Genomic DNA, 72,089 nt, shown 5'->3' with positions numbered 1-72,089 from the left:
TTTTTTTTAAGATCTCCATCTGAAAATATATTTTAGAAAATACCTGGAAATGTAATTATCTGAATTCTGGCAATTATTACACTAACACTGATACTTCCCTTGCAGTTTAGATAAATATTTGCCACTTCATAATGCTTCTGTCTGAGAATGGTATTGCACTGTAACAATGATGGACGGTAACTATCTCTTTATCTATCCATTGGGAAATATAGACTTACCAAATTGTAGTCCTGGGATAGGGAAAGGAAGAAAAATGAAAACTCAACAACTTTCACAAATATCAAAATCGAAATTACAAATTGTAAAGCCAGGTTTTTTTACAACTCTATATTGGCATGGGACAAATGAAAAATGTATGAACAAACTGAAAACACATATAGTTTAAGAGTATCTGGTTTTGTAATGGATCTGATCAATCTGTCAGTCAAAATTTCCCCTTACAGAAAGCATGCTGAGCACAACAAGCTGTGGGACGTGCCATAGCAGTATGAGAGCTTCATGTTCATAGCATCACTGTAATGATAAAACTTTGAGTACAAAACTGAAACCAAATAAACTTTCCCACAAGCCTTACCCAAAAACTGTTCAAGGCATTACAAGAGATCATCAACACCAGCAAGTACAGGAGGCAAGACAGTGCTGCTGTCATGTGTATTGCTCAGAAGTAGATGAAATGGGAACAAAAAGTTGGAAAAATTCTAAACAGCCTATATGTCACACTGATATGCTGAATTGTTTATATATAATAAAACAAAAGCCTTGGGTACTTTGCATGGCGAGCTGTAGTCCCAAAATTCTTGTATGAGAATTGGAAATGGTTTTAATTAGTACTTTTTTTTTTAATTAAAGTTAACAATTAAGCAAAGTGAGGGGTTTTTAATATTTTCAGTGTAAACTTCTTAATCATGATGTATGATGACTAATAGAAGTTGCAGCAGTACGTATTAGAAAGATGTAGAGAAACATGGAGTTTCAATACAATATGTAATGCCTAGAGTTTTTTCTTTCTCCTAACAGACCTCTATAACTTTGCACTGAGCTTAATTTTTATTGTATAAATTAATAATAGCTGTACAGAAACAAATAAATTTTGCTTCATCTTTGAATCCACAGGTTCTTGGTAAGTATCACTACAAAGGGTACGTGAAGCTTTGGAGTTATGGACCACTCTGACTCAACTGAAAAAAAATATTCTTTTAGTTTCCTCTCCTAAAAGCATCTTTTGGTCTTATACTTGACTGTTCTTTTTCTAATTAATGTCAGGCAATCTCCTTAAGTCCATTGTTTTAATGTGTAAATTATTCTTCAAAGGTTTCTTTTCCACTTATGCAGGGTTTAAACAAAAATTCCTGCTATGCATAATGAACCTTTATAATCTGCTGTCAGCTTAATTGAAAAATGGTCAATTTTAATGTTCAGTGTGCTTTAGGGAAAGTTGTTCTGAAGGATAACTCCTGAGAAGAATATGTTTTAGTCCTCTGTCATCTTCTGATTTATCATGACAATTTAAGTCTTGGATTAATTGTATTGACTTAAAAATAGAAAAAATATTTCCACTATCTACTGGAGTCTGTCTGGAGCTTTAGGGTTACCATTGTAAAAATAGCAGAAAGATTAGTAGGAGGTCTCTATGTACGCAATAAACAGTATTTCATAGAAGTCAAACAATTTTAACTTACCACCATCTGGGTCTAGCTTCCCACTGCTGTTATTGGAAATTCTAGGTTCTGCTCAAAAATTCAGAAGACAAATTTGCTGCTTCTAAAGAGGTGAGCAAGAGGAAGAAACCTAACACTTTTTGCTGAGCTTGAAATCCATGCTCCTAGAAATGCCAACAAAAGCCTTCTTTGAAAGGCAAAGAGCCAAGTAAGGGAAATACATTGCCTATTTTGACTCCTTAGAGTTATGTAGGTGCATGAAGTAGTCAGTGGAGTAAATTGGCAAAAGCAGCTCTTAAATTTGAAGCCTGAACTTGAGCAGTGTGAATGCGACCTCTGTGTTGGACAGGCAACAGACAGTACTATTGAATACTGGGAAGAGCCAGGCATGCATGGCTTAAGGTATATGTGCAAGTCAAGGAGCCACGGCACATCACTATATATACAGGTAGCCCTATGATAACCCAAAACAGAAGGACTTCTGCCACCGAACTGCCACAAAATTGTCCACCTGCAGCCAAGAACAAACAATTTACTAGAGCACTAAATCAAAATGTTACTGTATCACAACTGACAAGTGTCATCTTTAGCAAAGCTATAACAGCTCTCCGAAGTCTTCAGCCATAATACATGACTCCATTTGGAGATGCGCACAGAAACCATTTGGAGAAGTGCACAGAAACCATTTGGAGATGCTCACAGAAACTAAGTCTTGCCTACCTTATTCAGATTCAGCCATCATTTTGAACAGAAAAAACAGTTTATATTTGTATATAACATACATATACTTAAGTTTGGACTTAAAGATTAATTTAACTCCACCATCTAAAACCAGAAAATCTAAATATACTCACCTAGAGACTTAAGAGAGGTGTAAAATAAAGTGAAAGAAAAAGAGAAAGAAACTCCAGGTGTTGATGTAAACATACTAGAAACGTGTTTCTTAACACGTCTATGTATAATCACTTTTCTCAAAGAATTGGTTCAGGATAAAACTATTTTTTACTTTGCGTATAAAAGAAAGCAAGACTAATGGATTTATTCTTTCCCATTACAGCTTTAACTACAACGTCTGTGTGTCTGAATTGCTTTTTTCCTGTTTTTATGTCCCCTTGTACCTGCTTTGATGAATGCATTCGGTACCGTTAAAATCATCGTGAACCTGTTTGCAGACACGTGCTGGCTGGTTATACTAAGTTCTCCCTCTTCAGGTTTTTTACTTTGTAAGCTCTTTAAAGAAGAATGATGAGCTATTGTGAATTGAAACATCCACTCTGAACTGGCTATTAAGTACAAACATGATACAAATAACAACACCATAATATTAATCATGTCATTACCATTAAGAAAGGACCAAACAAAACAATGTGTAATGTTTTTTCTTTGTAGCAAAGTTAGTTTAAAAGGAAGAAGTGATATTTTTCAGGGAAAAAGACCCTACAAAGGGAGATTTTTTTCAGCTGTGCTGAGGATTTTTATGTGAATACATTTGTTTCTGCTGTTAAAACTCAAGTCTGTCTTTAGACAGATTGTGCAAGAGCACCTACAATCATGTTAAAAGGCCAATGATCCAAATACTAGTTAATTTTTCAGTCACATTTTACCTGCACAATATGTAGATAACATAATAACTGTAGTTTCCCCCTAAAGCACCCTAAAACAAAAACCCTATCAAAACCAATCTTTCAAAAACATGTCACAACTTAATCTTTGTACAAAATTTTCTTTGTTTTATCAAAGGATCATTTAAGAGGCATAAACTGATACTGTGAGCCCCAGATCTGAAATTAAGGCTGTTGATAAGACCCCCTGTGAGTATTGTAAATGACTTCCCAATAGCTTTGCATAATAGCTCTGTTACCAGTGGGGTCTCAGGTGCTAGAATAAAACTTACTGTTCCTTTTGCTTTGCTCAGTAATGAAACATGAAATAAATTTTCTTGATACTGTATTCTTTAGTTTTCTAAGGTCACCCACTGGGTTTGCCTAAAGTGTTCATCCCATAGAACTTGTCTCTGTAATGTAGCACTCTTGGCTACTGCAGTAGCTTTAATATCTAAGACAGAAACAAATGAGATGGCAAGAAAATTTCAGAGAAAAGGAAAAAGTGTTTCTCTGGCACATACTGGAGGAAAATAACAGAACATGAGGACAATAGTGGAAAAGAATGTGAGATTATTACTTTTTGATAGGAGATGTACAAATAAATGCTAATCAACAGCTCAAGCCACTAATGCCTGGAATACTGGTGGCTACTTGATGTTGCTTCATTGCTGATAACCTCTCCATAAATTTTTGTGTCCCAGTTTGTTGCCCAGCCTGTACACTGCATGGTCTTACAATAGGTGTTTCACTGAGAAAATTCAAAAGAAATGAAGGAACTGGAGAGAGAGAACTGTTCCTTATGCTGCAAATGAAAACCAAAATCTACTGACCAAAATTTTCATGAACTTATATTAACTTAAATTTCTCTATTTTCCAGTTTACTCTCAAAAAAATGTCTTGAATTAACTTGGTTTAACCTGATGTTAATAGAGAGCACAATGCTATCTGTAATGCTTCCATTATACATATTGTGACTTTTTCCATTATATTGTTTGGAAAATATATTCAAAGGCTGTTTTTTAAAAAAATTATTCCACTGAAATTAAAAAAGAATATTTTTTACCATTCTAGACAAACAATTGTAATTAATAAAAAGCCTATGGTCTTAAAATTGTTTACTTATACACAGAATTTCAAACTGGATTAGTTAAAAATTAATACCCTGACTGATTAAAGGTTTGTTTTTTTTCATTAATGTAACTGAGTAGAAAGAAAAAAACATATCCCAAGTATCACTTGTCCATCCCTGTCAGTTTTCAAGCCCAGGCTGGACAGAGGCTTGGGTGACATGGTTTAGTGTGAGGTGTCCCTGCCCATGGCAGGGGGGTTGGAACTAGATGATCTTAAGGTCCTTTCCAACCCTAACTATTCTATGATTCTACAATGAAAACATTTTTTTTTTTTTTTTCTGGTTTCATAAATACTTGTAACATATACCAAAAAAAAATTTGATTTGTCCTGGAGAGGAAAAGAATGGGATGATTTCACAAAGGTCCATGTAAGCATAGCTAGTTTGATGAAGGAACGTATACCTATTTAAAGCAGAAACAATTCAGAAGTAATTTAAGGTCAAGGTGTTTGTTGTGTTTTTTTTTTCCTTAGGATTTATTTATGTTCCTGAATCTTCTTAAACAGTCTCAACCATAAAATCTCATTAAATATGGTATAACACAAAAGGAATTGTAACAATCTAGGTTTTGTCATGCTTTGGGCATTTTGTCTGGGGTTTGGGATTTTTTGGGGGTATGTTTTTTTTCTTTCCAATTTCTCCTAATTACATTTTCTAGTATATTTCCTCAGTCACCTGTTTAGCTTTTCTGTCCCTCATATATATTCTAGAAGCAAAGAGCCAATTTATTGCTGCTGTGAAGGTAGGAATCAGGTTTATTATGACAGTACCTTCTAGTAGGTTAATGTTAGCAGTACTTTATCAGCACACTTTTCCCATTTCATAAATTCAAAAGAATAATTGTGTCTCCCCATCACATGTTCAAAAAAGTTATAAAGAGAGGAACTTTGAAAGAAACCCACAACAAAGATAAAATTGTAGAAAAAGAAGGAAAAATACCAAAATGGTGAAATGGAGGCATGAATTAGCATAATAAAAGGCTTTCTTATATTTGATATGACATTTGTTGGCTTCCAAGCACTGGGGATATAGTTACTACATTTATCTTCTATCATCCATCTTTATATATTTCTAGTCTGATTTTTGTAAGTAGTCATAATTTTTTTATGTGTCAAGTGTCAGTACATTAGCACATTTTTACACTAGAGATCTAGAAAGAGAAGTGAGGAAGTAATGATAAAAGCAAAACTGCATGACAACTCTTTTTATCTTTGTGGTCCTGTTGATATGTATTACAGAAGAAGTTCTAAGAAACTTGACACTTTTAGGGATGCTGACAGTGGAAACAGGCGTTGATCCTCTCTTGATACCAAATATCTTCACAAAATATAATTAAAATACTAATAAATATCTTGTCCTAGCATTTTCCAGCTTAGATCTCATGTATAATGAAAAGATGAAACATCAAGAGCACGGGTGATATTGAAAATAAATTTGCAGATTACTTCTATTTCGTAATACCGAGAAAATCAGACCACAACAATTTTCAGTAATTTGATAGATATTACAGCAGCTGTATGCATGTTGCTGAAGGCTGGGCTGTGGTGCTGCTTTCATTATAAAGCGCATTTTTCAATCATTTAATAACTCAGACATCATAAAACTTTAAGATGCAGTTTCATGTGTTTTTTTTCACATGATGAGTTCAGAAATACTCAAAGTTAATGAAGCTAGGCAAGTATTTGCTCTTTTGCAACTCAGAAATAGATTTTAAGCTAAATGAATTTTGAAAAAGTGCTTTGTGTTCATTTTTCTTGTTGGCTTTGGTCAAATCTTTCTTCTACCTTCTACCCTACCACACTGGCTAAGGACTTCTGTGATCATTTAAGAATTTAACATAAGAAGTTTTTCATATGAACATAAAGATAGTCTAAGTAGTATTCCAAACTGCAATAAATCAAATCAAAGAGAGAGAATAAAAAAATCTTTATTTAAATCATACAGCAAATGGCCACCCTACATTAATAAAGCAAAGGGTGTTATCAGGTTATCATATTCAGATAACGATTAAAAATACAGATGTGCAATACTCTAAGAAAAAATAATTTATAAGAGGTCTGAAGCACTGCTTGATCTTCATTACTCATATGAAGATCAGCTTGGTTGTGAAATAACTGTTCATTTTCCTAATGACATGAGATGTAAGAGGTTGCAGTTTTGCATGTCTGCAGAAGGAATGGACTCTTTGTTGCACTCTGCATTGAAGCTTTGCTTGCAAGTTGTATCACACCTGTGTGCTAATTTATGCATTACCTTCTTACTAGTTTTGATAATCTGATACTTTAGTTTATTCTTTAATAGATGTACCTGCATTTTCACTTAGCACATTTCTTCATTATGTCTAGTTAGAAATAAGAGAAATGCAGAATTTCTTTCCCCAGCAGCGCTAAGGATTTATGCATAATCCTGCAAAGGGATCTTTGTTTCAGCTCACCCACTTGTGTAGGAAGTATAATAAATATTGCATACAGGCAATTCAGGAGAACTGAAATGAAAAAAAGAAAAAAAAAGTTTTCATTTCCAACTTAAAAAAACATTTTGAATTGTCTATATTCTCTTTTTCTTCTCATGAACTCTCAACTGCTGCTGATTTACTCAAGAGTAACAACCAACATGCACATATATTGCTTCTACGATAATTTCACCTTTTATCTTGATTTGTAAAATTGGCAATTTGACAATCCCACAGACTAGGTAGCTTTTTATCTCCTTCTAGATGATATTTATCTCACATTAGCCAATCAAGATTGCAAACTGGGAATATTGCAATAAAATACAATGCAATTTTCTTATAACATAAAAAATATAAATTTAAGCAGTCTTAATCGCACGTGTGGTAGTAATGACTGCAATTTTATTTTAATGTTCTGTGCAGTAAAAAACGTTTTGTGAAGTACTCAGTGAATTATATATATTATAGAGCATATTCTAGAGTTTTGTGTTTATCTCCAGAAGAGAGAGAAATACAAATGGATAAAATTATTCTGAACAGACAGTAATCTAAAATCATGTCTATCAGTGACAACCACACTGTCTAACCTTGACTAGCAATAAGTAGATATACAGGTGAGCAGACACCTTCTAATTTATGGATTCTTTTGAAATTACCCTTTCAAGGGATGTATTACTAAGACATGTCTAGCACTTTATTTATTTCCTAATATTGGATTAGAAAATATATTCTGTAAAATGTAATGGTATAGAAGCATCCTGAGACTCTTAACTCATAAACAAAGTTCTTTATAAGCAGGTTAGAGGAAACACTCAGCATCCCTGGAGTGAAGGGTGGACTTTGATTGACACAGATGATCTACCATGCACTTCCATTTTAAAAGATTCTGTAGTCTGAAAGAGAGGAGGGAAAACCTCTGGAGAAAGCTCTTCTCCAAATCACATCCAAAACTCAAGGACCTGATAATGACAGTGTACCTTCAGGAGCAGACCCATTTCAAAGCCAGAGGAAAAATTATACATCTAACAGTTCTAAACTCAGAGACATATTTTGGTTTACCATATAGATTAAAAGTGCAATTTATTAGTGTTAGTACATACAAAAGACGAACTGCAAAGGCATTTTGAAGCTGAAAGAAAACAAACTAGAAGGGAAGAAAGATCAGAAGGAGACTGATTGAAAGCCTAGTGGTATTAGCAGAAAATATGTTTCCCTCTTCAGTGTTATGATGGCATAACTGTTTTAACTTGCTTATTCACCATTTGTTAAGTAGTACTGTATATTGCAATGCGGCTATGTGTACATTAGAAAGCAGTGAAAATATGTAAACCAAAGAAATCAACACAGAGGACCCCACACCACACACAGCTGCAGGATCCATGCTGATGGTCCCAGAAGACCAGTGCTGAGAACATATGCAGACCAGTAAGGGCACTCCAAGACACCATTTTGCAGTTCAGCTTCATATGATCTGCAATTGTCACAACTGGCATACCTTGGGTCTGGCAGACACTGGAAGGGATAAAATGTTCTTCCTTAGGAAGCTGTACTGAGCATGTACCCCTGGAGGAACTTTGGGCTGGCAGGAAGACATTTTGGAGCCATCATGCAACTGCTAAAAAACTTTTGGGGAGAACAGGAGACTTTCCTAATTCAAGAAAAATATCTGCAAACAAGCCTGTGCAATTCTACCATATTAAACGGACAGATGCAGGTGCCAAAGAGGGCTTCCCAGGAGGTCTTGGAATGAATGCAAAAGACTGAGATCTATGTATGATCTATTTATATGACTGTGAGATGTTATTGTATGTCTACAAATGGCCTCGGTATGGACTACGAAATCATAAGTATACTTGCTACATGAAGAAGAACAAGTGAAAAAAACTGATGCCATAATACAAAGAGAATAAAACAATTACCTGAATAAATGAATGAAGGGGCAAAGACTACAAGGACACTAATGAATAAGAGGCAACTTTTGCGTAGATTTAAGGCAAGAAAACGATAACCAAAAGGTAAAAACAAGGCAAGCCTGTTTAAACATTCTCTGTTTCCCTGAGAAAATATAAAAAATCCAAATGGAATTTGTTAGAAGAAAAGTTATCCAGATGATTTATAGAGACTGACATAATAGAATTGTGATTACTTATGTAAAAGTGAGCTGCACTACTCAAACAAGACTATATTGTAGTTTCTATAAAACAAATTTACAGTACCATAGGAAAGTAACCCAGACAGACCCTTTTATGTCTCTTCTTTTTTTCTTATGCAGCATCTGAAGCAACAGATAAAAACTTGAACTTTTCTTTGAAGGCTTTTAATTGCAGAATCTGTTGACCATGATTCAAAGAATAGAGTTAGTATCGTAATCCGCCAGGCATAATGGTCATTATGCAATTCCTAATGAATTCTTGTGCTTAGCTTTCTTTATTTTATAAAGTTTCCTTTTCAACAAGGGTCAACTGACATTTAAAAAATAACAGCTTATGTATTAGCTTACTCTTATGATTTGCAGCAAGCTGGAAATGGATTCTTGAAAACGTGTAAAAACCTTGTAATTAATGTGAAGTTTCTCTCAGCACTTTTGTTGTCACTAGATGTAATTATCATAAGGTGAGCTGGTAATGCATCCTTGCACTGATGTATAATTTCTTGGGATATTTCAGTTTGCTTGATTTAATATTTATTAAAGATAGGGAAGTAAAAATATTTTAGTTATAGTTCCTCATTAGCATGATGCATTTATTATGTGTAATTTGTACATTTGTTACATTATCCAGAATATATCCCTATGTTTGTGACATATTAGCTAGTAGATGGAAACAGCAAACACCTTGTTGCTTTGTCACTTTGAACAGGCTATTTGACTTTTTTTTGTATGTGACTTCATCACCAATTCTCTATTTGGCTGTCACAGCTTAAACACAGCTGATAACTAAGTACCACACAGCCACTCAGTCAACCCCACTTCACCCCACCTCAGGAAGGATGGGGAGGAGAATCAAAAGAATGTAAAACCCACAGGTTGAGATAAGAACAATTTAACAACTAAAAGTACAATATAGTGATATCAGAAAGATACCAATTAATAACAGTAAGGATAATAATAGGAAACAAACAAACAAACAAATAAACAAAAACCGTAATTAAAGCCCAGAAATCCCAAGTGCTGCACAATACAATTGTTCACCACTCCCCAGTTTATATACTAGGCATGACGTGCTGTGGTATGGAATACGCCTTTGGCTAGCTTGGGTCAGGTGTCCTGTCTGTGCTTCCTCCCAGCTTCTCATGCCCCTCCTCACCGGCAGAGCATGGGACTGAAAAGTCCTTGATTGGAGTAAGCATTACTTAACAACAACTAAAAACATCAGTGTGTTATCAGCATTGTTCTCAGACTAAAGCTGAAACACAGCACTGCATCAGCTGCTAGGAAGAAAAACAACAATTACAGCTGAAACAAGGATATTCATATGTGTGGATCTTTTTTTTTCAGTTAAAGGCAGAAAACTCCCAAGAACAGACAATTGTACATACTAGCTTATTTAAATAAAACTAGATTATTTTAAAAAATATAAAATCCTGTATTAAAAAAAGACAGAGATTGTCAGCTGTCTTCTTTTTTGGGGGGTAACATGTCTTACTAAAAAGATATTATTTTAAAAATATTATGATAAGGTACATCATAGAGACAGAGTTAATCCAGCCTTGTAACTAATGTGGACAGTTTCTGTGTCTTTCTTTTGGTGTTCCTGTTATCTAAGATTTCAAAGTAATTGTAAAGAGAGGCTGTGAAAATTCTTTCTAGCTATGGCCTCCATCTGCCTGCAGTATCTAGGATGAAACTCCGAAATCAGAATACACTTCTTTTGTAAACTGCCTATGTTTACTTCATGACAGTGCATAAGAGATAGGCTTTAAAGCTTCGTAACTTACACAGTAATTTTAATTAATGTTGCTATCCTGTAGTCAGGATAGTCATACAGCATTAATAATGAGACTATATTTATTATTCCTTTTTTTAAATATCACTGTCATGCTGATAGCATCTATCTTTTACCAAATGCACATGGCAAGAATTTGCACCCTGTCCCAAAAGACAAGTTGTCAGCAGTTGAGTTCCTACCAACGTTACTCAAGTTTAACAGCATATTTACTTATATTTACAGTATTGTCAAAGGATGTCTCATGGCAAGGACGGAGATGATAATGAAAACCCACAGCAGGTGAGGAGCCTGCTTGGCAAATAAAAAATTGAAGATTCATGGATTCATTCTTTTCCTGATATTGTTTTTCCTCTGCTTTGGGAGTGGACAGTTTCCCTCTCACTCAAAACGACCTGTTCTCTGCCCCTTTCCTCTGGTCTTTCTCTAATGCCCACAATTTCCCAACGGCTATGCAAGCAGCCCAGGAGCCACACACAGCATCAGCATTGCCCATTGTCACCTCCACTGGGTGGCAGGAACTGGGAAACAGCAGCCAGTATGGCAGGAAGGGGAGGTCAGCCCCTCAGCCTGGCTGCAGCACCTAAAATTCTCACCAACTAGGGGTTTTGCCCCAGAGCTGATATTCCTCTCAAGAAGTTATCAATAATGAAATCATATGAAGATGACCATCAGCTGACAGCAGTGTGGAGCAGCCTGTGGGACATCCACCCTTGCAATGCTTGGGGATACAGTGGCTTTCTTACCAGCACTTGTATTGTCGGAGTCTGGGGAGAAGCAGGGGTGCATGCCAGGCTGGAGAGAACATGTAATCCTTGAAAGCAGAATAAATGGTGTAACCTGCCCTCCCCAGAGAAGGGATGGGGGCCTGTGACCCATACCTGCCGTGGGGCTGTGTGTGTGTGTGTAGGAAATGCACAACTTTGAGTGTGTCTGTAGGATTAAAGCCTGGGGAGATTCATCTAGAAGAGTACTTAGAAAATTGTGTTTACTAACATTTTGTAAGAGTCCTGTGGTGTGGTTTATCTGTTTCATTGCAGATATTCGTCTTGAAAATATTGTTCACTGATTGCTTGTTAATTATGTGCTATTCATAAATCAAGAAATCAGGTTTTGATGTTAAATGGCTTTAAAGCATGTAAACAGAATATTTTTTTCCTTGAGATTCATGGCATCTTTGTGAATAACTTGTTATTTCTGTGACTCCCTTTTTCTTCACAAAATCTTGATTGCTTTATTGAAGTTGTGCTAAAAGTCTTTTTGGCTTTCTCTCTTTAAAAAATATATGAGTCAAAGGTGCCATCAAAGGTGCCTTTTGTGCAGCTTGCAAATACAAGTCCCTTCTTGAGAAAAGCATACACAGATACACAAGTGGACCTCCATTTCCGTATCTTCTAGAGGCAGCTAAGATATCCTGTCTAGGAATACAGAAGCTGGATGTTCTATCAGACATCCTGTTCCTCCATATGTTGTCTTCCTACTTTCAAATCACAGCCCCTGAGCTGACAGAAAAGAGAGAAACATGGAGAAAGTATATGAGCATAAATTTGGTAATTACTTTTAGCAATTCTTGAGTAGCACACTCTTGCATGACCTGGTCACGCAATCACAGACATATCTTCTTATCAGTGACCTTCTTAAACAGAATTAAAAGAAATTAATTTCTTCTTGTGGATGAGACCAGTACATGGCCACATCAGCAACTTTATATACAATGATAAAAAGTCTGCAGGCAAACTTTGCTATGTAGTCCTGAAAAAAAAAGTATGTTCACACTTGCTCCAAATACACACCTAACATCTAAAAAGAAATTCTCCTTAACTTCAGCCCTGTGAAAATTTCTCTCTAGTCATCTTTCCTGTTGTACTCTTAGGCTAACGTTCCTTCTGTGGCAGTCATTTTCACTTAAAGCACAGTAAAGCACTATTATCATGTGTATGCATAGACCACAGTTCTCAGATTCTCAGACCTTGACAAAAACATTTTCTTACTAAAAGAAGACTCTAGATTATTATTCAGAGAGGTTCACGCCTTTGAAGAATTTCAGCTGCCAGACCATGGCAGTTCTAGGAAATCATGCATAGCTTTAAATATTGAGTTATTTCTTTTATTTATCCATTTTTATTATGAATCATATGTGCTGAAATTCCTGCGGGGAAAAAAATGTAGGAAATTTCAGCCCCATTAACTGTTGTCCTCCACAAGGTTAAAAATATCTGAAGTGGGGTTTTAATGGCAAACTTTGCCAACACTGCTATATCAGTTAAGAAAAACCTGCATAATATACACGCATAGCCCATAATCCTTGTGCTTTTCCTGGGATAATTTCTCTGGATTTCTGGGAACAGTCTACATTAGCAAAAACATAGTTGTGCTAATGGGATCTCCAACATATAATATTACATGACACTTTATCTCCAATGATGTATTAACTGGAGACTGTAACCTGAGCATAATGAACACAAAAGTATAACTCCTCTGCCATGTTGTAATCTATAGAACAGAGTCATTTCTCTGCAAGGGTTGAATAGTTCATGAAATTCATCTCTATGCAGTGGTTAGACATGCATTTCATTTACCTTTCTCTCAAATTTGCCTTTGTTCACTGCTTGTTTGGTTTTTAATACCAAGCACAGTTATTTAATCCACTCAAATATTTCCTTCCTAGTAATACTATGGGCAATTACACCTTCTAGGAAGACCGCAATGTTAGAACAATGTTATCACTAGAACACAAAACAGTCTAAGAGACTCATCAATTGAGATGAGTTCAGAAAGGTTTTACATGCAGTGTAGTTCTTTAATTTTCATGTCAAAGAATTTTGCCAGTGTCTAAGATCTGAGATATTCCAGACACCTCACCATGAGCAAATAATTACCTATGACTAGCAATAGTATAATTCTTGGCATGCAGATGCACTTCTTGAAGGAAAGCGATTCATTACCAAAATACTTTAGTACTTTTTAGCTTCACCCCAAGGGTCTACTCCTGCTTAGGACACCTTAGAAAAAAATGTTTCCTAACAGGGAAATAAGGAATGTCTGATCCTTTCTAGTTTCTAGAGGGTTTAAATGTTAGTTTAGCAGCTTTGAGTATATTGGGCTTCCCTCTTCTCTGTTGCATTTCTCAGGCCATTCTGGCTTGATAGAATAATAGATGATAATAAGATATCATAACAATATCTTTCCTGGGATTTTATGTTTGATTTTTTTTTTTAATGTTGAATTACAGAAACTTCTTATGTTCTTACTTATGAAACTACAGCAGTTACCTTTATACATTATTTTTAAAGTGGAAGCTTTACAATAGAAGGCTGTGCAGGCATATCATAGATTGCAACATAGACAGACTACTGCAAGGTATGCACTACTGTGTGTGTCAAATATATGAGAAAGGAAACAATGGCAATCAGATAGGTTGAAGCATGTCTGGGTGACAGACAATGAAGTTTTGCTCTGGATTTTCCATGATATGTTTTTATTTCTAGAGGCTGTGATCTAGCCTGAAGGATTGACATGTGATTATAATTACAACCCATGAGAAACGGTTTCCAGCTGGCAATCTAGGTTGCTTTGTGTTTGTTATTTTGTATCTTTAATTTTCAGGGGTTGTGTGTTTCCAGTCACTGTTACACTTAGCATAAATTACATAGGTGGAAGAGAGACATGCTGTCAGTGCTCCGTGAAGAGTAATTTGCCTGGTACGGGCTCACAATGTGTTATTTCACAATGATATAATTAATCAAATGCCTTTTGGCAAGTTAGTGTCAGCTGCAGAGCAAAAGACTTCTGTCACATCATGACTTGCTAGTCTTCATTAGCTGTATAGCAACCTTTAAAATTGCAGGGGCAGACTGACATTACTTAAACAACATAGCTTCTACCCCTGTGTGCACCTACTCAGCTGAGAAGACCTACCAATTTTTAGAAAAAAGTAGTTTGCAGTATTAGCAAAAAATTCATAATCTGGTCCAGTAACTCTAAGGCTTTTGTTCTGAAATGTATGGTTGCTCATAAAATGCAAATTTTGATTCTCTTGTTTCAGAATAAATAAGTGCTTCTTAATATAAAGCAGTAAATTCCTGACAGATGTAATTATGAGAAATATACCTTTTATTTACAAGAAAAAATGTTTTCATGCATCACCCACAATTTAAATTACTTCACAGTGTATGATAATATTTACAGAAGTCTTAATTCAGATCAGTACACAACAGATTATATTTGACCTGGTGTACATTCCTCCACAGAAAACCAGTGAGGGGTATTGACAGCAGATACTTAGCTGTTAAAATCACTCAACACCAGATCATTAATTCCCCTGAATTGAAGGCAACAAAATCATAAGTACAAACAGATTCTGTATTTAAGGCAGCCAACACATCTAACAGAGATGAACAGAAGAAAAACATATCAGAAAAATTACTGTCTCTGCATCCTTCTAGTTGGGCAAACAGAAGTGGCAATCAAATGACAGCTCTGAAGGTCACAGTTTAATCTTTGCTCTCTTTGATTTTGGATGCTTTCATTTCCTCATGCACAAATAAAAGCACCTTGAGGGGATCCAATAGCCACATTGAGGGCTTTTTATGAGAAGAAGCGTTCAAGATTCTAAAAGCATGGTACTCTGAGGAATATTATATTTGATCTCAAGAAAAGAGATGCAGGAGATCAGAAGATATTTTAAAAAAAATTTATCAGCAATTTTAACTGATTACCAGATAATCACTATAAGAATGTTTCATTCTTGTTTTCCAATTACATTCTGAAGGACAAAGAAAAAAAAATAAAAAGAGCAGTATACTGTATGAAGAGGACAGTAAGAGAATTAAATCACAGTGAAAAAGTGTGTCTATTATTTCTGTTTTCTAATTCTCCTACATACATCCATGATAGCTCTCATTTTAATGAGCTTCATATTGTCTGTTGGATCATATATGCAAAGTCATCAACCAGATTTTTCTGGTACAGTATAGGGGTCATTTTCTAGAAGTATAAAGAATGGTACACAGCTTACCTGTGGGGTAGGATCAGGGAATGACCAGGACAGAAGGAGGTCTTCAGTACTTTGCTCAAGGAAAGATAGGGTGTAACCTTGAATTCGCTTTTCACACCTACTTCAGTTTCACACTAGTGCTTCCTGGATGAATGTATGTGAGAGTGCCTTAGAACTTTCCTCACTGTCTTTGGGTTTGTGATGTTTCAGCTCAATGAAACCAGGACAACTGTGGAAGCTTTGGCTGCATTGAAGCTGACTGGACATTTTTTAGTAGTATCTTCTCATGAATATTTCAGTAAAACAATTCAACTTGCCAATTCTAACAAGAATAAGAACAGAAAGATTTACACAAATAAGCTGAAGATAATGTAATTCATAAATACTGTACAAAACCATTTTCTGAAGTACCACTTTCTGCAAATAGAAAAATCCCAGGTCTATCCTGAAAATCTAAACACCAGATGGAAACCAAAAGGAACCCAAATGTAATTCCTCTTTTATACACTTTTATGGCAGTTGCCTAGATCACAGTTTTCAATGCCTGCACTCTCAACACCAACAGTTGGTGAAGAAGTAAACGAAGAATTGTGTGAAAGAAAACATGGGGTTGAGAGAAGAAACAACTAGTATTCCTAAAGCATCACAGTCATCCAGCCAACAGACAGCCCTCCAGAGATCATGACCTTGGTATATTTATTTTCTGCAAGTTTCTATGTTGCAAATTGAGCTAGAACAGAATTAAGTACTAGGGCAAGACAGGTTAGCAAAGGGGCATAGGCTGTGACTAACAGACAATATCTAGAACATTTTCAACCACTCTTTCTCTTCCCATTTCCAAGGAGAGAATGTATTTGAATTTCCATGTTCACTTTACAGTCTGGAGATCATATTAGCACACATTAATGGGCACTTTTGTCTCTTCTTGCAATATTTAACACTTCTCTGAGAGTTGTTTTCTTTTGTATCAGACAACAACAATGACGTGTAACTTATACAAAGTGTATGCAGGGGTCTCTGCCCATGGTAAGGAGGTTGGAACTAGATGATCTTAAGGTCCTTTCCAATCCTAACTATTCTATGATTCTATAAAGGAACTGATGCAGACATTTTCATGACATAACTTCTATGCTCTGTTTTACTAACCGTTTGCCTGTTTCTCATATTTGCTTGTTTCTCTTTTGCTCTGTTTCTGAGGGTGTTTTTTGTTTTGTTTTGTTTTGGGTTTTTCTGTTTGGTTTTGTTTTGGGTTTTTTGGTTTGCTTTGCTTTTCATTTTTTTGTAGTTGTGGTTTTGGGTTTGATTTTTTTTTTTTTTTAACTATTTCTGACAACACATAGTGTCTCACTTTTTTTGTGCCTTTTGTTGGATGGCTAAACCCAGAAAAATATGTTATATAATGTCAGTGTAAATTCCGGAATATATTTAGAAAATAGATTGTTCGCTTTTTTTTTTTCATTGAGAAAAAGCTACAGGAATAAAGAGAAGGGAATTCCAAAGCATCAGGTGAGGAACTGTGTTCACATTCAAGTTATGCAGCTAAGTGATTTCATATGCAAGAGTTAAAAAATAGAAAACCCCTTACAAAAAATTAATGAACTAATAGAATGAAGGTGCACCACAACATATAAACAAGCTGATGTCATGTAACTAATGATATAAAATTATTTGTATAGTTGTAAGTTCGGTTGTTTTTTTTTTTCTGTGTATAGAGAGCTTGATCTGTGTGCAAAGCAAATAACAAATGGCTTGTAGTATGTGGTTGCATGCAGTAATTTTCAATTTCTAATGTTAGAACTAAAACCTATGGTAATCAAGGGGATTTTATTCCCAATCCTGTGATTCTGCGATCAGGTCTTTTGAAAGTCTTTATTATCTTGCAAATACCTGTCTAATTTTTCTGATTGTGTGGGGTATAAAATAGAGGTAATGAGTATACGCTGATCTCACAGATGTAGTAGATTAATTGATGTGTAGTCAATTTGGAAAGTCTGATGTACTTAGCATTATGTTCACCTTACAATCTGAGGCTGAGACAATCACATTTTTTCCACATGTATCACAAGAAATGATTGCCCACTTTATGGTACATTAGTACAATGTGACACATTACATCATTGCTACATATAGACTAACTTTGTATTTGATCAGTCATGTCAGAACTCTGCTTTGATAGTGAATATCCAACCTGCCACTGTTGGTCAAGTTTATTGTCCTCACAGATGAGATATATATTCTTAGAAGGAATATTAAAAAAAGTCTGTCTTGATAAAGCAGTACAAATGAAGCAAAAATCCCAACACCTCAAGAAATCAAAATTGAAATACTTTTTCAGAATTGTAAATATTTGATGTTCTAAGCACATATAGGAAAAAGAGGACATCAAGAATGCCACAAAAGGAATAAAATATTCAGTAGGTTAGTGATCTAACTTCAATTTTCATCTGATATAATTTAACCATTCTGTTGCAAAGCTGAGAGCTAAAATAAAGCAAAATAAATTATTATATTTAAATATCCTCTGCTGACATTATCTTCAAATTAATACCTTGACACTGCAAAGTAATGAAAGCCTCAAATTCCTTGGTTCTACCATGACCAGAAATTACCCCTAGTCACATCAGTGGCTGCTGGTTCATCAAATGTTTTCAGACAGAGCTCCTGGACTAGCCAAACCTGAGGCTGAGCTTTGCACCAAGGTGAAATTTTCTCCATTAGAATGCCTAATTATTGCCTACATTCTCAAGACAGATTTTTGTGTTTTCATATAAATTTGATTAAAAAATGCAGCTTTGAAGGGCTATATTAGATTAAAGAAAGGATAACTTTGAGAGCTCCTAATTGTTTTAGTCAGCTCTATAGCATTTATAGACTTGGATGTTCTTGCATCTGAAAGAGTGGCAGTAGATGCAAACCAATATTTTTACTAATTTCTAATCTTGGCTTCCTATGGGGCCTTATGGGATGGAAAGGTCTTAGTTTCAGCACTGAAACTAGGAGTGATATGGTTTTCTTGTAAATGTCATTACAAAGCTAGGAGGATTAATGCAGATATTCAAATGATATTATGAACATCACATAAGCTTTGAGTGTTAATATAGATGGGAAGACAGAGAGTCATGGGTGCAGAACAAGCTCCATCTGGTATATTTCAAAAGGAGATTTTCAGTCATATAAGGAATTGCATCCTAATGGTGAAATGGCAGAAAGATATCTCCTCCAAACAAATTAAGGAGAGTGGATGACATATTGGTTATGAAAAGCAACTCTTATGTAAAGTATAGGATGTCATATGAGTAGTAAAAATTTCCAATCTGATCTTCTGTTGCTTAGACATACTATTAGCGTCATAAAATGTAGTTACACTTAGTGTGGTGGAAATACAGGAAAGTTTAATATCTGCAAGAAGGTTCATGCAAGTTTCTCTAGCAAATTTATATCATGCATAATTTCCTGGAGGAGAATAACTAAAAATGTAATTCTTTTCCAATATTCTACCTTATTTTTTGTTCAGTAAGAACCTTATTCTTTTCAATAAGAGATACCATTTAACAATTAGAAAGAAAAATATTTTTTCAGGTAAACACCAAACAAAATGGTTTTCTTCTGCTAAAATTTAATTGAACTAGCTAGCTTTGGACAGTACCTGGTTTTTTTTTCAGTAGCTGTAAACAGTATGTTTAGTTACCATTTCTTATCTTAAGTACAATACTTCTTCAGTGACTTGTGGGATATCAGCACAATGGCTGTTGCAACACTATGTCATATTGACTACGTTTGAGTGAATAATTTAGAAGGAATACAGTATTCCTCAGTTAGTTTCTTGCAGTACTGCAGCATGTAGTCATGTCTGTCTCTCAGATGTATTTTTCATCTGAATATATTTCAATATATGCATACACAACTGAGCATCCTCACTTTGAATTAGTCACTGAAAGCTGACCTGCAGATATTCCTGATGTCTGTAAGAGACCAGGCTTACAACTGCAGTGTGTTCATTACAGGGTCATGGGAGCATTTACCTGCTAGCTAATCCATACATTTGTCTCTTATTTTTCACTAAACCAACACTATAAAGCATAGGTTTCCAATTAAATGTGGAATAACACTTTCCCACTTAATTCTGTTCTGTTTTTTTATTAAGAATTTGATGTGCCAAGTGTTTGTGAAGCACCTAAATGATCAAACTCAAGGACTTTATTATATTCATAGACCTACCCTACCTTTTCATCAGTCAGTCCAAACCCAACAGGTTTTTGATGTTTGTATATTCCATTAAATATGCCCCCAGATTAAAAATGTATAAATTTAGGCACTGAATCAGAAGAACATCTCTGCTTTTTCTTGTGCTCGAATTGGAGCTAAAACTACGGTCACTCAGAAGCACTTGATTCTTCCATCAAGTCTAATACAGCTCCAGAACTATTTTATGCATTAAACAAGTTAAAATGTTGTGGTAAGCCAGGATGACAACTGGACATTGCTTAATAGCTGGAAACTTGGAAGTGAGTATCACAAAAAGAAAGTGATAGAAATATCGATGTTCAGAGTGATACTAGTTCCCTATTCTCACCACCAATTGTTATTTTTTTTAGTTTAAACCATCCTGGTTAAAGACAGGGCCATTTAATGAAAAAGCATTCTTTGTTTGCATACTGTTTTTTATCTTGAATAAAAACTTCACAATAACATCATGCCAGCATTTACTGTTGGTCCGAAATTATTATTCTCATCTCCCTTTGATATTAAAGCAGAATGGATTTGCAGCCATCTATGAGGAAAAAGAATGCTTTCCATGAAGTTCTTTTAATATATGAGTACTCCATTACAAAGGTGAAGCTACCAGAGTTCAAATAAACACTCTGTGAAGAGCTACTGCTTTTTATTTTCTATAGTATGATTCCATAGTGCTTATCAGAAAATTGTCTTGGCTTATAGTATTTTATTACATCTGTAAGTGCTTCTTCCAAGTAGTAAGACACTACAACCCTATTCTTCACAGATATAAAAATACTTACATTACTCAAATACCGAAAAAAAACCCAAACCCACTCCAGTACTAAACATCCATTTCAATAATATCAGCCTCTGATTCCACTAACCTTCAATTTATATTTCCTTCCTAAGTTTAACTTGGTGTTTTACAAAAGCCACAAGCTGCCTTCAAGTACATACATTTTGAATGAAAGTGTGTGATCTGGACACCCCAAGTCCTTGCTGCACTTCCTTCATGAAGCAACAGGATTTTTTTCTGCTAGGTGATCATCTTCTTGAAGTATGAACAAAATGGACCAATTCCTTAAAGGAAAACATACTGATAGGAAAGAAAATAATTTTAAAGAAATAATTTAGTTACCATCTGTAGACTGACACTTTCTCCAGGCTTGCCTAGATAGGAAGTTAGTCTCAATTAACATGAAAAGGAAAACCACCAGTTATACTTGTTTCTAAAATACTTTCCCTCTCAGTGAGCCCAGAAACAGTGAGTCTCCCTTCCTTACTGAAGCAATTGTCTCAAAGCTCAGGATGGATGGGGCTTTGAGCAACCTGATCTAGTGGAGGGTGTCCATGCCCATGTCAGGGGGATTGCAACTAGATTATTTTTTAAATCCCTTCCAACCCAAACCAGTCTCTAATTCTGTGATTCTGTAAAGGTTTCAGTACTCAGTGCCATCCCTCCACATTTCGATCATTGGAAACTCTAATACCTTTTGACAACACCTTCCAATTGAGCAGTATTTAAATGGGAATGTCCATATTTCAAAGCACAGAAAAACAGCAGATTTCAGGGCAGGCTTTGAGTGCCTCTTCAGCACATCACTTGGTCATCTATTTGTTTGAGTTTAGTGAGATATTTTGGAAAGCATGGAGGAAGACAGATCTGCCATCCAGTCAAAATTCAGTGTAAAACCTATTCCCATTAGTTCTAAGTAGCTATTGTTAACCATAGCCTCCTGTCTCATTTTTTTTTAAAGCCTAGGAAGGGCCTTCAAGCCTTATATTACATTAATCACACTAAACAGATACTACAAATAAAAAAAATCTATAGAAAACTTGCATAAATGGCAACTTTTTGCCCTGCATTACATGTTAACACAGAATGTTTTGTTTTCCAGTTTTACCATTCTGTTTTATTTCACTTACTTTTACATTAACTGACTGATATATCGTCTTATATTTATTCAGTAATACTGAGGACTTTTGTTTTGAACCAGACAATCTTTTTTACTTTCACTGAAAATGCTAACGCTTATAATATGCTTTTATGTATAAAATTTCATTTCAATTGCACCACTCTTAGATGTGAAAAGAATTGTGGGATTTGGTGCATACAGGTTCACTAAAAACAAAAATGTTTTCTGTTACCTTCTGTCTCAAATACAAGATGCAAAAAGAACTGGGTGCCTATCTGAAGAAGCAAAATGTGCAGTATAATCAGTGCAACTCCTTCACTATAATTAAATGTTATATTTTCACAATCCTTTCAGTTCTAATAAATATTTGCAGCTTTTCTGTTTATTTATACTTACAAATCTAAGTATATACTGGAGAAGTGGACATAATCACTGAAAATATAATTATTAAAAACTAGCATACACTGGATATGGTTTAGGACACTGATATTTATGAAGTCACAAGTTTTTATTAACATAGAAATTCAGTAATTATTAGTGTCACTATTTGCTATTTCTATGTAATTCAATTTAACTTATGGGAATATGAGGGTTTTGATTGCAATTACAAGTGAGAGAGGCTTACTAGCTATTTCTCTGGGTTTACGCTATTGTACGTTTTATTAAAAATCAGTGAGAAGAAATTGCTTTTCTTATATTTCAAATATTTTTTAAAATGCCTTATTAAACTGATAGTACTTTCTTATCAATTTCCTCATCCCACTTAGAGATTTTATTTATACTATATTTCAATATATTATACTGTATTTCTTCTTATTCTTAATTCTTCCTTAAGAAGACTATCCAAAATCACTACTGAGACAACTTGATATTTCATATTCTAACTATAACTATCTTTCAAATGCTTAAGGGGGTGTATTCTTTATTTAAACCTTTTAAAAGTGAACCTAACTTTTGAAGACTGGGTACAAACTCAAGACCGGTCTTCACACATAAAATGTGCTAAGTTTTGAAATTCTAGAAATGCCTGGGGATAACTACGTTATCATGATTCTTTGGTAAGTGTCTGGACTAGGATGCATCACAAAAAGCAGAAGAAAGAGGTAAGCCAAGGTAGCCTGAAACAGTGCTTATGGAAAAAATGTAGTTTTATTTTTTCTTGTACTGATTTTCTCCTGTCACTTTTATCAGATATATCTAAACCATAGCAGTCATGCAACATCTCCTTTACACTTGCATGTCATGCCCTTTAGTCTTTCAGTCCCATGCAGAGATATCAGCTTGCCACACCATTTTGTCAGGAAAGGACTCCTAATGCCCCCCATAAAAATGCTCCAAATTGACATGTAAGCCACAATTTTGGGAAAAAAAAACACCACTCCGAAAAATGATATAAATAAAGGGGACTCTCTTTCTTTCTTCTCTCAACTTCCTATTGTCCTACTGCTTTTCTTTCTTCTCTCAACTTCCTATTGTCCTACTGCCTGTGTACCTTGCATTGCATCAGGAATAATTATAACAAGTTACTACCGTTTATAGTTCTATTGTAACACTGTCAACATATCTATTTGAAACTTGACTTTGATAAACAAATTTTCCAAGGTTCCTTGGAAGCAGTTATGCTTATATTCTATACTAGTAGAAAACATCAGCATGCACAACTTAGACTGGTTCAAAGAAATTCAGACATGCTACTTCCTTTTTTGTAACTGGTAAGTTTAATGTGATAATAAGCCTTGTGACAGAAGAAATAGAAAGAATTTTAAAGTCCTTTGAACATCCTTATCTTCCCTTGATATTTAGAGAGTGCACTTACTCCTGCTCTCTTCCCAGCCTTGACTGGGATCTAGGAGAATCAGCTAACTTGGGTCTGTGACCTCTTTGTCCTGTCCCACAGGAGGATAAAGCTTGGACTTGTCTTCTGAAGCTGGGCCTGCACACTTTGTTTGACAGGACAAACACATTCCCAAGGCACAAACTGTGCTTCAGCCTTTCTTTTTAATCTGGTGAATAATTGTGAGGTTTCTTCCCAGTTTTACTTCTTAATGAGTAAAGATTTTTTTTGTTTTTTTTTGTTTGGGTTTTTTTTTTTAATGAGAGATACTTCTCAGAATGTTTTGAAAAGGTATAAATCATTTGCTTTTTGAGCAACACTTGTTAGAAAGACAAGCATCTTCATGCCAGTGCAGGAAGAAAAAATCTGAATTCTTACTTTGAGGCTTTTACATGAAGTGCAACAAATGTTCTCTCAATTAATGAGGCATGCTTCATCAATGGCTTTGATATAAGACGGCTTATAAAACTGTCAAAAATAATTCAAAGAGCATTTTTTTGCAACAAGACCATGACCTAAATAGCCCATCATGTGTTAAGTTTACTTACATTCTACACCCCAAAAGAACTAAATATAAATCTAGCATAAAGGGCTCTTGCTGTATAAGACAGCAGACTTGACTCAAAAATAAATTTGTGAAAGGGCAGATATAAAAGATTTTGAGTGTAACCTTATAATGGAGAAATAAAATATTGAGCTGATTCACTGACAAGACACCTACATCTTCATGAAGGTGCTTACTGCCACTTTTATAATTTGGAATGTAAAAAAATGTGTGGCAAAAAACTAAGAATTAAATCATGCTAAAGTTCTAGCTAATTAACTAGGAGACTAACTGAAATAATACAAATCAAAATTATAATCATTTCTTAGTATTATTGTCAGGTTATTTGAAAATTTGGGTAGGTAAATGAGGTCAGAAGATAGATTGTTATGTCAACTCTAGTTTCTGTCCTGACACCCTGAGTTCTTACACAGTCTTAAGCAGTTCTTTGAGGTTCAAATTACAAAAATAATAATACTAACTCTCCTGACAGCCATCAATCAAGTCAGCCAAGTATTCATGCAAGTTGTGCAACTGGTCTATTCCTCCTTCATTAGTTTGTAAACATGAATTAAGAATTAGGATAAGCATTGGTACGCTGCAATAATACAGAGATCAGTCATGTTACCTGAAACATTATACGATCTAATATTCCAGGACATCTTAGAAAATCTTTACTTGTATGTTGGCATATTTATATTTAAAAAAAAAAACAAACAAGAAAGTGAGACAACAATTATAATTTGCAAAGGAATATATTCCTTTTTTATGCCTCCGAAATTAGTATTTTTTTTTTTTTAAGTCTCAAAGAGTAGCCTCTTAAGAGTATAAGAAAAATGAATAAATTCAACATTAAATTTATATATCTAAAACAGTGTCAGCCCATTAGATGATTTCTGTTCTTAAAGCAAGATACAGCTTCTAGGAATCAGCAAGTAACACAAAAGAAGCATTAGAAAGCAGTTATTGAAATCTAAAACCATTGCATGCTGTGGATAGTTTAAAAATTGAATAAATAATCATTCATGTTACTTTTGAAAAAAACCTTCACAAACAACCTTAAGGGGGCCTATAGGGATGCTGGAGAGGGACTCTTCATTAGGGACTGTAGTGATAGGACAAGAGGTAACGGGTTAAAACTTAAACGGGGAAGTTTAGATTGGATATCAGAAGGAAATTCTTTCCTGTTAGGGTGGTGAGGGTTGCCCAGGGAGGTTGTGAATGCTCCATCCCTGGCAGTGTTCAAGAGCAGGTTGGACGAGGCCTTGGGTGATACGATTTAGCGTAAGGTGATCTTAAGGTCCTTTCCAACCCTAATTATTCTATGATTCTATGATTGTAAGAGTGGATTAGAAAGAATATATTTAAAAATAACTAAAAATCAATTATCTATCAATATATTAAAGTCTCAAATACATGCAAAGGCTGAAAAAGGGAAAAAAATGTTTCTGGTCTGTGCTACTGCTACCAATGCCCCTGTCTGTATGCATATATGTGCTTTTCTTGTGGTGAAGATAAATGCAAAAAATAAATATGCAGGTATTATTTCCATCATGCTACATAAAGGAAAAAGCCAAAACTAGATTTTCTCTTCCACATTCAGCATATAAATCTGCAGTTGTGCACTTGTGTCTGTTCACAGGACACATAAAAAGAACTTAATTATATATAGATTTTACGATGAACTTTTATGCAAAGAATTACTTTTGAGAAGGAGATATATATAATAAACTAGACCAAAGCAAAATGAACATTCATGGTGAACCCTTTAAAAATGGTCGTGATTTTAAACATTTCTAATGCTCATCAGCATGGAGAACTGAAATTGAATCTATTTTATCTGTCTTCTTCATGCAGTATATCTGTGTGTGGCTCATATCTTTTCCAAATAGGCATGATGCAAACAAGAGACATATTTCGTTATGTATTCTGAGTCAGTTTTGGCCTTGCTGCTTTTGGACTACAACATATGTTAGACATTGAAAATAATTTAAGAAAAGAATAAAAAACTTAGAAAAGGGATTTACTCATAACTCCTTTAGGTTCTGACTTGTCTTACACAGAGACTTCAAGCCACACTTGCTAAGTAGTGTGAAGTACTTACCTACTGAAATCAATTAAAAACTTTGCCATGAACTTCAGTGAGGCTGGAATTACACTGTTAACTTCAATTACTGAGTCAGGTTTAGTAATGCTGGAAATAGCAAGGCTGACTTCAGAGGTAAGCTAGGTCCATTACCCTAGTTTGGCTCAGTCTTGCACATAAGAGGTGTGTCCTCTGAACCAAAAGTAAACATTTCCAGTGGCAGTTTTAATCTAAGTACTATTTACTTAATAGTTCTCCTGAGCATCATTTGCTTCATTCTGTAACTGCAGCTTGTGAATAATAATAAAGAAAATTAATATATTTCTTAATTTTATGACACTACTTGAAGAGTTGTCAGATATGGATAAAAGAGAGAGAGAGAAACCCAGAAATTTAGTTTATACTGGCAACCACTGTTAACATTGATTTTTCATAATGGGGGAACTCAAGTTTAAGTATTGGAAACCAGTTCTGATTAAAAAAAACTGTTCTGGAAACCAAACTGTTAGTTTGAGGTTTTAGTTTTGGTATACCCAAATCTTCAAATCTGTTGGAGCCTATATGCAGGTTACTGGTTTTGGGAAAGGGAGCACATATTATAAAAGCCCTCAGTCATTTTGAACATCTTTCTTTTCATTGGATTCCTGGAAATCTAATAGTTCTGAAAGGTCAAGAAAGTACCAAGAACAGCATTTCAAAGTTTATTTTGATATTTCTGTTTCAATTCTGGGGACAACAAAATTTGGAAATATTTGCTTTTAATTTCTTATGATTTTCTGGCTCTGATATAGTCGGGTCCCATGGTTTCTCCCATCCATTTAGTAGCTAAAAGCAAATCAATATTAATATGACGCCCAGGTCTAGCAAAACACTTAAATGTGTGCTTAAATGTAACTGGTCCCATTGAAATTATTATTACCTAAGAAAGGAATATGTTACATGGTTTAAAAGAAATATACATTGTAACTTCAGAAAGTCTCTCTTATAAAATCAGATAATGCTATTAAAAAAAAAAACCAGCTTGATTCTACTTTTTTAATTAATTTTTTTATCCCCACAAAATCAGAAACTGAATGATTTCATACATATTAACTTTCAACAGAGCAATACAGAGTCCATCAGAGGGCAATGTTGTTCATTATTTACCTATTTTTGACAAATTCACAAAACACTTAAGAGAAAGTGATTCATCTTTATTTTTAATGACCCACTTTCCCAGGAAGTTTCAGTTTAAAAAGGTCTCATCTAGGCAGAGAGAGGGAGGGAGATGGCAACAGAGGAAGGAAAAGAAAAAGAATGTTTCCATCTGTCACTTAGAGTTTTCTTCTAACAGCTGCTGATTTGACTAATGATGGTTGTATAATTACCATTTCACACATGTTTGATAAAGTTCTTTGTTTGGACTGCCAGTTGTCTTGATGAAGTACACTCAATGGTGCTATTGAAGAGTTGAAACCTGCTTATTTAAAATCCATGCCTAAAGCAATTTGAAGAGCATGAGCTCACTATATGAAACATTTATGCCCTTGTTGCAAACAGTTTTTGTAGGTTTTTAATTTTCCCTCTGAAAATTCCACTGTTGGAAATCATAAATACACCAATACTATAGAGCTTTTCCTGAGTGCACGAAAGCCTTTTTGCACATACGAGTGTTTGAGAAAGCATAATTCTTAGGCTGACATCCAAATTATTTTACCAGTGTTATTTTTTTTTTTTAAGAGATAATAAGAACTAGTGTACTTCACCACAGCTCTGACTGAAAGCTCATTGAATAGATGTAATTATGCCTTGATCTACCAACAAAGATACTGTGCAGCTCTTGTCAGCTGATGAAGGTTTGCTTCTGAATCCAATATTTTTACATTAAATCATAAATGCAATCTTAGTAATGACCGAGTCATTCCTTCCAAGTCATCTAATAATGTTTCCTCTGTCCCATGAGGAAAAAGTTCCCATATTTCTAACCTGCGAGGAAGTTAACCAGAAGTTACATTTAAATTTTTCACTCACTGTCCCATCAATGAATATTCTTACAAAAAAAACTAGAATACCTTAGAAATATAGTGTTACCGAAGAGCTATCTAACTAGAGTTATTCAGGAAGCATTTTAACAGTATAATAAAAAACTCCAGCATGCTTTCACCTTTCCATGTTCCAACTTACATTAGCTGATTAGAAAAACTGGTTAAAACATTCCCTAGGAAATAAAAGAACACCTTTGTCATGAAAAGGTTCTTCAAAACTAATTTGGTTTGTTGAACTAATACAACAGTAGCAAACTAGAATCAAATTAGAAAATAAAAACCAGCATAAAGTAAAAGTTCATTTAAAAATCTAATTTCTCCCATATCCAAAAAGTAATACAAAGTACAGATATATAAACAAAGGGAACAGTGTTGTTCAGCAGCTCTGAAACACATATCAGTTTGTTTAAGACATATTGTTAGGTGCCTAGTGATTACGGATCTTAATTGAAGTTCAGGTACTGAAAGAACCTGATCAGACAGGTTCTGAACAAGTTGTCTAAAGTCACTAAAACTGCTAAAAAAAAAAAAGATATTATTATTTGACACATACTTTGGAAAATGTCTATTATAGATTGAAAACATTCCTATCAATATTAACATTTATTCAGAAGGGATGTGCAGGTATATTCACATATTCAGAGGTTACCTTTTGCTCATAGTTTTCTGCTCTGTCTAGATTCTCAAGCCACCCTCATCACTAAAATGTAATTGCTTCCCAGTAAAGCTTTAAGCACTCTGACTAGCATCTGTCACATATAGTTCATGATCCCTCTCATCCTCTCCCTAGGGAGTGTATGTAGAGAAATGTCATTTTGTTAGGGTTTGATTTGGGGGAATTTATTTTTCACATATTGCTATATCATTACTTAGGCATGTAGATAGAGTCTGTCAGAGTCATTATCTGTCTCTTAAAATGATGTGCATTTAGTAGTTTACTAGACCAACATGAAATACACTTTATAAAGTATTCTTAACTATTTTTGGGTAGTTGAACTGTCGCTGTTACAAAAGTCAATTGCTCAGCTAATATGCTCCACAATATAAGAAATGGCTGCAAGTCTATAAGAAGGCTGTATGTCTCTTAGCACCTTTGGCATTTTTACAATGCGGAAGAGTGATTATAGTATAATTCCAGTCCTTTGACACTTTGTTCACTGTAGTTCAAGTTGATTAGCTTTTCTGGCTGAGCTACTGGGTTTCCTCCAACTTTTATGATATCACTAGTGATGCCATCTGTCCCAGGTATTTTTCCTCTTAAAGGCTTCATGACTTTCTCTATCTTCTTTTGCATGCATAAAGTAAGTTTTTTTTCTTCATGTCTGTTTTTATGTCATAGGAGATGGTGAAACTTGTCATGTTTGTCTCTATGCATTCTTGTAGAGCTGCTGGTAAAGCTCATCTGCTCTCTGCAGGATGCTATCTCTCCCTCTGTAATTACTCTTTCATCACTGTCTGAGAGGGACATCTGGTGTCAATTATCTGTTTTCTTCTCATCTTGCTACAGCTGTTTCTTTTAAGAGTATTTTAAATCATTTCTATGTTGCACCATATATTTGAATCCTTTGTGATCTTCCATTTTCAAGGTCATGCAGAGCTCGTAGCTGCAAGTTATTATTCTTTCTCTCTTTATTCAATTTCTTTTACCATGAGTGTCCTATATGCATTTGCATTACTCAGCTGATTATGATATAACACCATCTATGTATCCACAGGTACAGCTACAATGAGATTTCTTTTTCAAAGAAACTTCTTGGCCTAATAAAAACTTGCTTTTAACTTGAAAAGCCCAAGCTACATCAGGGCAATCAGATCCTCAGCCTGAGAATGTAAGTACTTGGTACTTGATGTGTTAACTGTCCTTTCTTACAACTCATGTAATAGTATAAAAAAAAAATCATGGCCAAGTATATGTAGAAAAAAGATTTTACAACATATTCCAAACAGACACTTTTTCCCCAATAAGGTATATTTAATTCCATGGTCTGCTTGATGCTTTTTTCTAGTCAGATTGGTTTCAGTAACAATACTCATTGAATGTAAGACCTAACAAGGTTGAAGACTTGAATCAGAGAACTTCAGGTAAAATACTATGACAGCATATAAGGATACTCTAGAAAATTTTCATTCAGGCATCCATTAGCAGACTCGTACCAGTAGACCAGACGACTGCCCTCTATAACTGGTCATAACATCCTGATCATGTTAAAGTTAGGAAGCTAATGCTATGTTCAATACTGCTGATGTTATGCTATCCAGGTCCAGAACCCTCTTACACAAAGTTGCCAGGAAGGACAGCTAATAAGAGAAAATCACAAAGTGAAAGCATTTTTAAGAATTCATCAACAGCAGAATTTTGGATCTTGAGTAAAAAGCCTATTCACCTGAAATAGATAAGAAGTTTGCAAAGAACAAATAACAGATATTTAACTGTTTTGTTCCAGGCTACATGTGTGTTTGCAGGGCAACCATTACTTCAAGATAAAATGCAATCCAGGCTTCTCCCTTAGACAGCTTATTATGCCCCTTTTGTCTTTTCTATCCAAAAGGAAGAAGCTTACTATTTTTTTTTTTCTCCTAACTTACATATTGCCAAGAACATAGGCTGCTCATATTTCCTGTATTTAGTTGAAGTGTTATATAATTGCATTGCTGAATATGCCAGGGCAAAGATGAAAGCCTTATTTATTTATCTAAGGTAAGGACCATTTGTGGCTTTTTGTGTGCCCCTAGGGGAAATGCTAAATAGCTAAGGATATATGCAGTCTCTGCTGATAAGAAACAATGCTGATGTGACCAGTGACAAACTTGAATCAACATACATATTTTCCCAAATGTTAATGTGACATACAACTTAGTGCAATCCTCTCTATCCATTATACAATAACATGAACTGGTATTTAACAATTATTTTTTGTTTCAGCTTTAACTGGCAGTCACTCTTCCCATATCTTCCAAGTCCCTGAACTTCAGGGCAGTGACTGAAGGAATGAAGTCCCTCCCATTATAGACAAAAAGCAGGTTCAAGATGATCTGAGAAACCTGAACTTCCACAAGTCCATGAGACCTGACAAGGTGCATCCGAGGGTCCCAAGAAAATTGGCAGATGCAGTCATTAAGCTGGTTTGCATCCTATTTGAAGTCAGGCAGTCACGCAAAGTCCCCAGTGACTAGAGAAAAGAGTATCACAACCATTTTTAAAAGGGTAATGAAGAGGACCCCGGGAACTACTGACCAGTCAGTCTGTGCCAAGTAAGATCATGGAGCAGTTCATCCTGGAATTTATGGTGAAGCATACAGAACACAGGGAGCAGGTGATTAGAGAAAGCCAACAGGGATTCTCCAAAGGCAATGTCTGACTAGTACTATAGTGGCCATCTCTGATGGAATGACTGCATTAGTGGACAAGGGAAGAGGTACAGGTGTCATCTACCTAGACCTCTGTAAGACCTTTGATACAGTCTCCCACAAAATTTTTATCTCTAAATGAGAGATGGATTTGATGGATGGACTATCACAAGGACAAGAAAATAATCACATACAAAGAGTTACAGTCAGTGGCTCAATATTCAAATGGAAACCAGTAATAAGGGGTGTCTTTCATGGGTCCACATTAGAGTGAATATTATTTAAAATCTTCATCTATGCCATAGCTAGCAAAATTGAGTGTACCTTTAGCAAGGCTGCAAATGACAACATGCTGAGCTCCTGCACTTGGGTCAGAGCAATCCCCCATATCATAGCACAGACTGGGGAATGAATTGATTGAGAGCAGCCTGGCAGAGAAGGACTTGGCGATACTGGTGGATGTAAAAAGTAGATATGAGCTGACAATGTGCACTCACAGCGCAGAAAGCTGCTAGTATCCTGTGACTCACAAAAAGAAGCATGGTCAGCAAGTCCAGGGAAGAGATTCTTCCTTCTCTACACTGCCCTCATTGGACCCCACATAGCGTACTGCACACACCTCTAAGATCCCCTGTACAAGAAAGATATGGACCTCTTAGAGAAGATCCAGGGGAGGGCTGTGAAAGGGATCAGAGCCCTCTCCTGTGAAATAAGGTTGAGAGAGTTGGTCTTGTCAAGCCTGGAGAAAAGGTGGCTCCAGGGAGACTTTACTGTGGCTTTTCAATACCTAAAGGGGGCTTATAAGAGAGATATAGAAAGGACAAAGAGCAAATTAAAGACGGTAGATTTAGATTGGATATAAGGATGACATTTTTTATGATGAGGGTGATGACACACTGGAGCAAGTTGCCCCATCACTTGTGGATGCCCTATCACTTGTGGATGCCCTGTCACTGGAAGTGTTCAAAGACAGGTTGGCTGGGGCTTTGAGAAACCTTACCAAGTTAAAGATGTCCTTGGCCATGGCAGGGGGGTTGGATTAAATGACCATTAAAAGCTTCATTCATCCCAAACTGTTCTATGATTCTATGATGATCTTTTTTTCTTAGGTAATTATTTCTGTGAACAGATTACTTAGAATGTATACTATACAATCTCTAATAGTGAACATTATTTACTTTATCAATTTAAGAGTATTCTTACAGTTACTAACCATGCTACCTAATCACTGACACCAATGTACACTTGGGAGATGGAGCTTTGATAAATATCATAAACCTCTCATTACTTTGTAACAAGTCATTTTAGCACTCTAGTTAATATATCTATCCTTTCTTGTTTACCTTTCCAGAAAATCTGCTATGGCATGATATTGGGAATCATATTTTACATTACATTTTTTACAAAACTGGAAAGGAAGAAATTAACAAAAAGTATCTTAGCTGCGGGACTTAATATTTTTTTGTTTGTTTTGGTCAGTGAACACCTGACCACTTCTTGTGTCCAGTTAGGTCTTTGAATCACAAGCCAAAACATTAGCAAAAAGAGGATACCCTTCAGGAAGGGAAATACCTTATGCTTGAAGTAGCCAAAGCTATAGCTAATCAAATAATAGGACATGTTAATCTTAATAAACTTTCTGTTGTCTCAGTCTCATTACAGTTGAGGTTCAGAGTGTGGAATTAGGGCACAGAAAGAGGTGAAATGAATTGATCAAGTCTGTCCAACAAAACAACAGAATTGGGAACTGAAGCTTGGTTTCCTGAAACCCAAATGGTTGTTGGCCAAGAGGCAGTTGCCAAAATCTAAGCTTTTAAAATACCCTTGCAGCTTCATGCCCATAGCAACTCTGGTGATGAAAAATATTGCATATTAACCAAAGGTATAAAATTAAGCCTTGAAAGGGAACTTAGTTCTTACAGGAAACACAGGAGAAATTAATTTTCCCTAATATATGTTTTTCTTGTGAGTGTTATAAAAATTAAATGGAAGAAGAGATACAAAAATAATCTCTTCATTTTTTCTAAACATTTTCACTGTAATTGACAGAAAATTTTTACAGCAAAAATATCCAAAGCCCAGGAGTCTGCTTCAGTCTCCTGTTTAGCTGTTGTGCGCAGTAGCCTCAGGCAACTGGGTTACTCTCAAATTTAATTTTTATTTAAAGAGCTAAATTGGAACACACCATATCACCTTCCAGCTCAGAAATATGGGTATACTGTAAAAGCTGGGGCACATTTATAGCAAAACTTAAGTTTTAAAAAAAATGTAAAAAAGAATCTGTATTCCCTACTATGGGGTGAACTCTGAAAATAAGGGAAAAGAAACATACAAAGTCCAAACATGTTTCACCCTTTTGGCAGAAGGTGTTATCATTAGTAGTAACTCACAGCCAGCAAATTAGGCCAATTAGTTTCAGTGGGCAATTTTCCTATTCAAACCTTAACCAGATTTTTAGGTAAAGGTTTTCGGAAGATTTTACTGTATTATTTGCTATACAAAAGTGAGATTTTTGAAGACAAAAACTTTGAGGTAATTTTACAGTACTTTAAAAATCTGAAAAATAGATAATCGGGTTAATACTCACTGGATTCAAGAGTTCTTTGATTTGCAACATAAATGGTTTATTCTGAAACTTTCCTTTCTACCTCAGACAGCATTCCCAGCCTGGTCTCCCTGCCAGAGGATGGCACATGTGTACTTATAGTGTGTGGGAAGAAAAGAAGAAAGTGCTGGAAGTGGGATAGCTGAAATAATGTCTTGTGTGCAGAAACTGCAGAAGCATGGACCTGGCTAGAACTCTCTTGAGCAACCCTTTTGATAGGTAAGACAGAGTTCTTTTCTTTTTAAAGCAGGGTTGTTTTAAAAAAAACAAATAGTGGGCAAGTAAAGTCAGAATGAAGGGCTACTTCTTTTTTGCCCCTTTGGACACAGTACTTGGACCATCTGATTTGGATCCTGCTGTATGGAGAGTGAAGAATTGAGGAAAGAATGAGGAACAGGAGATAAAAGAGAGCTAATCAGTATCTGACTTACCTAAAACAGAGAAATAAAGGAGCCAAGAGCAAGAAAATAAACCAGAAAGTGTATCTGTTTGCTACTGCCAGGTATAGTTGCCATTTGTGAGAGTGTGTTAACCGGGCATTCAGACTTTGGCGTTCATCCTTACCTTGCCTACATTTTGTCATTGTTCAGGGATGGTAGGAGCAGTGCCATGTTTCAGGAGAAGAAAAGGGATAGATGGGAAAATGGGAAGTTGCATATCTATACAGCTTTCTTCTGTTACATAACCTGGTTGAGGAGAATTATTAGACACATGCCAAGAATAGCTTGCTATATCACATTACAACATGTGCAGCTTTGGTAAGACTTTGTTTCCTTTGAATAAACTTAGCATTGTTTCTAGAGAAAACTTATTTACAGATTGCTATGTCTCAACATGATAGGACCTTTCCACATCTTAGAAGCATGAGAAATGTATATTGTAACACTGAATGGAGATTTTTTTTCCTGTGCCTAAATGCTTTCCATGTATTTCTTCTTCCTTTTTTTTGTTTAGATCAGTTATGTGTAATTATGCTCCTTCTTAAAAAAAGCTTTTGCTATATCCTGTAATGTAGTAAGGTGATACCTCCTTTGCAATGTTCCACCATCAGTGCTCACCAAGCAGCAGAGTCTCTATGTATGTGAAGCTACTCCTTCACGTTACTCTGAATTAGCTCACAGTGGGTGTTAGACTCTGTACATGAATAGAAACCTCCCAGAGGAAAATGTTTTTATTAGATCTCAACAGTCTTCCAGCCTCCATCAGTCTACAAAGCAAAATTCCTGTTTGATCTTAAAGTCAGGTCTCTACAGGACAAGGCAGATTGCAGCACTATCGCATAGTGGTTTAACTCTGTGCACTGTTGTCATGAGTAATTTGGGTTTGAATATGGATTAGAGTAAATTATATTTTTTTTGGCCTGCAGTGCAAAGAGCCATTCTTTACTTTTAATTAGCCATCACCTGCAAATAAATCCAATTTTATGAAGTGAATGACATCTATTTGCAAAGGAGTCTTTCTAATCCGGTTCACAGAATTAATCCTTGATTTGAAATAAAATCTATTGAACAACTTTATAGATGTTTGTTTGTAGAGGTTCTTTTAATTCAATTAGCTTTTTTGAGTAAATGAGATGACGTCTTTTCACTCTGTTGGTTTAATTCTTCACATATCATTCACTTTTTCTCATCTACTTTTATATTCAGAAAAAGTACTGGCCTGTGCTTTCCTAAACCTCATAAATGAGTACAGATTAAGCAAAGTATTTGATCTTTTTTTTTTTTTGAAGTCTTTTTAAAAAGGCAGATCTGTAGGCATGAGAGAAATAAAAAAAGAAGTATTCAGAATAAACTGAAAGCTGGCTTCTTCGTGATCTCATGTAAAATCTTTTATAAATCGTTTGTTCTCTTTCAAATTATCACAGGTAGTAATGCAGCTGTTTGCAGTTTCCTGGAATTCTATATCACTATCAGGACAACAACATCTTTTTGATCAAGTAGGGCGACAATATCCACCCTTCCCCCTCCCCCCCCCCCCCCCTCCCCAGCACACATAGATTTTTGGCCAAAACTAGTAACTTAAGCTCCTTTTGCAGGAGGTGAAGTGATAAAGGAACAGCTTGATGTGATTCATCCCACCTCGCTTTGAAAACTGTCTTAAGGCAGGATGAATTTATTTCAGGAGGGTGGCCTTCTCCCTCCACCTAATTTATTTTTTACTTAAGTTGGCTGAAAGTAGATGGGATGAATCTTGCCTATAATCACTGAAAGCAAAGATGCTGGCAGTTTTCTATGTAACCCCTGTATGATGTACAGACCAGTTTTGTGTGGCACAGCTATGTGACCTTCATTTAGCTTTTCTGAAGAGTAGTATTGACCTGCAAGAGTCTGTAAATGAACGCCACACGAGATCAGAAATTTAGAAACAAAACCTGAAATTAAATAGTTGACAACAGTTAGTAACTTGGGGTCTGGAGAGAAAAACACCATCATGAAAATTAATTAAGAAATGGAATTGAAAGATCAAACTAAGGAAGATAAGGTTCAGCTCATGAGAAAGCTCAAGATGACTGATACCTCACTGCCAGACTAACAGTCTCGTCAGGTATCTGTATCAGTAGTGATGAGTATGCTAGTACCTAGCCCATGTACTTAATTTCAAACATGTATTGCATGTATTAGTGAATTAGCTGTGAAATGCTATATATTCATAAATCACGTTGAGTCCTGCTTACAGAGTTCCAAATCACAGAATGGTTTGTGTTGGAAGAGACTTTAAAGGTCTTCTAGTTACAACATCCTGCTGTCGGCTGGGACACCTTCCACTAGACCAGCTTTCTCAAAGCCTCATCCAACCTGGCCTTAAACCCTTCAAGGGATGGGACATCCACAACTTCTCTGGGAAACCTGTTACAATGCCTCACTGCCCTCACAGTAAAGAATTTCTTCCAAACATCTAATCTAAATCTAACCTATTTAAGTTTAAAGACATTAACCTTTGTCCTGTCCCTATATACCCTTGTAAAACATCCCTCTCCAGCTTTCTTTTAGAACCCCTCTAGGTACTGGATGATTATTATAAGTTCTCCCCTGAGCCTTCTCTTCTCCAGGCTGTACAAGCCCAACTCTCTCAGCCTGTCTTCATAGGAGAGGCACTCCAGCACTCTGATCATCTTTGTGGTCTTCCTCTGGACTCACTCCAACAGGTCCAAGTCATTCTTATGTTGGGAACCCAAGAACTGAACAAAGTAGTTCAAGTGGGAGTACTCACAAGAGCGGATTAGAAGGGGAGAATCACATCCCTCAACCTCCTGGACATGCTTCTGTTGATGCAGTCTAGGATACAGTTGGCTTTCTGGACTGCAAGAGCACACTGCTGGATAATGTTGAGCTGCTCATCAGCTTCTCATCACTTCTCCACCCAGCCTGTATTTGTGCTTAGGATTGTCCCCACCAAGGTGCATGATATTGCACTTGGTCTTGTTGAACTTCATGAGGTTCCAGTACAGACCCCTGTTACTGGTCTCCACTTGGACACTGAGCTGTTGACCACAACTCTGAGTGCAACTGCCCAGCCAGCTCCTTATCCACTGAGTAGTCCATCCATCAAATTCACCTCTCTCCAGTTTAGAGAGAGATAAAGCTGTCATTTGGCACAATGCCAAATACTTCACACAAGTCCAGGTAGATGACATCAATTGCTCTTCCAACTCTGAAACTTTGTTGTAGAAGTCCACCAAATTTTTCAGGCACGATTTGCCCTTAGTGAAGCTGTGTTGTCTGTCACCAGTCACCTCCTTATTGCCATGTATCTTAACATAGCTTCACGGAGGATCTGTTTCATGATCTTTCCAGGCACCAAGGTGAGGCTGACCAGCCTGTAGTACTCCAGATCTTCCTTTTATTCCCCTTTTTAAAACTGGGATTTATGTTTCCCCATTTCCAGTCAGTTGGAACTTCAGCAGACTGCCACAACTCAAATATGATGCACAGTGGCTCAGCCACTTCATTTACCAGTTCCCTCAAGACCTGCAGATGATCTTATCAAGTGTCCCATGAACTTCAGGTTCCTTGAATGTTCTTGAACCTGATCTTCTCCTACAGCAGGTGGCTCTTCATTCTCCCAGTCCCTACATTTGCCTTCTGTGACATGGGCAGTGTGGCTGGGGCATTTGTGAGTGAAGACCAGGGTAAGAGTCATTGATTACCTCAGCCTTCTTCATATGGTGGTCTCTTTTTTCCTTCCAGTAAGGGCCTATGTTTTCCTTCTTCCTTTTATCACTGACATACCTAAATTTGGATGTCCCTGAACAAATTTAATCCTGTCAGGGGTTTGGCTTTCCTAACCTGATCCCTGCCTGCTCAATTTCTCTGTACCTCTCCCAGGCTATCTGTAATTGCTTCTGCCCTTTATAGGATTTCTTTCTATGTTGGAGTTTGTTCAGGAGCACCTTTTTAATACATGCAGGCCTCCTAGTGTTTTTGCCTGACTTCCTCTTTGATGGGATGTGTTGCCCCTGAGCTTCAAGGAGGCAATCCTTGAATATTAACCACTTTTCTTAGGCCCCTCTTCTCTCCAGGGCTTTGTCCCATGGCACTCTATCAAGCAGATCCCTGAAGAGGCCAAAGTCTGTTCTCCTGAAGTCCAGGGTAGTGAGCTTGCTATGTGCCCTGCTCTCCGCCCTACAACGATCTAACCAGACTTCTCCTTAAGAGGTACATTTAAGACTAAATCTGATTATTTATTTCTTCTTTTATATTGCTGCTTGGTTATTTTGTATATTCCCTCTTTGTTGTAAGCTATCTAATATCTCAAAAGTCTTTAAGCAGCTTGACTACTGGAGCATTAATTCAGGAATGCAAGAATACAGTCAACAGACTAAAACAAACAATGAATTTACTGATGAGGTTTTATGTCTGAAAACATACTGAATGGAGGGAGGATGAGAAGGTGCCAAGGGGTTTTGATTAATTTCTGTAGTGCATTATGTGTCTGGGTGGTATTTTTTTTTTATTTTTTTCCCCCTTCCCCCCCCCCCCTTTTTTTTTTAATAGTCCTACTGGAATTCTCACAAGAAAAAACAAATGCATATTTGGCTTACAGCCAGAGGATGAAATGGTCCTGACTATGTTTTTACATCAGTTTTATGCTGGTAGAACCCAAAATTAATCAAACAGTGTTAGTTACTGCATGTCACCACAGTGGAAAGCAGACTCAGGTCCAATACACATTCTACTACTTGAATAGAGAATATATTAGCTATGAAAATGATTAAAAATAAATTCTTCATAGTGTTATTACCCATACTATCTGCAGTCCATCTCCATCTACACATCTTAAATGGCCATTTTAAAGCTTCTTCAAGTCTAACTGTAGCTATTTCCCACCCCACAGAGTTTTAATAAAAATGTTAAATGCTTTCTAAGATGCAGCTTACTTTTGCTGCACTATTGTGTTCACTCCACAGCAGATTTTCCTTTGGTATTTTTTCTTTCCAAATGTAAAATGTTGCCAGATACAAACACATGGCTTGACGCTCTTTCCCGCACATTGATATTTACTTTTAATATGACAAGGAGATCTGAGACATCTATGAGGAGCTGCAGATATTACCTCACATGTTTCAAAGTTCTAACCACTGCTTGGATTCCAGGTGAAATACCCCCAGGCATTACCAATAATGTTAGGTAGTTACATGTTGGTGACTGAAAACCCAAAGTCAATGACATTCTTACTGAATATTTTACGGACTTCGGTATCCCCAGGTATCAATTTCTGATTGCATCTAATTGCTTTTGTCTGAATCAAAGCACAGCTGCATCCTATGGTAATCAGTCTGATCTCCAACCAAAACATATTCACCTCTTGTTATTATGAGTGAGGTACCACAGAACAGAATTTGATTAAGTGGAATTTCACTTACTTTATACCTATGTAAGTGTGAACAAAAGGTTTCTGACACCAGAAGGAGTTTATTGTGACTCAGAGTTAAACACAAGCTCAATTCTATTCACACATGAAAAAAGAATTTTTGACCAAGAAAAAAAAAGAGCTTATATTAGATTTGCAGGGCCTTTCCAGATCCTTGAACCAGGAAAAAAGAATAAATATATAAACTCTATTATCTGCTTGAAATGGCACTCAAACTTTAAGCACAGAAAGCAAACTATTATATTGGGCACAGCAATTTTTTCCTCTTCCAGAATGAATCTGCAACAACTCAGGTTAAATCAAAGAAGTTATTCACACGCAGATATAAACTAGAATAAAGTTGAGCCCTTTCAAATACATAATTGGCATCAGAAAAAAGAGTTAGAAATATCATTTGGGTATGAAGTCAGACATCAGAGTAGTTCAGAAAAATTAAATTCCAATGAAAAATAAATACCTTAAAAATTGGCTGATTATTATCTCATCTGTTTAATGGCATTCTGTTGAAGCTTCACCACTGTAAAGGATTAAAAAGGCACATAATTAGCAGATTTGCCATATAATGTTTAATTCCCTCAGAACTTTACACTGATTGTCTGTGATAATAGAACCTTGGAAAATGCATGAAACTAAAATATAATCCAAATTAATCCCATTTAAGGTTTATGAACCCATTATTGAAAAAAAAAGTCTTCCCCCTTTTTTAACTGGATACCCAACATTCTTTCCACCTACCTAGAAACTGCAGCCCAGCATGGCTACATAGGTCATACCTTTTCATAAACAATGCACTGAATGCTGTATCACTTTGATTTAACAAAGTACTTCTTATGTACCTTGATCTTTTCTACCAAATTAGTCTTTTATAGTTTATATTGCCAGTGGAAATAAAACAAACCATTTTTTAAAAGGTGACTTTTGACAATATAACTTTTACTTCTTAGTGTATGTTTGCCAGCAGATTCCAGATTTTACAAGGCTGGGCAAAAAGGATAGGATAGAAAGACTTTAATCGTAGTCAGCTAGTCACAAAGCTCTTCTCATCCAGTTCTTACTGTTTGTGCCTCTTTCTCTGTACTAATGATACTTCATAATATCAGAGAAGGAGTGTTCCTATTTTTTGAGAGGGCCAGCAATGAAAACCTTAACTAGGATGAACTGTGTCATGACTAATATTACTATTGATCTCCTGAAGGTAAACTTTAACTCATTTTATAATTATTGAAACAACTAACATTATTCTAAGTAATAATTTATACAGTATAGAGTAGAAAAATGCTTTACTGAAGTCCACATTTACTCTGTACAAGGAAAAACAAAACCAGCAAAAATTCCACGCTTTTGTTGCCAAAGATAAACTGTGCCATATGACTAGCTATGCATAAAACCGTATCTTTAGCCATAGAGCCATCAGAACGTGAACAGTCATAGATGTGTAAGTGTATATTGTAGAGATGATAACCCCTAAATATAACACCAAGTCTTCTGAAGGTTATATGGCGTGTAAGAACACTGAAGGCTAAGTTTAGCAAATAATGTTTTTTGAAAGGGGTGAAATAGTGTGTGCTTAGGTTTCTTGCTTAAGACACAGAGTATTTTTCTGCTCTGAGCAACCACATGTGTTATATTTCAAAGAAGCAGACCTATGTTACATGTATACATATATTTTTTTTCTTACTAATGAGAAGCTATGAACCTTTAGCCAAAACAAGTTGTCTGTGATTGTCAATAAGAAATACTGGCCAACTTCATTTCGGGGACTAGATATCTTATTCCAGGGTGGTATCTTTTATTCAGTCATGTAGTGAAATGTCTTCCCTTTTTAAGGGTTGATTCCCATGTCCTTTGCTAACTTGTGAAGTTAGTTATTGAATCTTGGAAAACAGAGGAGATATTTCTTTCAGACTGTTGTCATTGCACCCTTTTATCCAACACACTAATGGCAAGATGCTCATGCAAGATGGACAGTCTGGGCTTCAGTTCCTTCCACTGCCTGAAGGAATTTAAAGCACACAGTCTACTTATCTTGAAAGCACCCTAAGTATCAGGTTAAAATCTACTCTTAGGTGAAGGTCCCAAACCAATTTCAGTCTCCAGGTCTGTCAGATAATATTCCATGGGAGTCATGGCACAATCCATGGAAGATGTGAAAGAATTATTGTTCAAGAAAATTACCATGAAACCTATCAGATTTTGTTCAAACCCAGATTCAGAACTTCAAGATTCTCTTTTTACATTTCTGATTTAAAGAATATTTTTGTTGGTTGAATATTTGGTATGGCATTTAATACTAAGCTATGATGTATTTGAACTAAGATTTTAAAATGAATTATTAATGCTAAGGTACAATATTTCCTCTTAAATGTTAGCACTCATAATGAAAGAGCCATTTTAAAGGTAATAAGGAGGTGGAAGAATCACATTTAAACATACAGTATATGTAAGCCTTGAAACAAATGCATGTTGAATCAATGATCTTACCTAATAACACTTGGATCCCTTTTGTTCCAGTTTAATGACATCTGTACTAAAATTTTGTAGATCAATGCTTCTTAACTTAAAATGTTAAGATAATAAATAGAAAGATTCCTCACTAAAATAAATTAAATTTAAAAAATAAGATGCAACATAGTTGATATTAATTTAAACTCAAAGAGACTTTTCCTACAGTAAAGAAAAATTATTTTAATATATTCAGATAAAATTCTGAAATATTGAACTCTTCCCACTTACCCTTTGCTATATGTCTTTCACTACCTATTGCCTGATGGTTCATAAGCATAAATGGTGTTATAGATGCAGTATATAAAACTAAAGAGGCTGGGAAACCCATGAGATATGCAGTGGAAAATCAGGGAATCTGCAAAAGAAGATTTGTGCAGTGTTACAGATGAAGAAAATCTGGTACCTCATAGAAAAAAAACTGTATAGGTGCATATTTTATAGTTTATTGGATTCCTACCAGAGGTTTTGTAGGAAAAAACTTGGAGCACTGTATTCAAAAGCAGTAATTCTGCAGACACTGGGAAATTAAGACATAAGACATCAATTTTAAAAATTACCCTCATGTTCTCCCCAAAAATTCTGAAAGAAATGCTTCTGGCTAATGGGCCTTTGGCACCATCTTGACAAGTATGAACGAGAACTTTAAGCAGCAAAAGTGTTTATTGCTATGGATAAAGCCCCAAGATTTAAAAGTACATTACCTGAAGAGGTTTTAATTGCTGGCATATAGAAACTGTGGGATGAGATGAAAGAGGCGTCAGCCAGAGTCAGCTTTCCTGTGGAAAGCTGCTCTTACTTCAGCAATGAAAGCAAATTTGAGTAATCTCGGGGCCAAAATGGAAACCCAGAAAGACATTTTTTCCTCAGGGAAACCCTATTAAATTAGGCACCCAAGCATTGCAAATTCAAACGTTCACAGGGCTCAGGGAGTGGATATCCAGAAACACGAAAGGTGTATCACCTGGGATGTTTAAAACTATCAGATTGTGCCAAATTACATGTAAGTTAATAGATCAGATTTAATTGTTCACTATTGCTTTGAAATAAAAAGAAGATAAATGAATCTGAGCTCCGTCAAAAGGTTTGAATGGATGAATATCACTCATATGCCAGAACTTGAAAGTTCAAAAGTTTGCCAGAACTTGAGAAGCTTTTATAACTAAAATGGAGGTCAGAGCTCTGATACTGGCTTCTGAAGACAAAGTTAAAATACTTCTTGAATGATATATGAGACATTCCATTATAATTCTTTACACACCCACACTTAGGCATATGCACCTTAGCCTTTTTTAAAGCTATGCTAGCCTAGAGAAGTTGAACATACTTCAGAACCAGTAAGGTTCCTAAAAAGTACTTTTCCATGTATTAAATCATGCACATAAATCATGAAAGGCAAATTCTTAACCAATAGTTTAAGCTAATGGTTCTAGTCACAATAGTGTTGAATGGAAAACAAGAACACAAAATGGGGCTGGTTTTATGGAAGCTTGCCAACCTTGTTATAAGTTAAGCAGGAACATGAAGCAGATCAAATATTCTTATAGAACATAAAATCAGATGGAAGATTTCCAGGATGAGAGAAGGGGCTTCATTTCAGTATCACAAACATGAACACATGGTTTCTTGTCTGAATGCACCCTTATTTTAATACCAATTGATAATTTTTCAGGAAAAATAGGCTTATAGCAGAAGTACCTTTTGTTTGATTTGAAAATAGAATTAAAAATAATCAATACAAAAAGGCACTTTGGGTATATTTTTATGTCAAAGTAATTGTGCTACTGTTGTGTCCTTGTAAAAAATATTTTCTTAGGGAACCTACTAATTTGGTTTATTTCCTCTCTTAAAATAATAGAATCATAGAATAGTTAGGGTTAGCAAGGACCTTAAGATCATCTAGTTCCAACACCCTCTGCCATGGGTAAGCATGCCTAAACCTAGACCCTGTAGCCCAAGAATCTGTCCAGCCTGGCTTTGAACACTGCCAGGGATGAAGCATTTACCATTTCTTTGAGCAACCTGTTCCAGTGTCTCACCGCCCTCAGAGTAAAGAACTACTTATATCTAACCTGAACTTCCCCTGTTTAAGTATAAACCCATCACCTCTTATTGTATTGCTACAATCCTTGGTAAAGAGTCCTTCTCCGGAATCCTTATTGCCACCCTTCAGATACCGGAAAGTTGCTATGAGGTCTCCACACAGCCTTCTCTTCTCCAGGCTGAACAGCCCCAACTTTCTCAGCCTGTCTTCATACGGGAGATGCTCCACCCCCTTGATCATCCTCGTGGCCCTCCTCTGGACTAGCTTCAACAGCTCCACATCCTTGTTATGTTGAGGGCATCAGAGCTGCACGCACTACTCCAAGTTGGGTCTCATGAGAGCAGAGTAGAGGGGCAAGATCACCTCCTTTGACTTGCTGGCCATGATTTTGGTCACTGCTTCTTTTGATGCAGCCCAGGATACGGTCGGCTTTCTGGGCTGTGAGCTCATGCAGCTGGCTCATGTTCAGTTTCTGATCAACCAACACCCCCAAGTCCCTCTCTGCAGGGGCAGCTCTGAATCACTTCTCCGTCCAACCTGTAGCTGTGCCTGGGATTGCCCCAGCCCAGGTGTACGACCTTGCAGTTGTCATGGTTAAACTTCATAAGGTTGGCATCGGCCCACTTCTCAAGCCTGTCAAGCTCCCTCTGGATGGCATTTCTTCCCTCGAGTGTATCAACCTGTCCCGGGTTCAGCAGTAGCAGCCATATTGCTCCTTCTTATTAGCTGGTGCAGTGTTGTGGTTTTCACTTTTGGCCTGGGAACCACAGTTCTTTGCCAGGGAGCAGAGGAAGCCGGGAGAAAACAGAGACAGGACACCTGACCCAAACTGACCAAAGAGGTATTCCATACCACAGCACATCATGCCCATTATATAAACTGGTGGCAGTTACTCAGAAGGGCTAGATCACTGCTCGGTTCGGGCTAGGTGTCTGTCAGTGGGTGGTGAGCAGTTGTATTCTCTTTCCTTGTTATTTCTCTTATCATTATTATTATCAGTGGTAGCAGTAGTGATTTGTGTTATACCTTGGTTACTGGACAGTTCTTGTCTCAACCCATGGGAGTTACATTCTTTTGATTCTCCTCCCCATCCCTCTGGGAGTAACAGGAAGCAGAATGGGGAGGAGTGAGCAAGCAGTTGCGTGGTTCTGAGTTACCAGCTGGGCTTAAACGACACAACTGAACCACAGAGCTTGGTGTCATCAGAAAACTTGCGGAGGGCGCACTCAGTCACACTGTCCATATCACTGACAAAAATGTTGGACAAGATTGGTCCCTATACCAGCCCCTGAGAGATCCTACTTGTTTCTGATCTCCAGTTGGAGAGCGAGCTGTTAACCACAACTCTTTGAGTGCGGCCATCCAGCCAGTTCTTTATCCACAGAGTGGTCCATCTATCACATTCATGTCCCTCCAATTTAGAGACAAGGATGTCGTCTGGGACAGTGTTGAACACTTTGCACAAGTCCAGGTAGATGACATCAACTGCTTTGCCCCTATCAGTCAGTTCCGTAGCCCCATCATAGTAGGTCACCAAATTGGTGAGGCAGGATTTCCCCTTAATGAAGCCATGTTGGATGTCTCCAACCACTTTGTTATTTTTCATGTACCTTAGCATGCCTTCCAGGAGAATCTGCTCCAAGATTTTCCAGGCACAGAGGTGAGACTGACTGGTCTGTAGTTCCCTGGGTCATTCATTTTCACTTTCTTGAAAATGGGGGTTATATTTCCCTTTTTCCAGTCATCGGGATCTTCACCCAACTGCCATGATTTTTCAAATATGATGGTCAGTGGCTTAGCAACTTCATTTGCCAGCTCCTTCAGGACCCACGGATGGATTTCATCAGGTCCCATAGACTTGTGCACATTCAGGTTCCTAAGATGATCTCAAACCTGATCCTCTCCTACAGTGGTCCTAATGTCTTCATTCTCACAGTTCCTGAATTTGTCTTCCAAGACTTGAGTGCATGGTCAGAACACTTGCTGGTGAAGACAGGCAAATAAGCCATTGAGAGCCTCAGCTTTCTCCAAATCCAGGCTAGCCAGTTCTCCTGATAGATTCCAGAGACAGCCCACATTATCCCTAGTCTGTCTTTTGTTTGCACCATACCACAGAAGCCCTTCCTGTTATCTTTCACATCCATTGCCAGACTCAATTCTAACTGGGCCTTAGCTTTCCTGACCCAATGCCCAGCTTCCCAGACAACATCCTTGTATTCTTCCCAGGCCTCCTGTCTTCGCTTCCACATTTTATAAGCTTATTTTTGCCTTCTGAGTTTTCTCAGCAGTTCTTTATCCATCCATGGAAGCCTCCTGGCCTTCTTTCCCCATTTCCTTCTTGTCAGGACACAACACCCCTGAGCTTGGAGCAGGTGTTCCTTGAGTATTTACCATCAGTCTTGCCTCCCCCTGCCCTCTAGGGCTTTATCCCATGGAACCTTACTGAGCAGGTTCCTGAAGAGGTCAGTCTCCTCTCTTGAAATGCAAGGCAGTGAGCTTGGTGTGTGCCCCTCTCACTGGCCTGAAGATCTTGAACTCCTCCACTTCATGATCACCGCAGCCAAGGCTGCCTTGGAGCATCATTCCCCACCAGCTCCTCCCTGTTGGCAAGCATGAGGTCAAGTGTGGCACCTCCTCTTGTCAGGTCCTCTACCACTTGCAAAATAAGGAAAACTTATTAGAACTGGTAACATCCATGTCCCTTCTGAAGGACAGAATGGACATTATATGCAAAGGGTTATTTTTGTTTATTTAATGCCATGTGATAAAAGGTTGAAATCTTTCATGTAACTTTATTAAACGTTCACTGTACGTTACCACCTCTTTAAGAGTTAGCAGCTTATATGTTTTTTTTTCCTCATTTCCAAAATGTTTTTAAAAAGAACAAGATGTTTATACTGGCATCAAGAAAAGCTCTTGAACCTCCAATACACAAGAAAGGCAAGAAAGTTTTATGGTTGAGAAGCAAAAACAAAAAAAAATTAAAAGGAGGGAGAAAAATAAATACATTTTTATATTGACATCAACAAAACTTTGTTCAAGATTATCCACTTGTTCCACCCATAAAATAATTGTCATGTAAATCTGCCATCACAACAGGAAAAAAGCCTCATCCCTTTTTCCATCATTCTTACAGGTCAAGAGAAGTTTTTTGTAGTATTCAAATTCTAACATATCACTGTACTTCAGAAGAAATTTCTTTAGAGACTGTACTTTAGCAGAGGATAAAATTACACAACGTTTACTGATTTCAGAAGACCTTTTTTAAATCCATAATTCATATAAACTGCTGTACTAAATTTCAGAAAAAAGATGCCTAGAAAATTTTGTTGTAATGTGGAGCTATAGCAAATCTGAGGCAAGAACATGTTCTTCAGATATATAAAACTGTGTCATATGTCCCTGGAGTTAATGTGTTAAAAGAACGAACTTTATAGAAAACTCAAATGTTGATGAAAAGTACTTGATATAGGTTTGGGACTTCATTTGTGGCAAAAAACCTGAAATGTTGTGTTAATGAATCCGCTTTATTCTGACTAGTCCTTTCTTTTTAATAACATTTTATTAAGCACTTTGGTGAGATGTGCTAGAAACTCAAATAAATGGGTCCATTTCAATCACGATGAAAACTAAGCAAACTAAGTTAAAAAAAAAGAATTGTTTTTTTTTTCAAAATAAGTACAACAAAAAACAACACTTTTTTCTCAAGTTTTGTAGGTCTTTTTATTACATTTTTGTTTGTTTTTTTTAAGCTTGTCAGATAATTGTGGTGCCTAATGGTGAAAATTTGATGTACAGATCTTTGAGAATGTATAGGAAATTAGGAACATAGGCTTACAGAATTTGAGTGGAGTTTGTGTTCTTCAGACATGCATTTTTTCTCGAAATCCCAACTGCAGGTTTCAGGGAGCATATTTTGAAAATGCCTAAGGTTCAGGTACTGGCCAGTCTTGTGAGAACAATCTGTTTCCTGAAAAATGCATACACACTATCAAGCAGGTAATGTGAAATGTAACTTCACACAATTCAATTGAACATGCAGGAGATGCATAATTTTTGGAGATGAAAATTACTGCCTGCAAAAGTAACCTGTACACCTGAATTTGCAGACAAACAAATATGCACGTAGCAGTAGTTCTATGACAATACACAGAAAGTGTTAAAAGATGATATAGAAGTATTTAAATAAATATTAACTATTCTTTGGTTAGGATAAAGTAGAATAACCCACAGTGTAAAAGAAACCTTTTCTAGCAGAATATAATTTGCTCTAGCAGCTTCTTTGCACTTAAAATTTCTTTTCATGTGTTTTCTTCTGCCTTTGTACCCTTACTTCTTCCCTATTCTGGCTCATGTTTTGACAAGCAAACAATTTGATTAGGAAATAATTATGCACTATAAACAGGTTTTGCTTAAGCTACAGGGCACGGATATTTCAGACATTTTGTACTTTAATTACTAGAAAATCACCCCCTTATAGGGTGTGAATCCTCACTGGATCAAAGCTTTAGAAAGTTCAAAGAATGGGGGAAATCCTTAAGAAATGCCTCTGTGAGCCACAAAATTACAAAATTATTTCCAATGGGTCTATTTCAGAAGGGTAATTGACAATGCGACTTGTGTTACTATATCCTTCCATATTAAGAAAAGAACATCTATTATCCTTGTTTAAAGAGTCTAAAGGGTTGTACAAGGAAAATCAGAACAGTGAAACTATAACTAAAAGAGCTCACAGAAAACAGCATGGGTGGATTTTAATGTTAATTTTTACAGAATGTATGCCAGTTAAATGACTTGCTTGATAGCTTTTTAATCTGCTTCATTAGTATTTTGTTTTCAGTGTCACCAACACATTCTCTTTTTTGCAGAAGAATAAAAACTCGAAGAATATATATTCAGTTGCTTCAAAAACCTGTCCATGGGAAGAGAAAGAAATACTGATCTTATTTCCAGGATCACACCAGCAAGAAACTCTCATTACTTTCACTAGGGCCAGGAATGAGCTATAAGTTACTGTCTTCACAGATATACAAGGTATTCAAAATCTCAGATGCCTCAAGGATATTTTGTTTTTGAAAAAAAATGAAAACAGGAAAGAGGGCTTTCCATGTTTCCATAACATGCTTTAACAAGAAAGGATGTTCTGTTTTCTTTTAAAGCTTTTTTTTTTTTTTTCAGTTTATCAAGGCTTACACCAATTAATTTACTGGAGTAAATTTAATCATAGCTTTATCTTGCAGCTCAACCTATATACTATACTCCAATTTTATATAGGTTATATATTATAACCTATACTCCAATTTTGACTTATCAGTGACTTATTTCAAATTTTAATGCTGAATTAAAGCTGGGGCTTAATATTTGCCCTAAGTTCTTGTCTTATAAAGTTGTTTTTACACTTTCATTTACTACAGAATAATGTTTTACAAAATCACCTCTAATGTGCACCATTCTAAAACCTTGCAAATATATAACATATCACATACATGTAAATAGATAAAGCAGTTTTAGGAAAATTTTCAATAAAATTTCTTACAACTGCACCTACAAATACGTATTTTTACATGTAGATAAAAACAGACAAGCTCTTCAAGTGTAATATCTATCATAAGTAAATTATTTCTGCTTTCATATTTCCAATTACCATTTCCAGTTTTATCACAGCATTTTGTTACATAAAATTCAGGTTTTGGTCCTTCTCTAATCATACCAATAAAAGGAGAGATTTTGATTTTCATGGAACATTCACATGATGCTTCAGTTATGTTCTTCAAGCACTGGTTGTTTTTTAACAACCTTACTAAGTCATTTTCTGTAGAGGAAAACATACAAATTTCCAAGCAACTGAGCAACAATTTCTGCAGCTCTAATTTCTGGTGAGAGCTGGTGTGTTATAAGAAATAGCTTCTAGCAATGACAGCAACATGAAAAATATTTCTGCACTAATGAGGAAGGGAAATCAGGGAAAGGGCAAGTTTACAGTTATTTGTATGTTATTTCTGAATGCCAATATTCTAATCAATATTTCTATTTATATCATACAGTAAACTATTATCAGAGAAATTACTGGCATGGAAACTAGAAAAAGTATGATCCAAGACACATCTGTCAAAAGCTGCCTTTTCAGGTAGTGTATTACATCAACAATATGCATCTGTAGCATGCAAATTCTGTGTTACATTATACTGCCTGTAACTGCATAATAAAAATTTGTAAGATCTGCTGATTTTTCTTCCTACACCTGATGAAATTATATGTGGTGAAAGATGGTACAAAGGAAGGTAGAGGCAAAACTGTCACTGACTTTCAGGGCTTTTTTCAGTCTGGAATTTTCATAAATTGCCCAAGATAAGGAATTTTTTCCATTCTCAAAGCAGAGCAAAGGCATACCAAATGCCAAGTGAATTGGTTTTATCAACACAATGCATCCAGAAACAAATAAGAATTGCCTTTCAGAGTCCCCAAACTCTTTTGTTCTAATTCACTTCCTTTTGGTGCTGCACTTCCTGAAAGGTACATTATTTGCTCACATGATAGCTCCAGGTCCCAACAGACTTAAATCATAAAGGACTTACGACTTCATGCAGCTTTTTTTTTCAGAAACAATTCTCAATAACCTCTTGCAAACTCTAGAAGGACTCTTCCAGAGTAAATTGAATTACTCTTTGAGAAGCATTTTTTGTAATCCATATGGAAATTATAATACTCCATCACCTTACTTTACCTGTTACTACTGAAGTTGTGCAAAGCAGTTGCTGAGGTTTATCTTAAAAGGGTTAATATTTTAATACTTTTTTTACTCTGATGCATTTTTTGAGCAAAGTAAGAATAACAAAATGGCCACTTGAATGTTAATTCTAAATAGATTCATGTCTTGAAGGGTTAATTTATATTCGCATGTTCAAATTTTCACAGAAGTGCCAAAAAACCCACATCCAAGGTAAGTGACTTTTTGTATACAACTGTTGAATATGGAAAGTTTTAGCAAATAATTTATGTTTCTGCTGTGTTCAAAAAAGTTTACTTACTCATTTAAATTACTAAATTAAGCTTTCCTACCTCCATAAAAAAATACCTACAGCAACAGCTATATTTGTTATCTCCTAGCTATTTTAAATATTCAAGCCCACTAGGCACAGGGTTCATAACATGTGTGACTAAAGAGATAAAATATTCTCTGTCTCCCAGGAGACGACATTTACAGACTTGGAGCATTGGGTACCCATATCACTCAGTATCAGTTGTCTATTCATCTCCATCTACAGGAATTTAAGAGTTTGTCACTGTAGTGCCATTGTGTCACTGACACTGAAGCATTCCACCAGGGTAGTAGGCTCTAGAGCAGAACTGGCAGCCCCATATCTTACTATGCAAGCCAAGGAAGGGCAAGCATTTAAATCTTTAACTCAAACATTTAAATGAATGTGAATTTCCAGCACATTGTAATTTGTACAAAACCTTTAAATTTTGTTTTTTTCTAAGATGCTTCTAATGTGGTTTATCACCTTAAGATAGGTTGCTTTCCATAACATCTTTTTGTGTGGTTTGAACATGATATTTATATTTGTGTATGTGTGTGCAGGATAGTGAATGAGAAAGCAAGCAAGAGTGGGATAAGGGGAGACATTTTTTGTGTAATTTTACAGTATAGTAAGAATACTTGTTTTCCTAATGTAGTCAAACACCTACATGCTCTTGCAGGCAATTAAAAAATACTAACTGCTTTTGAGGCACGGTGCACTTGACAAGTTTGGCAGGTTCCTTGTCAGTTTGCTGAACCTGATACAAGAGCAGGTAGTCCCAAGCTTACACAGCTCTAGTTTAATAACTCCCAGAAACCCGTTTTGCAAGCAAGATCTATGTGCATATCCATTTTAAACAGCTTTAAGAGTCTGAACACCTGCTCCTTTTAAGTCATTCCCATCTTATGTCATTTTTTATAAATGCTCTAAAACACAGTGCATAAATCATTTTTGGTGTTTCAGTGAAAGAGAAAAAAAAAAACGTTGCCTTAAATGCACTAATAGTGAATAGGTCCTTTAAGAACATTCTCATCCACTCATCAATAGTTTGAACTGGAACAGCATTACTGTAAAAATGCATGTTGTTATGCAATAAAATAGTGATATTTTTTGCACACAATTTAAGATTAATTAAAATGTAGGGGTTGAAGATAATTATCCTGCTCTGAGTATTTCCTGCAAGACAAATATTTGTTGACCCAAGATTAGAACACCAAACCCATTAAGTAAATTAATAACCCAAATAATTTAAGATTCCTAAAATTTCTGGTGGGAGTGTTCAACAAAGATCTATTACATATGTTCGACATTCACACTGCTGCTCTGGTTGTAGTTTCTTAGAAAAATATGTACTCTTTCTGAGACTCAGCAAACAGCTGTTATCAATATGCTGAAAAACAAAATGTAAATTGGAAGGCTAGCACCCCAGTCTAGAAAGTGTTGCAATTGCAAGCTAACTTGAGCAGAGAAAAGGGTATTGTATTCTACCCACTTTCTGGGCACATCAAGAGTAACAGCACAAAGTTATAGCAAAACAGGGGCAGTGTCTGGACAATTGCTCCTTATTTATTTCTGTGGCAGAAATCCTTCAGACTGAAATGGACATCTGTATGAAAGTCTTTCCCAGTTACTTTAATGAAAAGATGGAAATTTGATTGCTTTCTATGTGCAGGAAACATGTGTCTGTGTTCTCATTACTTTGTCAGCTAGGGAAGCCAGGGAAGGACAGACAATGCAGAATACTGAAGATGAAAATCATGGAGACATATACTAGCTTTCTGAGAATAGGGAGTGAATTGATCCCAGACAAATAGCAGAACAGGTGAAATACAGACAGTGTGACTTTGCAGGGATGGCAAGAACCTGGGTCCAGTAAATGTAATCTATAGCTCAATATAAATCATACAGATATGTGCCTTAGAAGGGTATCAGGGGCACTATCTTAAAATTACTTCCGTAAGTAAACAAACCCTGTTTTATTCATCGTATCCAGAGCACTTTCTTTGGACCCAATACCTTGAAAGACTTTGTTTGCTCTTTAATGTGTCTATTTGATTACTTATATTGAGCCTCAATAGCTGAATTCTGGCAGCCTCCCTTAAACTAAGAAATTTTACAATTGGTAGGAACAGCCACGGTGAAATATTCTTCTACCCCTTACCTCATCTTCATCACTTAGAAGAATATGACACCGTTATGGCTTTTGCCAGTCAAAGCACTCATTCTTCAAGCTAAAAAATATCTCTATTACAAAACTTTGTTTTATGATATACCATATGATTTACTTAAGCAAAAATGTAACATATTTTGAGAAATATGGCACATAGAATAAGAGGCGTTTATATGTTTTTAGGTTGCATAAAAAACTAAGAAAGGTTCTCAGATTTTCAATATGAAATCCTATTAGAATAAAAATGTGTAAAAAGCTTCTAAATGTTTTGGGATCTTTTCAGCAGATCTTCTGTGTGTCAAAAAGAAAATAGTCCAACTAATACTATAAGAGATAGCATTCCTCGTGTATAGGTTTCTGGTAAGTTTTTTCCAGTTCTTTGGGTCCTTTCCATGATATTTCAGGAGACAATTCATCCTCTTTAAAAAAAAAAACACCACCAAGAGTAGTATCCCTTTTCATTACCAGTTTCTCATTGGATTTCATATAACAGTTTGCTTAAACTTTTACCCATTTTCAAAACAAGAACTTGCATGTAAGATATCTGGCCAATTCTCACACCAATTTTTATATATATAGCCTTTCAAGAGCCCCAGTGCCCACATAACTGAATAGCAGATAGAGCTTAGGAGTGTACTTGCTGAAAGAAAAGGTAGTAACCAACTATGTGCATGATCCCTGTGTTCCTCTCTAAGCTGAATTTTCAATACTTTCACAAGCTGTCAATATACTTCCAAGAACCCATTGCTTTAAATCAAAAGGCAACGAATCCTCCAGACAGTATCTATGGAATGTTGCAGGATGAAGTCTACTATATGACAGGTATAAATTCCAGATTTTCAAATTTCTTTTGATTCTCTCACATATGGTAGTTGAATGTAGTCATAAAATTGCTTAGTGCTATTTCTGCTGTTAATAGGGATATAGTCAGTACTTTCTGAAGCCTCATATATTTTAGTGAGTGATTCTAATGTCAATATTTAAGTACAAAAGTGCATTGCCAATTTATTATTTTTGGTTTAGCCATATTATAATAATGTCTTGGTTTGGAGACTGTCATACCTGAAAGAAAATATCTCAGAATAGGAATACTAAAAAATAACATTACCTTCAGTAAGACATTACCTATAGTCCAGATGAATGCACATAAGTGAACCTTGAACTGTATAACAAATACAATACAGTATATACACAGAGCATTGAACAAAGACTACTCAGTCACCCTTTTTTGGAAGATTTTAAAGCAAACAGGTTTGATTTGGAAAGCCAGATAAAAAGACATTAACTTTCTTTCCCTCTTATGCTTCCTAGGTTAGGGCCAAATGATGACATTAAATGATTAATCAGATTTTGTGGGCTGATAATTATATTTTGCTGCATGTAACTTAAAAGATTCAGGACAACAATATAAAACCAGCTTACCACGCCATGGGAAGTAAACCAATTAATGAAGTCAGTGGGAGCACTGTCCTGGGTTCAGCAGTAGCAGTCATTTTTCTCCTTCTTAGTAGCTGGTGCAGTGCTGTGGTTTTCACTTTCGGCCTGGGAACAGTGCTGATAACACCGATGTTTTTAGTTGCCGCTCAGTAATGTTTACTCTGACCAAGGACTTTCTGGGTCTCATGCTCTGCCACGGAGGAGGGGAAGCTGGGAGGAAGCAGAGATTCTATGATCTTTAAAACATCAAGCTTTAAGCCCAGCCTTTGCATAACAGAAGGGAAGTTTTGCAAGTGTAAAATGGGATCAAGGAACTGAACAAGGAGTCAGTTAAATGCCAGAGGGAAAATCTGGATTGAGGGATACGCAAAACAGGTTCAAGAGCATCAGAACATTAGGTTGCAAAAAAGTGCTTACCTCAGATGATGTTTCATGACTCTGCACTCTTAGATCTCAATGCCTTCCCCTCTCCATCCTCCCTAGATACAGCAGGGGAATTGGATAATTTCTCAGCTTCATAGTTAACATGTTTACTTGGCAGTAACAGACCTGAGGTCATTTTTTCCTCTTCTTAAGGAAATTTGATGCTATAACATTTTTATGACCATTTTATATTATTTTAATGACATTTTAATCCATGTACATGGGACATGACTAAGGGGACTCACCAGGATTGCTTATAGACTGCAGATTCCTCAGCAAGGTGAAAGAATAACTAAAGTAGAAACAAGTGAATTGGATTCTATCCTGTCACTGATTTCTCAAGCCACAGAGCTGTCAGATGAAACAACCCTATCTTTTATGACAGGAAAAGCAAAAACTCAAGTGGGTCCAAACTGTACAGGTGCATATTGGTTCAGACCCTGTGGGTAACCTTACTGAGTGAATCTTGGTCATGCTTGAGGGAGAATTAATCACTTAGCAGCTAACAACACTGCTTCTAGGCATGAGGAAGAATGTACATTTAGGTAAGGAAAAAAGATTCGCAGCCTTTCACTTGAAGAAGGAAGATGCCTATCTGCACAGAAGAATAGGGAATAAATAAATGCATTCATCAGATCTCACAAGCAGCTGCCTGTGAGATTAGCAGGGAAATGTAGGGGATGCAGATATGTTTAAGGGATTGCACAATGAACCTTCAGGTATCCTGATCCTTTTCCTTGAAGCTACCTGGAGTGTAAACTTGTGCTTGACTTGTGGCACCCAGAACAGACACAAAGGGAAAGAAGGGCTCTTCCCAGAGAAAGGGGAATTCTTATACCAATGTATGACCACCACATGTGAGGGTGCACAGAGAAAACTATTAGCAAAAGCTTTCAGTGCCTCTGGATTTTAGATGCATCAATGAGTAAACAACTGACAAATATTCATGGGGAACTTGTACATAGAACATTGCTGGAGTTGGGGCAGTAGAGGTGAGGAAACTGATACTGTATGGTTGATCATGTATTCTGGTATATTTGACTTATAAAGCAATGTGGTGAGTAAAATATATGAAAAAATAAGCTCCTGAAACACGTTTTTAAGTTGTTCTGCATGCACACAGTGATCCTTCTTCCAAAACCCTGGACATTTGGTAGCTATCTACAGCAGACAAGCCAAAAAGTATCTCTCCTATTGCAACAAAAAGCTTTTGACAGGCAAACCCAAACATAAGTATTTCTGTCACAGGAGCTGTATAATTAGCAACCACAGCAGTAATCGATTTAAAAGACTGTGTTTTTTTGTTTTGGTTTCTTTCTTTTTCTTTTTTTTTTTTTTTGGTTCTTGTTTGTTTGTTTGTTTGTTTTTCCAGGGCAAGCCCACTGCAGCTGAAAATTCTGACGAATACTATAGGACAGAAAAGTCTATGATTCATGCTTCATATAACTTCAATCTCCTGTCAAAAAGGATGAGTCATAAAACAACTAAGCAAAAAGAAATTATAATTCAGAAAACTCAGATTACAGCATGACTGTTCCTTAAAAAATCAGACCACACACATATTTCTCAGTATATCTGCTCTCAATGCCTACTGAAACACTTAACTGATGACTTTTAGACCACCCCAAAGTTTACACTTTTTCTAATTCTTGCAATGCATGAGAATCCAAGCCAACCAAAAGAAGAGGGTTTATCTTGCATTCCTTCATCAACAAAACATTAATTGAAGACTTTTCACTCTTAAAGGCACTTTTGCTGCTTGCCTTCAGTGTATTTTATCCCAAATGGTTTCTAAAATATTTGCCCCATATATTCCAAAAGTGAAACATTCTATATGGATAAAAGGTTCCGTTTAAAACCAAGGGAAAGTACTAAACTGCCTCACGGAGTGACACCCAGGCTACATTCCCTTTTTTCATTAACTATATGATCTGGATGAGCAATGTGCTTCCAACTTCTTCCCCTAAGAATATTGTGAACAAGTGAGAACTGTCTGGCATCTCCACTTCTTGGTTTCTCACTCATGTCACTGAATAAATTTATGGTTTCTCTCATAATAGTTCAGAGGCCTGATAATGTTCACCTATCTTGCTGAACATGTGGTGAAACTTTGGAATAAATGCACTTAGTTGGGAACCAAGTGGTGTGGAGTTTCTAGCCATCTCCCTTGGGTGTGTAGATGTATTGGAAAACCATTTAACAAAAAAAACCCAGCCACTTCCAGAACCAAACCCAGCAACCTAAGGCTTCATCATTCCCTGTCACTTGAGTGTCATCCCTGCTAGTCTTGAATCACATTAATTTTTCCCTGCTCTTTCTGCTTCCAGGAGCCTTCCATCCTTCTTCATAGTAGCTGACCCTCGAACAGAGAGAACTGTTCCTCAGCATAACCCTGTGAGTAGGTAGGTGTTCACTGCAGAAATAGTTATGATTCCTACAGGTGACAAGGTGCTGCAACCGAGGTTGCCTTGGCTATTTGTATAACAGGGTGTCTACCAGCACTGACTACTTTTGGGTTTAGTCTGGGTTCACACCATAAACTTTAAGTGAGAGGAAAGAACTGACCCCATGTGTGTGTAGGGGTACACCTCAATGATATCTTCAGGCATGAAACACGTTCCCATGTAGTCCTGAACACTTGCTGACTGACTCACCACTTGGAAAGAGAGTGAGTTTTCAGCCACAACTTCGGAAATGAGAAAATTGAATCTTAAGTACAGGATCAAAGTCCAGCCCATTTGAAGTCATGTATCTATTTACTGTTACTGATGTCTGTATTGCTAGAATATGTCATTACACTGCCTCTAAATCAGAAGGATGGCACTTTCTAATATTAATAGAGCAATCCAAAGAAAGTGAAAGCTTCTCCAAACACTTCCATGGGCTTTGAATGCAGTGAAAATATAAATTACTGAGCTCAAGGGTAAAAAAAATCTTCAGATTCTTGACCAATTTAAAGTGAAAAACAAGTTTCATTTCTGCTATGTTGATGAACCCACATCCACTTTCAAAGAATAATGAAGTGCATGCATAGTTAGTGTGTGCTAGTATTCCAGCAAGTCACAAACTTTTTAGCTTAACTTTCAAATTATTTGTCAGTTAATTGCTCAGAATTATTTCCTACTGTGATTGTTATTTAAAATTTTCCTTCTGTTCATTTAATTGGTAATCTAGTCAGGACAGGTCATATTATGAACTATGAATATTACAGCTAGGTAAATGCCCCAAATTACCAGTCTGTTGGTTTTGGCTGTGTACAACATGGTGACCTATGTATTAACAATGAATATCCTGGTTAAAACAGATACCTAAGTAATATGAACTACTAATAAGAATTTAAATAGCATCAACCACAAAACAACAATTATTTACTAAAGATGTCTGTAAATGTTAGCTAAGAAACTACGTCTTTAAATATTTCCCAGACTCTTCTGATACGATTTGTGAAAAGGAAATAAAAGGCTGAATTCATCAAATAAATTTTTAACTGAGAAGTATTTGCTAATCTCTGTTAATTAAGCAGTAGGTTAATTACAGAATAGAATTTTGTGTGAAGGGACAGCTAGGGAATACTGCTTATGAATTAATCATCCTGAGACTGAAGAAGTGTCTTTTTTTCTCTCTTCAACTGAGGCATGCCATTAATCATTCTATGTATTGTGCAGTTTTAGAGTTCAAACCCAATAAAATGCTGAGGAAAAGTTTCTTATATAAGATTAACTTCTTTTCAATTAGCAATAGACTGGGAACCCACGCAATATAAAATCATGATTGTTATTAATCATCTTCAGTTTCTTTTAAGAAATATTTTTTTTCCTTAAATCAATTAATAGTCATGTCATGTCATGCCATCATCCATCCATAGGTACATGTAGGTCATTCTAGATAAATGGGACAACTGCTTAAAATACTGGATCAATGTTCACTTTTAAAATGCTTATCAAATCTCAATACACTGTGCACCTTTCAAACTGTCAAAACCAGAGCTTTGGACAAGATCCCTGAAGGGATGCAGACAATTACCAGTTCAAGAAGCTTAAAATGTTCTATAACCTCATTCACAATTCTGCTTATCTGCAGAAAGAAAAGTGAGCTGGTGAAGGTAATGGATGAACGTATATATATCCTTCACATAGGGGATGTACCTCGTAAAAGAAGATTGTTAAGAGGTTAATACTTGATATTGTTAACAGAGTTTTTCAATAAAATACTAACTTAGGGCTCCGTTTTCTAACTGTCACCTCCCCTATCACATAAGCGGCTTTGTTTCCACAGGCACTACCCACTGTGTGCACAAGTTTTATAGGATTAGAGGACTTATGACTTACAGGAATGTGGGACTGGTAAAGACCATCAGGGTCACTGAATCCAAGTCCTTGCTTTCACATGGAGCCCTGCCATTTAATCCTCCTTTTCATAAATGGATCAGCTTCTATCTTACAAGTCATTAAGGGGTTTTGCCTCTACTTCTCTTGTAGAAGTACACCAGATGTCATTCTTCTGACAGTTAGGAAAATTCTGCTGAACATTCAGAGCAACTGTCACATTTCAACCTCCATTTTCTTTTTGGCCTATATGTTTCCATGTCGAAACACTATTGAACAGTGCTCTTTCCATTATTTTTTTTCCAGATGAAACGCACTTTTTTCCATTTTTACTCTTTAATCCTGATATACTGCTCAATAAGAAAAGTTTGGTTTTGTTTTACTGGGATAGTTAAGTCCCGTAAGTGCAGTACAGGCGTAATTCTTCATTTTTTTTTTTAAATGAAGAAACATGAAATTGTTTAATTTTTAATTCTTTCAACAGGAGAATTAAACAGAACTTTTAAGACATAAAAATGCCAGTAACTCATGCAATGGTACAACCATTCCTCTAATTTATTTTTTTATTAGAAAAGTCTCTATTAGTGTATTAGAGGATTTTATCTTTCTGTTGGTGGATTACAGTGGGAATCAGGGTCATCTTCTGATTAGCTAGTCCATACAAATTTTCTTGTGCTACAAGTACCTCAGTTGAAGGAGAAATTATTTTTATTAGCTTTCAAATTCATGATATTGAACTTTGACCTGACAAAGTTTATCCTGTTTCTGTTATTATAACCATCACAATCATATAGTTAATCTGTATAAATAGCCTCATTTTTTCACTCTATGGATGATGTTCCTCAAATCTTTTCAGAACAAAAAATGTCATCAATGCTTTTACCTTTTTATACCTCTCTCTTAGAAGAGAATATTAAATCAGATTATTTTCAGGACTGGGCCTTGAAGAATGTCATGACTAAATTACCCTCTGATGCCATACTTTACTGTGATGGCATGCAAAACTACTGTAAAGGCATGAGTAATACAATGTTTTTCTCCAAAGAGTTGGTTCAGAAGGGTTTATACACTTTTTATTAAGATGCTCTCCCCTACACCAATTCTGAATTTGAATGCAGGACTAAGGTGACTCCAAATGTTACAGTAGGATTTCTACTAACGTCTACATGAATGAAGCATGTCTCCTGTTGCACTTCCTGTTTACAGTCTACAGGGAGAAATAATATCTTTTCACCCGAAGTTCCCATTAGCTAGTTTCTGCTGAATAAAAAGCTGAGAAACTTGTTTGGTTCAGAATCAAATGCAACCAGAAAACCAGTTTTCTTCAAGCACTGCATGGTACAGGGCTACTCTGAGTGTTCACTTGAGACATAATGGAGCATTATCACATAATTATGTTTATGAACAGTGCTGCCATGAATGAGTGAATGTAATGACAATCGTGATGAAAACAGATGCTGATATTTACATGTATTTTAAAGTAAATTTCATTGATCATAAAATATGATCTATTGTAGGCTTTTATCTTAATTTAGAGATCATTACAGGGTAGTGCAGTCCCAGATAACAGCCACATGACCTTTACCAACTAATCTTGTCAGTAGTCCTAACGCAGATGAAGTGATCAAGCCTCTTTTTTGACTTCATTTTGGCTCAGGCCAAAGGTGGCTTCAACTTGGCATTGCACAGGATGCCAGTACTCTAAAAACAACTGTTGTAGGATTTAAGATGGGTCTGCAAACAGATTACTTTTTTTTTTTTTTTTTAATTTTTATTTTGGCTGGAAATTATTATTTTGGTCTGCTGGGAAATAAAATGGAACTGTTGCTCATTTCATAGATGTTAGTGACCTTCAGTAACTTTGGCTCAGTACTGATACAGGTGGATTTGAACCAATCACCTCAAATTTAGAAGTTCTCCATTCTCGTTTCTCAGCTTCTAAGTCTACCCAAGTATCACTTTGATTTGCTCCAAATTTCTAGATGTCAGAGCTCCTCTTTAAATGTCCCTCAAAGCAGTAGTAAAAACTATAAATTTCTTTGTCTACTGCCAAATATTTAAAAAATATTTTCATTTTTTAACACTTCACATCTCTTTCCTGATACAACAACATTTTATTTCAAGAAATAAGGGAATAAGGGAATAGGAGATAAAGAAAGGCTGCATATTTCTCTAACTTAGCCCTTCAGAAGAAGCCAAAGACCTCTAACTAAGAAAGAGGGATATCATAGAACCATAGAATCATAGAATAGTCTGGGTTGGAAAGGACCTTAAGATCATCTATTTCCAACCCCCCTGCCATAGGCAGGGACACCTCACACTTAACCGTCTCACCCAAGTCTCTGTCCAACCTGGCCTTGAACACCACCAGGAATGGAGCATTCACAACCTCCCTGGGCAACCTATTCCAGTGCCTCACCACCCTAACAGGAAAGAATTTCCTCCTTATATCCAATCTAAACTTCTCCTGTTTAAGTTTGAACCCATTACCCCTTGTTCTGTCACTACAGTCCCTACTGAAGAGTCCCTCCCCAGCATCTCTATAGCCCCCCCTTCAGATACTGGAAGGGGAAATATAGAAATATTAGAAATATAGAAATATAGAAATGGAGTATGTATGTAAGTCCATTTGAATCAGTCCAACTGATTACAAAGTAAGTAAGTATCCATGTCAGTGTAATGACAACGAGACTTCATACTCTTCCTGCCATTACAGTGAAATGTCCAAACATAGTGATACATAGCAAGGGAATGAGGTCTTGTTTATATGTTCCTACCACAGGGATTTTTTTACTGCCACTTCCAAGAGATTCAGAATACTCCATGCGAAGTCTTACATGTGTTAATAAGAAACAAATAACACTTCCGTAGTTGATAATACCTAGAGCTATACAAGGTATGGAAGAGGGTAGGCATGATTTGTTTTCCTCACCATGAAAGCTGTGATCCATGAAAGTCACAAAAATGTCTCCGGGTTTGCTTATGAAAAATGGAAGAACCATAGAATCATAGAATAGTTAGGGTTGGAAAGGACCTTAAGATCATCTAGTTCCAACCCTCCCTGCCATGGCCAGTGACACTTCACACTAAACAATGCCACCCAAGGCTTCATCCAACCTAGCCTTGAACACCGCTAGGGATGGAGCATTCACAACCTCCCGGGACACCAGAACTGCACACAATACTCCAAATGAGGTTTCATGAGAGCAGAGTAGAGGAGCAGGATCACCTCCTTCGACCTGCTGGTCATGATCCTTTTGATGCAGCCCAGGATACGGTTGGCTTTCTAGACTGTGACCGCATGCTGCCGGCTCATGCTCATTTTCCCATCAACCAGCACCCCCAAGTCCTTCTCCGCAGGGCTGCTCTCAATCTCTTGTCTGCCCAACCTGTAGTTGTGCCTGGGTTTGCTCCGACCCAGGTGTAGGACCTTGCACTTGTCATGGTTAATCTTCATGAGGTTAGCATCAGCCCACCTCACAAGCATGTCAAGGTCCTTCTGGATGACATTCCTTCCTTCCAGGGTATCAACCGAACCACACAGCTTAGTGTCATAGGCAAACTTGCTGAGGGCACACTCTATCCCACTGTCCATGTCACCGACAAAGATGTTGAACAAGACCAGTCCCAACACCGATCCCTGAAGGACACCACTCGTTTCTGGTCTCCAGCCAGACATTGAGCCATTGATCACAACTCTTTGTGTGCAGCCATCTAGCCAGTTCTTTATCCACAGAGTGGTCCACCTCTCAAATTGATGTCACAGTATCACAGTATCACAGTATGCTAGAGATTGGAAGGGACCTTGAAAGATCATCTAGTCCAATCCCCCTGCTGGAGCAGGAACACCTAGATAATGTAACACAGGAATGTGTCCAGGCGGGTTTTGAATGTCTCCAGGGAAGGAGACTCCACAACTCCCCTGGGCAGCCTGTTCCAGTGTTCCGTCACCCTCACTGAGAAAAAGTTTCTTCTCAAGTTTAAGTGGAACCTCTTGTGTTCCAGTTTGTACCCATTGTACTCTCCAGTTTGTACTCTCCAATTTAGAGACAAGGATGACGTGTGGGACAGTGTCAAACACTTTGCAGAAGTCCAGGTCGATGACATCAGCTCCTTTGCCCCTATCCATCAGTTCCGTAGCCCCATCATAGAAAGCAACCAGATTGGTCAGACAGGATTTCCGCTTAGTGAAGCCATGCTGGCTGTCACTAAGCACCTTGTTGTTTTTCATGTGCCTTAGCATGCCTTCCAGGAGAATCTGCTCCAAGATTTTGCCAGGCACAGAGGTCAGACTGACTGGTCTGTAATTCCCCGGGTCATCCATTTTCCGCTTCTTGAAAATGGGGGTTATATTTCCCTTTTTAGAGTCATTGGGAACTTCACTTGACTGCCATGGTGTTTCAAATATGATGGACAGTGGTTTAGCAACTTCATTTGCCAGCTCCTTCAGGACCCACGGATGGATTTCATCAGGTCCCATGGACTTGTTCACATTCATGTTCTTAAGATGGTCTCGAACCAGATCCTCTCCTACAGTGAGCCTAGGGTCTTCATTCTCACAGTCCCTGCATCTGCCTTGCAAGACTTGGGTGTTGTGGTCAGAACCTTCACCAGTGAAGTCCGAGGAAAAGAAGTTGTCCCTAGTCTTTCTTTTATTCACTACGCATCTATAGAATCCCTTCCTATATGAACTATACAATACATGCCTCTTATTCATGGACTGTATTTACTGTTTCTGTTATCACTTGAGCTTACACAGTGGTCTACTAGGTGAGGTTTTAATCCAATGAAGTGGTGAAACCAGTAGATATGTCTTCAGTGTAAGTATAAAAAGTGTAAAAAAAAACACTGTGGAGAGGGGCTCCTGGATCAACTACTCCCTTTCATATTACTCATGTGTAAGACCTGGCCTGCGTATGAAGTTTAGCAAATATGTTGGTAGTTCCGAACCAGAAATCTTGTCTTCTGTTTATAGGGGTTTCCATGGAAGTGCTCCAATTCCGAATTAGTGTGTCAGATTCTGTTCACAGTTTTTGATGTGCAGTGGTGGTATGTGTTAATCAAAAGGTTAAGCAAATCTTGATTCAGTATTGCCTCAGTTCTATCTGTGCTGTAAGCAGCTTTTGTATCATCATTTAGAAATCCAAAGGGATTCCTTTTTTTATTGAACATTCTTGGCTGAAAATTGAATTACTCTGCAGATACAATTCCATTCAGGTGATACTGATTCAAACTACATTGGAAAAACTTAGAGGATCTGACACATTTTCTAAGGTCTCCACTAGTTCATACAGTTCAGCAACTGTACATTCTAACATTACTTATCTTTAAAAATCTTATTATCAACTAGACCTGTTTGTAAGATCATTCAAGAGTGGTAAGAAAATCAAGAATTACTGGCAGCTGTGGTTATACTCTGGTTGAATCTCAGTCATTACTCACTATTCAATGCAGTTTGGACGAGCTGGTTGTTTTCTACTAGTATTCATTTGTTCTTTATATCTGGCCTCCTTTGAGTTTGCATATTCATAGTCTCTTACCATCTGTTTCTGATCTTCTGATATCGGGGTTTCGTTGCTCCAAGTCTTTTCATCCTGAATTTCACCTCATTGGAAAGTTAATGGAAGAGGACAAAATAGTATGCAGTTACTTAGATAGGAATCAATTTTTAATTTAAAAAAAAACAAATTTTATTGAAAATGTATTTTTGTGTTTTGTTGGTCATTAAATTTTTCTCATTAAAGTATCAAAATTCTTTGATGTTTCTGTGAGCTGCTGAAGTCATTGAATGTGAGCAGATAAAGTTTGCTCATGCTGTTTGCCATTGAATTTGGACAAACTTTTATTTGTTATTTGAAATTAGTCACCAAATAGCATTCCTTACCTTTTCCAGAATCATTCTCTTCCAAGGAAGCCTCAGTTGAAACACAGAAAAAGATTTTTTTTTTTATTTATTTTTTTTGTACTGCAATTTCCTCTTTCTGCATTTTACATTTGAAATTCCTTTCTCAACTAAATTTCCCTATCAGCTCTGTAAATTAGAAATTTCACTCTTGAAAATTTTGGTACCATAAAGAATATGTGCATTACACAATATATGAAAAACAAAACAAAAAAAAAAAGAAAAAATTTTAGTTTCCATCCAGGTTGCTGATGTCAGTGAAGTACCCATTGAAAATAATATTTTTTTACTGTTGATGGTGAGTATTGAGTTTCTTAAGTTTACTATCCTCCTTTCTATGTATTCCCCCCACTGATTTAGATGAAATCAGGGTTCTGAAAGCAGGACTATGAAGTCCTTGCACTTTCCAAGTGTGATGAGAACAAGGTTTTTGTACAAGAGCAAGCTTTGCGCTTTGCTTGCAGCTAATCTTTAAAGAGTCACAGGTGCATATCAGTTGTATCCCAACTTTGGTTTTAGTGTGAAAATACTCGTTGCTTTTTATACAAGCACATATATATATGTACACATGCATGTATACATATAAATATTTGTAAGAGTGTGTGTGTCCATATGTATGTGTCTCTGTGAGTGAATATATGTATTTACTGCTATTAGTAGCATGTTGCCAGTCCAGCTCTGGGAAACTGACTGGATTCCCTTCTGACACATGCATCACTGACAGAATTGTCAATTATTTCCTGCACAGAGCCTTAATTGTTGGGTGTGAACTGGAAAGAACTCAGGTTTATTAGTAGATTCCAGGTTTAGTTTGCATGCAATTTGCTAACAAAGAAGGTACATCACTGTAGCCCAGACTGTCATTCTGAAAGGTCTATATGTCTTTCTTCTGTTCTGAGCTGTATTGTGGTTTAGTGAGAAACGCTGACCATCACGCAGAACAATTTTCAGTGCTGTTACAGAGTTTTTCCTATCAAGTCATGAGTAGACTATTAACACCTCTCTGCTGGAAGCACATAAAATAATCATGGGAGCTGTTTATGTTAATTCAGACTAACTCAGACCTCTTTTTTGTTTCAGAATAATTACGGTTTCAAAATATCAGCATGTGTTAAGAGATCAGGATTAATTTGTAAGAGCTGAATGACAACATTTCCAATGGCTTATTAAACACTAATTAGATTTAAAATGGTGTGACTCTACATACACTTGTGTGCATCAAGAAGTTTAAACATCTGTTTTAAAAGTAATGCAGGTTGTAAGGCTACAGAGTTTAATACCACTAGGGGATATCTTATCGTATTAGATAACAAGTATTATATTCAGTTCAGTGTTTTTCAGAACCAATGCAAAAGATTTTGGTGGTGGTTTGTTGGTTGTTTTTTTCAGCATGTTATGTGAGAATTAAACAGTTGGCTTAAATAATAAAGGGCTGTACTCATCTGTCTACAATAACATCATTTCCCTAAATCTCTACTTGGAAACTAAGATAAGCTATAGTTCACTGGCAAAATAGAAAACAAGGAAACATAATGATCCCTACAAATGTAAGGATCAAAATTTCAGTCATTTATTCCTATATCTGTAGTGCAAGTCATAAGAAATAGAGAAAGAACAAATAGAGAAACAAAAAAGAATGCTACTAAAATCTGCTGGAATGCACAGCATTAACCAAAAATAGTAAGCTTAAATAACGCCAACTACAAATCTAAGTGTGTAGCGCCTGAAAAAAATTGTCTGTTAGCTTAGCAGCTATAGCATGCACTACATTAAAAAATCTGAGTTCAAGTCAAATATAATACTGAAGACATTACACAGTGAAATATGTTCTGAACTGACAGTGCAAGACAACCCTAGATAACTGCAGAGGTAATGAAAATACAAGCAAACAAGAAGCTTCTGAAAGTATACATATTTGCTTAACTCCTTTACAAGGTTGATCAAAGACAAAGATATTCCATCCCCCATCAGCAAATAAATGTTCATGACAAGAACATTGTCCCTTCCTCCACAGTTCGTGTGAATTTAGCAGACTGGGCACAAGGTCTAGGTTCTATATGTGTCTCATTCCCCTAGGTTATTTTTAGAGAGCTATTTTCTAGCCCTGCTTTGTTTATAGAGATTGATGTGAAATCTTCACCTTTTTAAAAAGAATGAGTGTTTTGCCATGATTTTGAAGGACCAGGGTTTACAACAATCTTATCAGAGCTACCTCTCCTCTGTCAAAGGCCTTGTTCAATGTTTAATCTAGCTATACGCCTTTCTAGTAAGTACTAAATTTTTCCAGCTGTTTCTCAGGTAATTTTTTTTTTAATATGGTAAATGGGAAACATATCATCCATTCCTTATGGGAGAAAGTATTGGCTGCTATAGCTATTTGATGATGAGAGACCTGCTCAGCATATCTTCCAAATCTCACATAAAAGGCAGACAGATATTAATTTGCAATGTTACACTCTAATCAAAATGTACTGTCTAGACTGTTCTAAGTACGCCTTTCTTCCCATAAATGGGTAAAGGACTCCTGATTACAGGAGAGATGAAAGTATACTATTATGAAAATAATGTGCTATTCTAGGGAAAAAGGAATGTTCCATACCTTTACCACTAATCTGCTATAGATTGTTTGTTGTTTGAATTAATGAATACTTCTTTTTTTTGTCCTAAAAGCCTTCACTTGCGTATAGTCTCCAACCAAACAACACATCTGCCAAAGTCTGGATTTGATGTGGCATTCACTGATGCATCACCCAGCTTTTTCTGCTTGAGCTTTTAGGACTGAATATTAGATTTATTGATATTTATGGGAGTTTTGCAATGAAATTTCCCGAGTCAAGAGTTTTTCCTTAAAGATATCAGCTATGAACAAAGCTAAGGGGTAAATTATGGGACAATATTGGTGAAATCTTGGTTCTGCTGAAGTCCGTCGGCATTTTGCCTATGACCTCAGAAGAGATACTGTGCATTTTATAAACTGAAAGGGTCTGCTGTCCTGCATTTAAGTTCAAAGCTGTAGAATTTAAATATATTTTAAAAGATAATTAAATTATTTCTGTCAGAGTAGCTGAGATTTGTCTGAAATTCAGCTGCATCCACCCCAAAACAATTCCTATAATGACTTAAGTGGCATTTTAGGCTTGAATTGTCCCATCAGGGTATATGAGGAAGGCTAAATTCTAGCATCACACTGGACATAAGCCACTTGAGTTGTAATAGCCAGTATGTTTTAGCTCATTTACTCTGTTGCTATATCATCCTGTGTTTCTCCCATGTTATCTTAGATGCAGATGTCTTCACTAGAGCTAGACTAGCTTAGCTATGATTACTGAAGCATGTTCTCACACTCTAATTGTCCCTCTCTGATTCCACAATTGTTCATATCAAATCTGTGGGATACAAGACCCTGCTGAAGCATACGCTAAATGTGGATCTCTTATGAGGCAACATTACATATCTGTTAGGCTAGCCAAAACACATACAATTCAGTATGCTTCCATGCCTGCAGAGTGGCAAGTAATACCTGGTGACTTAGTGAGTCCAACAGACATGTAGAGATTATAAGGGGCAAGGTTACCCTCTCAAAAAGTTTTGACTGAATCTAAACCTGTAAAAAACAGTTTGGATGGACTCTGTCCTCTCTATCATGTTACTGTTGAACTTTTTTTATGTGCTACCAAGTATCCTAAATATAGATTTATCACCTTGTCAAGACATAGTCAGAGGCTGTCTTGGATAGGTAGTGTTGTTTTCTATTATATCTGTATAGGCAAGGACTGCTGTATGCTTGGGTTTTGGACTGCCTTAAATGTTTGGATCTCATTTTTCTAGATGCCCTTGGGATCACAATATATTTGGTTCCATTTTCTATCCATTCATATTACAGCGTTGCGACTGCTAAATTATCTTTTCCCATTACACACTTCCTCTAAATATTTAAAGTAGTCAATGGTTTTGTGAGACTTTCAGTTTAAATAAGTTACTTTTTAGCAACTTAACAACAGTTTTCAAAGAAAAAAGAAATTGACAATCATTGCTAATAAAGTATATGTGCATCACTATCAGCACAATAAATATGACAAAAAGGACAAGGAATGATCTATAAATAGATATAGACGAGAACTGTCTTCTCTATTCCTGAGAAAAAGTATAACTTCATAAGCTTTCAAAGCATGTTCAGTTATAACTTGTTACCTTTCTATTAAATATCAGAAATGTATTTTAAATGACTTATAAAATTGTATGAAACCTCTGTATTTATCTTAAAAAATCCACCAATATTACAATCATCTAATTCCTAGATGTTAGAATATACTCAGTCATTGAAGCTAGTAATTAACAAGCAATGACATTCAGGGGTTTATTGAAAGTAGTGTTTTTCAGATAACCAAAGAGCATAGAATAAATCACTGGATACAGGACTGTAGTTCTGAATATAATCTTATAGAAATGTAATGAAAGTATCAGTTAATGCCTCAATCAATAATGATGTGGACTGTAGATTTTATGACAAAACTTGTCAATATATTTTATCATCTAATGTACAGCTTTGCATCTTTAAAGAGATCAAAAAGAAATGGATGGAACAATGTTTTATTAGCAATCTAAAACAGACTATGAAGAGGATTTATGTTTCATAAAAGGAGATTTTCAGCTAATTAATTATGAGTTTCTGCAATGTTAAAATTAGTTGGTATTACATAATTCTAACTTATTTCATGGCAAACTCAGGTACTTCTAACTAAAGAATTGTATGGTTCATGGCCAAACCCACAGTTTTCCATATATTTTGTGTATAAGATTCAACTTGAGGTATAGACCTAAGATATGCTGGTATTCTCATGAACCTGTGATGAGAATTTACTTTCCACATATGAGATGTATTTTGACACATGCAGAACTGTATTAAAACGGCAAAGAAACTCAGCCTGTATGCAACAGAGATTAAATTGCATGCATCTGAAGGGGGCCTATAGGGATGCGGGGGAGGGACTGTTCATTAGCCCCTGTAGTGACAAGACAAGGGGTAACAGGTTAAAACTTAAACAGGGGAAGTTTAGACTGAATATAAGGAGGAAATTCTTTCCTGTTAGGATGGTGAGGCACTGGAATGGGTTGCCCAAGGAGGTTGTGAATGCTCTATCCCTGGCAGTGTTCAAGGTCAGGTTGAACAAAGCCTTGGGTGAGATGGTTTAGTATGAGGTGTCCCTGCCCATGGCAGGGGGGTTGGAACTAGATGATCTTAAGGTCCTTTCCAACCGTAACTATTCTATGATTCTATGATTCTATGTGGCATGGAGATCACTTTAAATAACTCATGGCTTTAATTACTTCTAGATTTCCTGGTAATTATGGACTTTTTGATAATCAGCATTGCCAATATATGATTGAATAAGCATACAATATCTCATTATCCTATTGATATCCCAGAAAATATTAGATCTCAGAACTGGAACGCAAACAAGCAAGTGGTAAGAATGATGAAATTTCCATATACTGGAGTATGATTTACATTGGTTTATTCTCCTGAAATTTATTTGACATTGCATGACTGTGTATGGATACAAATGAATATTTCATTTCAGCTAGCAGAGTAAAGAAAAGTTGCCATTCAACATGTTTTTAAACACATTGTTTAGTGTATGTACTACAGAAGAACATAAAACTCCATTATGGTGCACAGCTTACTTATGGTCATGCTAAACCGTAACATTTATTTCTTTTTAAAGCATAATGAGAAGAAATATTGCCCTCCTTTTATAACAGTCACACTGAAGATCATAAATCTTGAACTGTTTTTCCCAAAGAAATAGAAAAAAAATTAATTCAAACCACAAATATTTGCTCAGATTTCTTGTTTAGTAATGCAGTATGTTTAACTTTAATATTTTTCCTACAATGTGAATAAATTGTTACAAATCAACTCTGTATTTTAGCACTTCAGAGCACTTTAGGCCATCCTCTTTGTTGAGCAATCTTTAGAGAAGAACAGGTCAACATTTTCTAGGCAAAGTTTGGGTTAGGTTACTTCTTAGGTT

The sequence above is a fragment of the Pezoporus wallicus genome, unplaced genomic scaffold (genome assembly GCF_028554395.1).
Source record: "Pezoporus wallicus isolate ANWC-B61680 ecotype Strahan unplaced genomic scaffold, APGP_CSIRO_Pwel_v1 contig_6658, whole genome shotgun sequence".
Taxonomy (NCBI): Eukaryota; Metazoa; Chordata; class Aves; order Psittaciformes; family Psittacidae; genus Pezoporus; species Pezoporus wallicus.
Note: the sequence above shows the minus strand (reverse complement) of the source record.